The following is a 72,089-nucleotide window of genomic DNA, read 5'->3' as shown; positions in this document are numbered from 1 at the left end:
ATTTCTCCTTAGTTCTAAGTTGCTTCTCTCCTTGATTAGTTTCCACCCATTGCTTCTTGTCCTACCCTAGTGGAAGAGCTTGCCTTCAGTGGAAGAGATCTAGTGGAAGAACTTGCCTTCAGAAGTTGTGGATGCTTCATCACTTAAGTTTTCTTCTTAAGTTTTTAAGAAGAGTCTGGACAGCCACTTGTCTGAAATGCTGGAGGGTCTCCTGTCTGAGGAGGGGATTGGACTAGAAGACCTCCTAGCAGGGGATTGGATTAGAAGACTTCTCTTCCAGCACTATTCTGAATTAAATTGAATATGTTGATGTCTGGTTTCTGCACTTATCTTTTGGGATGAGGCTAAGAGACATGGTGGATGGGACAGGATGAAAGCAGGTGGGGGTTTAACAAAGTAGATAAGACAAAGAGTGTGTTTTGTTGGGGAGGAAGAGTATTGTTAAAAACAACATTAAGCATGCTTTGCAGCGTATCTTGTTTGATTCCTATCTCAAAAGAAAGTAATATCTTGGCATGATTTTCAGCACTCAAAGTGGCTAAAATCTGCACAAAAGGGGAATTTGAAGGCTGAATGTAAGTCTGGGCCTCTCATTGTCCACCCCTAATAGAAATGAGTGCACAATAGCTTATTCTTTTATTTTCTTATCTGTGTCCAACTTTAAAGTGTTTGAATACATCTACAAATATATATATATATATATGAATAAAGCAGATCAGCACATTGGCACTTAATATTATAGTGTAAGCGATAGCCTTCGGGAAGCAAAGCAGAATACAAGAAGACAACTTCACACCTCAACCATTTCATACAATTCATTTAAAAAGCCGTATGATTTTACTTTCCTTTATTTCTTTAGCCTTTGGATTGAGGTAGGGTGGGGCTTGGGAGGGAGGGGGGGTGTGAGAAAAAAGAAGAGGGAGGGAGAAGCAGGAAGGGTGAGGGCCAGGAAAATTTGAGCCAGTTTCTTCCTTGTTACACAACAAAACTAAAAAAGAGCAAAATATCACTCAACTCTTTGGTGCTGAGCCACATCAAATCACCCACAATTGTCCACTTTTCCTAGTCTTAAGAGCACGTGTATTTTTTTTTCATTAAAATATTAATAGCTCTTGGTTTCCTTTTAACCATTTGTTCGGCAGTATTAATAATATAGTGCCAAATAAAACATGGACAGACTATAAATTATATTTTATTTTATTGTATTTATTTGTCAAGCATGTCTAAGATAACAGATATAAGTATAAATATGATTATGAATACAGGAAATGGATACAAATAAATGGAGACAGTAGGACAGGGATGGTAGGTATGTATGTGCGCTTATGCACGGCCCTTACAGACCCCTTAGGAATGGGGTGAGGTCAACAGTAGAGTCTTTGGTTAAGGTTTTGGGGGTTTGGGGATGAAACCACAGAGTCAGGTAGTGCATTTCAGGCATTGACCACTCTGTTGCTGAAGTCGTATTTTCTGCAATTGAGTTTGGAGTGGTTCACCTAAAGTTTGTATCTATTGTATGCTCGTGTATTGTTGCACTTGAAGCTAAAGTAGTCATTGACAGTTAGGACGTTGTAGCAGATAATTTTGTGTACTACATTTAGGTCAGACCGAAGGCGGCGTAGTTCTAAGTTGTCTAAGCCCAAAATTTCAAGCCTGGTGGCATAAGGTATTCTGTTGCGAGCAGAGGACTCTTCTTGTGAAATATTTCTGGACGCGCTCAATTGTATTAATGTCCGATATGCAGTGCGGGTTCCAGAGAAGATGAGCTGTATTCGAGAATTGGTCTAGCAAATGCTTTGTATGCTCTAGTTAGTAGTACAATATTACCAGAGAAGAAGCTTCGCAAGATTAGGTTAACAACTCTTAACGTCTTTTTGGCAATGCTGTTACAGTGAGCTCTGGCACTCAGATCGTTTGAGAGGAGTACTCCAAAGTCCTTAAGTAGATAAATTAAATCCTTAAGTAGATAATATATTAATATATTATTTTATATTATTTATAAAATACATTTTATATTATTGAATATAAAATTATTATACAAATATTTTATATTACTTAATAAATATATGTTATTTAATATTAATATATTAAGTAGATAAATTTATCCTGAAGTAGAGAAAGAAGCACTGGTTCATTTTACCCAATTTCGTTTACTCCAATTTCCCAGCAGTCTGGTGCCGTCCAGATGCAAAACCTCAGAATTTCTAGTAGACCGGCCACCTTTAAGAGGGTCCCTGTAGAAAAGCTCTTTCATCATGTCTGATCAAGGTTGTCCAAAGTTTCAAGTTTTCTAGTGCTTTGTGAAGATGGGAAAGATTGAATTTGGAAACTGTAAATTGCCTTGCTTTTGAGCTATGGACCATCCTGTACACCCATTAATGGGGACGCAGTGGCTCAGGGGCTAGGATGTTGCGCTTGTCGATCGAAAGGTCGGCAGCTCCACGGTTCGAATCCCAAGTGCTGCCGTGTAACGGGGTGAGCTCCCATTACTTGTCCCAGCTTCTGCCAACCTAGCAGTTTCGAAAGCACATAAAAAATGCAAGTAGAAAAAGTAGGGACCACCTTTGGTGGGAAGGTAACAGCCTTCCATGCGCCTTTGGCATTGAGTCATGCCGGCCACATGACCACTGAGATGTCTTCGGACAGTGCTGTCTCTTCGGCTTTGAAACGGAGATGAGCACCGGCCCCTAGAGTCGGGAATGACTAGCACTATGGATGAGGGGAACCTTTACCTTTACCTTTATGCTGGCTGATTCAATCCCCTGAGTTTTAAATCTGTAGAGATTCTCAGTCATCCAGGTCATGGTTGTCCCAAAGGTGCTTTTTCAGGAGGCAACTGGACATTCTGGTTTTTTTTTTCTTTTGAAGAAGTTTTGCTTCTCATCCAGGAAGCTTCTTGGGAAGCGAAACGTTTTCAAAAGAAATAACAAAGTCCAGTTGCCTCCTGAAAAAGCACCTTTGGGACAACCATGACCTAGATGACTGAGAATCTCTACAGACCTTTAGCCATACAATTTGGAAAGAATGCCCTTGGAATTGTGTGGGAGTAGAAATGGGTTCCTGAGTTTGACACCAAGACAAATTCCTTGTGTGTCCAATCACACTTGGCCAATAAAAAATTCTATTCTATTCTATTCTTAAAAACTTCTAGTGTTGGAACATTCACAACTTCTGGAGGCAAGTTGTTCCACTGATTAATTGTTCTAACTGTCAGGAAATTTCTCCTTAGTTCTAAGTTGCTTCTCTCCTTGATTAGTTTCCACCCATTGCTTCTTGTTCTACCCTCAGGTGCTTTGGAGAATAGCTTGACTCCCTCTTCTTTGTGGCAGCCCCTGAGATATTGGAACACTGCTATCATGTCTCCCCTAGTCCTTCTTTTCATTAAACTAGACATACCCAGTTCCTGCAATTGTTCTTCGTATGTTTTAGCCTCCAATCCCATAATCCTCTTTGTTGCTCTTCTCTGCACTCTTTCTAGTCTCAACATCTTTTTTACATCATGGCGACCAAAATTAGTATTGGTTTGTCCTGAGATAGGGGTGGGGTGGGGGGGTGGGGAAGACGGAGGGAAACAGGATAGGACAAAACCAGATTTGCATCGCTGGTTTTTCTCCTCTCTAATAAATACTACTGAATCATCTGCCTTCTTTATTTTAAAGAATCAGCCCTACCTCCTTTTATTAACTTCCCAAATGAGTCCCCTCTCTATAGCCTTGACTGGTTGAATCATTTATTCTTCCTTAAAAGCACAGACCCTTGTTTCTCTTTGTGCACATTGTTCAAAGGAATTTGCTAATGACATTTTTGCTGAGTGTTTTAACTGAGGATAGTTTAACGGAGGCATCTTGGATTGACCTCAGGAATTTAGCTGGTTGGCAGGTGCTCTTCAATGAACAAGGGTTGCCCATTCATTCCATTTGTGTTTCTGCAAGGCACACCCGCCAGTCATTCTCAGATGAGTCAATGGGGCTCGGAGAGGCAGGCTGGGTTCGAAATCTGTTTGTAAAGCCACTTGATGCAAACCTACCCATTGTAATATCCTTTCTATTCAGAAAACCACATTAAAGCCAACTTGATTGTAGCTGACTTCATCTTTGGCGAAGGCCAATCACCCTCAACTTGTAGAAATGCATTTTGTGTGCACGTTCCCAAGGAAGCTCTATAGAAAAGGGCATTTGTTTCCACGCTCACATTAAAAATGCAAGGAACAATATATTCAATAAAAGTTTTGTGAGCACTTTTCCCATGCTTGGTATTATTGATGATTGATTTGTGGTTCCAGGAAGAGCGAGGACAGGACTTGCTCTGCAGAAATTATCTGCACCTCCATAATTGTCTGGTTTGGTCCTGCAGCCCAACAAGACAGACACAGACTTCAGAGGATCATTAGAACTGCAGAAAAAACAATGGCTACCAACCTGCCTTCTATTGAGGACCTGTATACTGCACGAGTCAAAAAGAGGGCTGTGAAAATATTTACAGACCCCTCACATCCTGGACATAAACTGTTTCAACTCCTACCCTCCAAACGACGCTATAGAGCACTGCACATCAGAACAACTAGACACAAGAACAGTTTTTCCCCAAACGCCATCACTCTGCTAAACAAATAATTCCCTCAACACTGTCAAACTATTTACTAAATCTGCACTACTATTAATCTTCTCATAGTTCCCATCACCAATCTCTTTCCACTTATGACTGTATGACTGTAATTTTGTTGCTGGCAATCCTTATGATTTATATTGATATATTGACCATCAATTGTGTTGTAAATGTTGTACCTTGATGAAGGTATCTTTTCTTTTACGTACACTGAGAGCATATGCACCAAGACAAATTCCTTGTGTGTCCAATCACACTTGGCCAATAAAATTCTATTCTATTCTATTCTATTCTATTCTATTCTATTCTATTCTATTCTATTCTATTCTATTCTATTCTATTCTACTAAGTCTGCACTACTATTAATCTTCTCATCATTCCCATCACCCATCTCCTTCCACTTATGACTGCATGACTGTAACTTTGTTGTTTGTATCCTTACGGTTTATATTGATATAGATTGTTTCCTGATCGCTTATTTGTACCCTATGGCTATCAATAAGTGTTGTACTTTATGATTCTTGATGAACATATCTTTTCTTTTATGTACACTGAGACCATATGCACCAAGACAAATTCCTTGTGTATCCAATCACACTTGGCCAATAAAAAAAATTTCTATTCTATTCTATATTACTAATGATTCTTGCATTACAATTAGCACTATCATTCATTTATCTGAGTACCATATAATTCTCTTTCAGTAGCCCGAGTTAAAAATATGCAAAGAAATCCATCTTATTATATAACATAATAGGAGTCCCTGTGGATTTTACCCCGCTAGTTGCAGCCAACTTTAGGGGGCGGTGTTCATCTCCATTTCAAGGCCATCGAACCAGCGCTGTCTGAAGATATTTCCATTGTCACGTGTTCAGCTGTTACCTTCCCATCAAAGTGGTACCTATTTATCTACTCGCATTTGCATGCTTTTGTACTGCTAAGTTGGCAGGAGCTGGGAAGAGGACAGGAGCTCATCCCATTATGTATCACTTGGGTCTTGAACCTGGGCTGTTGACTTTCCTGTTGACAAAGCCCAGCATGCCCCTTATATAACATAATACATTATCCCAAATCATTGGAAATTGCCTAATCCAAGTTGAAGGCAAATTCCTTTCATTGTGGGAAGAAACAGCTCAATAACTTGGGGGGATTTTTTATTATTTCCCCTCTTGCTTGCTGTTGGACTCAGTGTGAAATAGAATAGAATAGAATATAAACTTTATTAAGGTCATCGACCAGCAATAGACATACAATAAATTAAAAATAATACTGACATTAATCATGAATAATAACATCCCTATTATGGAAATACAGGATCTCAAACCATTAGGGTCACTCCCTAATTTACATGAGTGGAGAGCTGATAAGTATGTGAGTGAATGTATTTTTCCAAAAATTGTTAGAGATAACTCCAAAAAATTTGCACAGGTTGATATCTATAATTCTGTAAGCCATTTTTTTCTTGTGGCCATTGCAGTGACACAGAGTTTGCCACTGCATGCGTGGTAGCCAGGTTTGAGTCCTGGAGGAGAAAGCCTACATAAAAGTCATCTGTCTTCCTTAGCAATCTCTCTAGTAAGGGGGGAATATATATTGACCTACATACCCTGTATAACTCACAGTACAATAAAACATGTGAGATATCTTCGACTTCTCCTTTACCACATATACAGACCCGTTCTGCTATTGGCGTTCTCTTATACCTACCTGTTGTGACCCAGGCCCAAGTAGGTAGTAGTAAACGCAATCAGTTCAAAAAAACCCCAGACTTTATTAGAACAGCTGAGAATTAACTCATTCCCAGTGTTGTCCAAATGAAATCAAAGCAAATTCTTCATAACACAATTCTTCAGTCTTATCACCAACTTTGGTCTAATTAGGCAAACTGCCAAAGGCTTTTCTTGGCAAAAGTTCAAAAGTAGAAGAGGCCGACAAGAAATAAATGCAGCAAGACAAGGAGCAAAGCTATAAATGTTGTTTTCCGACAGAGCCCAAATGCTGTTGCTGGTCTTTTAAGCCTTATGGGAGGGGCCAATCATCTCTTGGCCCTACTCCCGAGTCATCCTCTTTGCTTTAGCTGCTCTTGCCTTCTGGCAGTTCTTCTTATACATGCATTAGGAACAAGCTCCTCCTGTTCCTCTGCCTCTCTGCTGTCCGCCTCTGGAGGCTTCGGAGTCCGCGCATCACTCCCAGATGGCCCTGGCCCCATCTCTGCCTCCAACGCAGAGCCCTCATTCAGGCCTTCCCCTGACTCCAGGACTGGCCCATTGTCCTCCCCAGCCTCATCGCTGTCCGACTCCGTTGCCAGCTCTGCAGGCTGCTGGTGGACCACAACACTACCCTGGAGAAGTGCTGAGGGGAGAATATTAAATCTGGCTCTGAAGAAAGCTATTCTTTGTTTTGGGAGGATCAGATCATTTAGATATCTTGCTGATTCCCACACACCCTGCTTGATTCTGTCCCTAATGTGGAGAGGCAACCTACTTAGTCCTTCTTGGAACTCCATGTCCTTCATTCTATCAATTACTACTTGCTTTGCTTTCTCAAAGCCTAGGGATTTAGTAATACGGGTGATTGCCCGTAAGAGCCCAGCTTGTGATCTATCGCCTATGGACTCAGCTGTGAATCCTAACAGCGCACTGATAGTTGCTCTATTAAGACAAAGTTGATGTTTTTATTGATATCTATATACCACTTTCTCTACCCTCTTGTTATAGCTATTCCAACCTCAATGGTCTATTCCCAAGGTCATGGTTTTTTTGTTTTTGTTTACATTTATATCCCGCCCTTCTCCGAAGACTCAGGGCGGCTTACAGTGTGTAAGGCAATAGTCTCATTCTATTTGTATATTTACAAAGTCAACTTATTGCCCCCCCCCCAACAATCTGGGTCCTCATTTTACCTACCTTATAAAGGATGGAAGGCTGAGTCAACCTTGGACCTGGTGGGACTAGAACCTGCAGTAATTGTAGGCAGCTGTGTTTTAATAACAGGCTTCTTACAGCCTGAGCCACACCGCGGCCACACCGGTTGACCCAATTGTAACATGCCTGTGAAAGTTAACCAACAGAAAGGCTGAACAAAGGTGGGGAAAAGTATCATGTTCAAATTGTAGTTCCAGAGAAGGATGTTGGACACCCTGAAAGAACAAATCATTCAAAATTAGAGGAAGTAAAACCAGACTTCTCATTGAATATGCTAAATATGAAGGCAAAGCTTGAATATTTGGGACATGTGAGACAAAGGAAAGAGTCAATGGTGAAAGAACCTGATGCTTGGAAAAAAATAGAGACCATCAAAAGAACTGGTGAGTGGAAGACAAGATGGGCAGGTGTTATCACTGAAGACAGGTAGGAGCTTACAAGAACACAAAGTAATAATCCTGGTGAAATGATGGTTTAGAAATTATTAGATGATTGAACAACAAGCAATGTCTCTTGTATAGCATTTTGTCTCTCTCAGCATCCTTATTAGACAGACATCTACAAAGTTCATGTGTACCCTAAGCCCATTGATCTCTCCAGTTTTCCTTAGTTGCATGTTCTTAAATGACAACCTGGATGATATAGGATCTAGAGCAGTGGTCTTCAACCTTTTCTTTACCCTTTAAATATCTTTTGTGGTCACAGACCCCCAAGACTTAACTCAAGATTTAAATAACATTTCTTCAAGTCTTCGTGTACCCCCTGTGGTGACATCAGGTACCCCCAGAAGTCCTCAAACCACAGGTTGAGAACTACTGACCTAGAGGAGAGAGGTCACTGTGGCAATCTCAAGTGAACTTTTAGCTGCCGTCCAATGATTCAAACTCTGCATGTCAGCTTCAACTGATCAAATGGAAAGGATGCATCGGTGCTATTCAGCAGGTTCTGGAGCACCGGTAGTGGAAATTTTAAGTAGTTCAGAGAACCATCAAATACCACCTCTGGCTGGCCCCAGAGTAGGGTGGGAATGGAGGTTTTGCAGTATCCTTCCCCTGGAATGGGGAGGGAATGGGGATTTTGCAGTATCCTTCCTCCAGGAGTGGGGAGGGAATGGAGATTTTGTAGTATCTTTCCCCTGCCACGCCCACCAAGCCACACCACGCCCACCAAGCCATGCCCACAGAACTGGTAGTAAAAAAATTTGAATTCCACCACTGAAAAGATGTAGCAGAAAATAATCCCACTTCCCGACAATTCAAAAGAGGCATTTTGTTCTTTTGCAATTTTTCAAAGGACAATCAGTGCTGCAGTTTAGGAAAAGGATTAATTTTTTTTTAGTAAAAAAGAAGAAGGCAGACACTTAACATGGGGCCAATTTTTTTTTTTAATTCGCTCTCATAAGGAATCCACCACAGCTTTTATAATGTTATGCATTTTTTTTCTTACTTATAAAAATAAGCAGAGAAAATAACTTGCAACTTTTTCTCATTGCTGCAATAACTTTTTTTTTAAATAATCTTTATAAGAACACTGGTGGCTATTTTCTTTTTTCTTTCTAAAAAAAAAATATTGCAATTTAATAAATAAATAATGACATATACCAGATATGCTCAGTGTTTATTCCAGCATTTGGCCAAAAGGAAAAAAAAATTAAATTATAAATACATACTTTATATATATGTGTATCTGTATAGAAATGGCACAAAATATCTAAAGTGCGGGAAAAAAAATCACAATTAAATCATGCATTTTTCTTTATTATTTTTTAAAATAAGCTACAGCCCTCAATTTCAAGTGGGATCCATAAGTATTATAAGGCCAGATGTTTTTAGGAAGGGGTGCACTTTGATCTAGAATCACACTGAGTTGCAATCACACTATTGCATGGACTGATAGCACACAGGGTTCTGTTATTCATCTACTTTAAGCTTATAAAAATTGCTTAGATTTATACCAGTTACTTACTTTAGGCATTTGACAGATATTAAACGCAAAGCATACAAGCTCCTCTTCCATTCAAAGTGGAAATTAAGCTTCCTCATCATATTTGACTGAGGAGGAGGAGGAGGAGGAGGAGGGAGGGAGGGAGGATTCTGCTGTTTCTTTTAATAGTATGTCAAATACTTGGACCTTCTAGAATCTGAAACGCTCCCTTCAACCTGGAAATAGCTGCCCAAAAGCAAAATGGGCTATTTCAAACCTATCTGAAGTACAACACTTCTGAAATGTTTGAAAAGACCTGTTTTGAACCGGAAAAGTCACTTTCATGGCATGAAGAAGGGTTATAATCAAGAAAAAGAGGAAGAGGAGAAAGAGAAGGCAGGAGTCCCTGGAGCTAGGATAGACAATCTGTTACTCTCCGTGTTGTTGTTTTTTTAAAGATGTTAAGCACAAGATACAGGTCTTCCATTCCAGACCAGCATGGTTGGAGATGTAATTCGGTAGAATCTGGAGAGCTGTGGTTTACTATACTTTAGATCATAAGCTATAAACTCCCACAATCCCTGGCCACATTTTGATGAGATGAAGATCTGCAACATCTTGAGAGTTGTCCTTTTCCTCAGGAAGTTGAGGTGGGGATGAATTTCGTGTTCCTCAAGACAATTTTGTGGTCTAGCCCCTCAAGGCCCATTCTGTATGGCCATCTTAGGGATGAGCACTTGTTTCATGAACAAGCTTGGGTCTGGTCTACAGTGCAACGGCACCCATGGGAAGAAATCAAGAGAAGCAAGATGGTGGGTAGATGGCCTTTCATTGAGATGCCACATCTACTATCTGGCTTCTTTTGACCCCTCTGTTGTTACAGTGACCATTATTAGGGGCATACATTTTTTATGAGGGAACCCCATTCAACTACAAAAATTAAATATCAGTTTCAGTGCAGTTAAAATTACTTTGTGAATCAACCTACGGGATTTAAGGAATTACGATACCTGTTGATGTAAAGCGATATCTTCTAATGCAGGGGTCTCCAAAGTTGGCAACTTTTAAAGAGTTGTGGACTTCAACTCCCAGAATTCCCCAACCAGCGTGGCAGTTGAAGTCCGTAAGTCTAAAAGTTGCAAAGTTTGAAGACCCCTGCTCTAATAGCAATATAATCTATTTGCCAAATAGATTTTCCTTCTCCCATATGCATTCTCTCCCCACCCCCGTCTAAAATTCCAACATGTCATTAATATTCAAGCAATTTAGTGTGGAATACCAGTGCGCCACACTCACAAATCAAGAAACACGCTTCGCTCCCCAATCAACCTTCATTTTAAAGCAGTGTTGAAAAGACACAATCCTGAAAACAAGCAAAGGAGAATCGAATTACCTGAAAAGCGTGAAGTTTCTATTCCACAGCATCGCGCCTAGGCTACAGACTCGACTGCATAATATGGAATATAAAAAAATCTTGCTTCTGGCAATTCTTTCCCTTCTTCCTTTGCTGCTTATAATTCCATAACCACATTTTTTTCTCGGGCTACATGCATTTCAATGAAGACAGCAAAGGCTGAAGTACTGCCTCGGGGGTGAGAAATGTATTTTTAGCAGCAAGTTAATGCTTAAAGGCGTCGTGGTAAACATTCTATTGCTTTTTAAATAGTTTTCCATGAGAAGCATATTTTTCCCCCCCAGTATATTCATTGTGATTATTTGCTTCTCTACAGTAAGGTAATTGGTCACCTGTGGTTGCCACTTTCCCTACTGGAGAGGTTTGCAGGGGGGGGGGGGCGGTTTCCACCAAAAGGGCAGCAAAAGAAAGAGATAGAGGTGGAGGCATCTCTTTTTGAGGCCACCATCTTTTGACTCCTTTGTCTCTGGTGCAGGGGTCTCCAACCTTGGCAACTTTAAGCCCGGAGGACTTCAACTCCCAGAATCCCCCAGCCAGCAAAGCTGGCTGGGGAATTCTGGGAGTTGAAGTCCTCCGGGCTTAAAGTTGCCAAGGTTGGAGACCCTTGCTCTGGTGGATGACCCTGCAAATTTGGAATGTAACATGGATCCAACCTGACGGCAGTCCAAAAGATTTCTCATTAGAAAATGAACTTCATACATGATGAACAAGATTTATTCCAGTCTGGAAAGTGCAATAGGTAAAGTGCCCGTTTCAATCCTTCCAGCAAAGTTTCGAAGCCAGTGCATTAGGAAAATGTAATTTTTTTAGGGGAGCAGCAGCAAAGCCTGGGACTGAACAACCCTGTATTAAATTCAAGCGGCTCCTAAAAATACCTCTTTTCAAACTGGAGAATCAGAGAGAAGTGCCTGATGGAATATATATATATATGTAGGTCTTTAGTTATTCGGGTTTTCTCCCGCGTAAAATTGGAAGTGTCTTGGCGACGTTTCGACGAAGTATATATATATATATATAAATGACTGGCAAATAGAAAACGAAGGATCAGAAAGCGTGAGAGCCCACCGTCCTGACGTGCTAGTTTTCTAGATGCGCTCCCGGCTTCCCAGCAGAAGGGATATATATATATATATATTTTCCAGGAACAATTTCTCCAAGATTAATTTTCGGCACCCAGCATAGTTGGGCATATTGCCAGAGTCCTACAAAATCTTCCAATAAAAATTCTCAACGTTCCCTGCCGAAGCATTGCCAAAAAAAAAAAAAAAATACAAGCTAGCAAAACCCAGGCAGCTTCAGAAAATGTGGTGCTTTTGCTCATCATAACTTGCAAGAAAAGAGAAGAGATATCTCAGGAGAATCCCTCAAGCCTACTTTGCCAACCTCTCCTCTTTTAAACGATAAGCTGACCCTGAGTTTGACAAGTCCTCTGAAAGGCTGTTTCAGTGGGACATTAACTTTGACATTTCAAAGGTCACAAATCAATGGGTTCACAACAGACTGAGTTAGCTGAATTTGGTCCCTCCTTTAGGAGATTTAACAACCAACCTGACCATGAATCTGGAGGAGACCTGAGTTGAACTACCTAGCTTTGCTCCAACCCAAAGCATTGAGAGTTAAGGCAAGCCCGCACTAGATCATTAAGCTATGTGTAGGCACATCACGTATAGTTCAGTTTTGTGAAGCAATTTTTTTTTAAAGCAGCGCCCAAGAATCTCGCTTTAAGGTAGGCAGGCATTAGGATATGGCATCTGACAATAACCAAAGTAATTTTCTTTGTCTAACCCTTTCTCTTGATTCAAGGGGCATTCCAAAATAATTTAACAGTACAGTGCAAGGGTCTCCAACCTTGACAACTTTAAGACTTGTGGACGTCAACTCCCAGAGTTCCTCAGCCAGCTTTGCTGGGAGTTGAAGTCCACAAGTCTTAAAGTTCCCAAGGTTGGAGACCCCTGGTATAGTGCCTTTAGAATTGAGTCATACTTTTTGTTCTGAAGCTTTCCAACAGAGGTGGAAAGTTCTTCTAGAAATAAAGTTGTCCAGAAATAATTGCAAAGTTATCAAATGGAACTATGAGTTGCAAAGCTATCTGATATCATTTCAAAAAAAAAAAAATCCCTGGAACTTTTGCCTAATACACAATTTGTTCAGTTTCTATCAAGAGAGTAAGGCTCAAGGCTCTATTCTTAAGACAGTGGTCACCAGATTCCTTAAAGTGACCCAGGAAAAGTAATGGTATGTTAGATGGTTTTGTCTGCTCTTTTAGAGACCATGCAAGAGGTATTAGCATCCCAAAAAAACATAGACATGCCTTAAGCCCTTCTGTCCACTACCATGCAAGGGTCCTCTAGTGCAGGGGTCTCCAACCTTGGCAACTTTACAACCTGTGGACTTCAACTCCCAGAATTCCCCATCCAGCATGTGCTTCTAGAAGTTGAAGTCCACAAGTCGTAAAGTTGCCAAGGTTGGAGACCCCTTCTCTAGTGAAGATCTTCCACTTCAAACTGTAAGAGGCTACTCTTAAAATAAAGGAACTGCCATTCTATCCAAATAACACAAGACTTTCTTCTAGCAAGATAGTATGTCCACTGAGATGTCACGAAACCTATCCCTACACATGCCAATTTCTACATGCAAACACTTTGTTTTGAGCACGCCACATTCCCATCACAAGGTTCTCAACTTACAGCCTCAAGAAGTGCAGTCCAAGACAATTTCACCATCTCGGTGAGAACTAGGCCAAAGTTCTGGACCATCTTCTCCCACCTGGTATTCTTATGATGTGTTGAAATATGTCTACAATCAGTCTATAGCAGCCATGCTGCTGGAGAATGATGGGACCCATAGATTAACACAGGGGTGTCAAACTCTTAGCCCGTGGGCTGCATGTGTCACCTACTGGCCCCGCCCCTGCCTGGTTTAGCGAAGGGGAAAAAAAAGTCCCGATACATCACATGATGACGCCGTGATGCCGTGAGTTTGACACCCCTGGATTAACACATCAGGAGAACTGTGGGATGAGGAAGACTGATCTTCAGCATCATTTGTCACATCACCAATGACAATTCTAGGGCTAAGCTCTTGCCATAGGTTAAAATGGAAAGTGGGGAGGAATCGTCCACAGGAAGCAAAACTCTCACAATGCAAAGACAGCAGCACATTTCATACAAGTTGTTGGTGTATCAAGGTCCCAGAACAACAACTTGGACATCACTTTGTGGTGTCATCTTACCCCACCTGCTTACAACCTCTAGACATTGCAGGATAGCGTAAGGAGAAAAAAAGAAAAGAAAAGATAAATATCTAATCTTTGGCAAATTGCCTTTTTTTAAGGAAGTCCCGAAGGGGAGGATCTAGTTGTTAGAAAAGTTTAAGACTTAGCCGTTTGTTGGGTCAGTTCTCAGGCTAGCAAAAATGTTTTGTTTCTTCACTTAATTGGAAAGTGATCCAAGTGATCCAAGATGAACTGCTCATTTGCCGTTAGACCCTCTTTTATGGTCAGAATTGGTCAGGGGTGGGCTGCTGGGGGGTTCACAGGGGTTCGGGAGAACCTCTAGCTAAGATTCTGTGCAGTTTGGAGAACCCCCAAATCCCACTCCTGGCTGGCTCCGCCCATCCCGCCGCACCCCTCCCAGGAGTCCCCACGTGGCCCATTTTGAATGCAGGTAAGTGCAGGGCGTGCACGGAGGCTCAGAGAGGACGAAAAATGGGCCTACCGGAAGTTCGGGAAGGCTCGTTTCTGGCCTCCAGAAGGCCTCTGGAGCTCGGGGAGGATGTTTTCACCCTCCTGGAGGCTCAAGGAAAGCCTCCAGAGCTTGGGTAGGGCAAAATTTCCCTCTCGCCATGGTGCAGGAGGCTGACTAGGCATGCCCACCATGGCCACGCCCACCCAGCAACCGGGCAGAGAACCCCTTGATAAAATTTTTGAAGCCCACCCGTGGAAGAGGTCAATGTTGATTAAACACAGTCATCTCAGGAACTCTCAAAAGTGAGAAACTTAAACCTTGCAGCACTGAGATTCAGAGTCTAGCTAGGACATTGATATTTGTCTAAGGAACAGTACCATTTGTATCCCTGGTCCAATGAGACCTTCAGAATACATCTTGTTATTTCTTCTTTTGTTTTGTTTTAAGACTCCCCATTCTTGTCTTCCACTTAGGATAAGCAGAACTATATCTACACTATCTCGACTGTCAAGTCACTTGAGCTACAGTACAAAGGAAAGTTTGGTGTTTGCTGAAGTGCTCTTACAATCATTTTCAAGAGAAGCTTATATTCATTTGACCTGTTGGGGCAGATCAAGGGATCCACCATTCCATGATGGAATGGAGCTTTTTATACAGTCCTAACCAGAATTCTATTTTCATACAGTTTGTTTGAAGGGTGAAGCAGGACCGGGGGATGAGAAGTAAAAACTCTATAGCCAATGACCAGGAACCAATCTATACTTCCATAAAAAACATGGAGAACCAATTAATCCTGACAGTACCACTTCAGAATATATTATGATTAATGGCAGGGGAGAAGAAGTAGATTCTTTCTATTCTTTCCCAATTAAAGGAGGTCCTCATGAAATATTTTAGACTGTTGAAAGAACTATTTAAGCATGAGTACATTTGCAACATTAAGCTTTAAATAGGCCGTTTTCCCCAACCCAACCTTTAAGGGGTACAGTCGCAGGAAAACAGTGCCATGCCCTTTCATTTGTTTGTTTGAATGAATGTATAGATTGGCTCAATGTCCTTAGAAAGTCAGTTACAGTACATTTCTGCTGTATTGTGGTACGCAAAAGGAAAAAAAAAAGGAGCAATTTCTTAGTTTGGTACAACTGGGATTCTCTACTCATTCAGTGGCACATTTACACACTTTCTGAAGACTCGCGCTTCACGTGGGCTGGTGAAGGTCCCTCCCCCCGGAGATTCCTCAAATAGATTTTTAACTTTTGAGGCTCCGCGATGCGTCTCCGATTGAAGTCTGCTCTCGGATGAATCTGGCCGCAGCGATCTGTCTGCAGGAGATGGAACAGGCTGGCCATGTTTGGTCCAATTTTGGCCATCAAACTGTCTTTAATGGTCCCGACGGTTTCTTCTCCGCATTCCAGCAAACTTCTCACAAGTTTGCTGTAATACCTGTAATAAAGACAGTATTAGTTAGTACTCCATAAGATTGTCCCAGGCTCAGCAGAGTTCATAGCATTCAGGACCATTTAGAAGCCACTGTTCAGAACGTCTATGGCAGGGGTGTCCAAACTTGGCAACTTTAAGAATTCTGGGAGTTGAAGTCCACAAGTCTTAAAGTTGCCAAGTATGGACACACCTGGTCTAGGGAGATTCTTAATCATGCTGTCCCAGAGGTGCTTTCCCAAAAAGGCAGCTGGACTTTTGTTTTCTTTTCCTTTGAAGAAAAAGAACTGAAGTAGCTTCTCGGATGAGAAGTGAATCATTTCAAAGGAAAAAAAAAACCCAAGAAAGTCCACTTGTCTTTTAGAAGAAAAAACCCCCACACCTTTGGGACAATATTCAGGGCTGGCCACTCATTATGACAGGTCAGTAGCTTGATATTTAGAGATGGAGTTGAAGGCAGTGGTGGGATTCAGCCAGTTCGAGAGACCCGGTTGTTAACTTTCAAAGCAGTTCGGAGAACCGGTTGTTGGAAGAAATCTCATTTTGTTTTCCCCCCCACTTTATAGGGCTAATCCTGTAAGGAAGGCAGGAAGGAAACATTCTGGTGTTGTTTCTAGCCTGATCTTTTCTTGCCCTGCTTACAGAAACTGCCTCTCTGGTTAACCCTTTTTACATTGTAACAGCTAAAGCGAAGCACCCATCGATGTGAGTGACGTTCAGTTGGCCACACCCACACGGTCACATGACTACCAAACCATGCCTACCCAGTTGATTATTTAGAGCAGAGAACTGGTTGTTAAATCATTTGCATCCCACCACTGGATGAAGGTGGCTTTGTGGCTTAAGAATACTCAACCTATTTTGCACAGCCCAAATGCAATCTTTGGTGACGGTACACCTTAACCATGGCCCATGATAGAGTCAGCTCTATCAATAGGCAGCAGAAGGAAACAGAGCCCTCCAAAAACGATCAGTTTGGTAGCACCTTTTATTAAATGGCAAAAGGTTTCATTAACATGATTTTTCAAATTTTGGGTTACCGTAAACTTACACAGCTCCATGGGCTGCTGTTCATGAACACCTTCTCATGATTTGCCACATTACACCTATGGTAAGGTTGACTCCTTCCAGGAGTAGATGATGGAGAGAAGGTAGTAGATGGAAGTATGTGGAGGGCAGAGCAATGTTTCCCAGCCAGGCTGCCCTGTATGGTTTATGCTAGATTGCTGGAGACAATCTATCTGGAAATAAAACCCATCCTTCAACCAAGCCAGATTCTCAACACCACCATATATTTTTCCTTTGGCAGGTCAACCTCCTGGTGCTATGCTAACTTCCCAATCAAACTAAGATGTTGCCTGCTCACTCAAGAGTCTTTTCTTCCATCTACCCATCTGCTCAGCATTGCTTCACAAAAGTGCACCATGAAATTATTTCTTTCATTTAAATCTTTATTCAAAGCCTGCATTTTCTGCCTAGCTTTTAAAAATAACCCTTAGTTCCCAACTCTTATGTCAGGATCTTGCAAATCCTCTTGCTAGTCCTCCTGCTTCGTTCTGTCTGCGCTGAGTTCTCTTTAAAAATAATCCTCGGCACAGAAATGGTTGCGGCTTCTCGTTCTGTATAAACAGAAGCACCCTGGGTACGGAGCTTCGTCAGGCTAGAGGGGGGCTCTCACCTTGCGTGCCCCTGGTTTAATTGCAGGGGATCCCGGGGAGCTCTACCCAAACCTGACCACTCTTCTCTCCCTCTGCTCCCGGGGGAAGAATTTTCAAACCGTCTGACAACCGATTTACGCTGTCAGAAACGGTTTGACGAAACCCAGGGCAGACGATCCCAAAGGGATGTCCACGAAGCCTGCGTTGCCACCGGAAGTCGACACCACAGTTCTCTTATGTCAGAATCTAAGTGTATGCTAGGAACTAAAATGATCCCATGTTCTGGTTTCCTTTATGATCACTGCTGCTACTTCTCTTCCATTTTTCCCCCTTCTGTTTGTCCTTTGTCAGCTTATGAAGGTGTGAACCTCTGGAGCTGAATTTCTACTACTATCCTGGCGAATACTCTCCAACCATCAGTTGTCATTGCTCTTATGAGAGCAGAGTACCAGAGAAAGCCAAAGTGGGCCCATTTCATTTATTCTCGAAATGTATTTGCTGTGCTTCAAGTCAGCATTTGCAAATCGAATCAGTATTTGGATATTGCAGTAAAGTAGTATTATTATTTCAATCCATTTAATTCAATTCTCTTTGGGTAGGTCAAATTACAAGGAAATGATTTGATGCCAGGAAAGATTTCCTAATGATAAGAACCATGTTGGACAACGAAACAATCTGTTTTTGGAGATGTTTCAGCAGGGACTGCATAGCCAACTTTGGAGATGCTATTGTAATGGATATGTGCCCTGGGCAGGAGGCTGAACTAGATGATCTTCAAAGTATCTTCTAGCCTTTCTATTTGATGACCCTAAAACCACAATTTAAACACAGCAAAAGCCTAGGTAGACATCAGAGAACAATGTTAAGATGCCTGAAGTGAAAATAGGTTCCCCTATTAGGTAAAGGTTCCCCTCGCACATACGTGCTAGTCGTTCCCGACTATAGGGGGTGGGGTGCTCATCTCCGTTTCAAAGCTGAAGAGCCAGCGCTGTCCAAAGACGTCTCTGTGGTCATGTGGCCGGCATGACTCAACGCCAAAGGCGCATGGAATGCTGTTACCTTCCCACCAAAGGTGGTCCCTATTTTTTCTACTTGCATTTCTTTACATGCTTTCGAAACTGCTAGGTTGGCAGAAGCTGGGACAAGTAACGGGAGCTCACCCCGTTACACAGCAGCACTAGGGATTCGAACCGCTGAGCTGCCGACCTTTCGATCGACAAGCTCAACGTCCTAGCCCCTGAGCCACCGCGTCATTGCATTTTAAATGCATCGGTGTAATTGTAATAGGACACCACATTAGTGCAGTCCTTGGTGGCCTTTGAGCTTGGTTGTTTGCACTGATGATGTTATCTAGTTGGATAATGGACCATCTGCAAACAAACAACGAGGCTCAGAGAGCACTAAGGGCTCCGCAGTTCAACCCTGAGCTACGGATATTCTCTACTATTGGGGAATGTCTATGGAGATTCTCCATCATCCAGGTGACGGTTGTCCCAAAGGTGTTTTTTTTTCCCAAAGGCAACTGAGCTTTCCTGTTTTGCTTGAAGACATTTCACTTTTCACCCAAGAAGTTTTAAGTTCCGACTGAATGGTGGAGAATGGAAGGATTTCTGGAAGAGGACTGCAAGGAACATAAACCCTTCCATTCTCCACTATTCAGACAGGACTGAAGAAGCTTCTTGGATGAGAAGCGAAATGTCTTCAAGCCAAACAAGGAAGCCCAGTTGCCTTTGGCAAGAAAGCACCTTTGGGTCTTCTAGTGGGACCTCCACATTGGTCCATTAAAAAGCACAAATAAATCACATCAATGTGCCCCCCCGCCCTGTCAGGTCAAGACCATTAGCCAGGTGTCTGACCAGAACATCAGCATCTCCTGAGCTAACCAATGGCATCATTTTTTTAAAAAGAATCCATCTCAACCTGAAAGCAGCTGTGCAGCCCCTTCTGCCACAAAGAAAGAGCTGCAGTGAAGCGGAGGCCCTTTTCCCACCCAGCAACTGCCTGAAGTCACATCAGAGTGACATAGCAACACGAAGAAGGCTAATCTCGTGCATTGTTCCCATAGATTTGCCTCAAGAGGCTGACTCGGGGAGTCGGCTCCTCCAGTGATCCAGACGCTGGCGTCTTAAAAATCTGAACTATTTTTTCCAGCCCTATAATAACCGTTCCAGATATGCAAGTCATATTTTCATTTACAGAAAGGAAATTTGCGCAAGCATGGGCTAAGAACCTGTTTTAGCGCCGCACATGTCGATTTTTCGAAGGCAGATGAGCAAAGCGAAGGGAGGCAGGTTTTAAATCCCATTTGATTCTCATCCACTTTGCTGCTTCACTCGGGGACTAGCCAAAGGAGCCTTTATTAAATTGGTCAAGTCAAGAATGCTCTCTGTGTCATTTTAACCTAAGGGCAGCAAAAGACTTCCAGATTTGACTCATCCGGAGTCAATTAACTTGAAATGGCAAAGCGTTTAAGAGATGGAGCTAAAGTTTAGGAAATTGCTTGGCCTCAACCACAAAATCTCCCTCTTTCAATTCCTCTGAAGTATGGAGGAAACGCAGTGAGACCCAGTGTGTTGTAATCATTATGGTGGACCTACACTTCAAATCCATTCTTGGCCAGGAAAGCACAGCGAGTGCCGTGGGGATAAAATGGAATTGAAATCTTGGGAGAAAAAGGAGATCTAAATTTAGATCATAACCGTAGGCAAATTCTCTGAGCACTCAAGAGGGCTAAACAAATACCAAAGATATACAGGACTGATAATAATAATTCATATTGTTTTCTTCTTCGTCCTGGAAAATTTGCAAGGAAAGAGGAGGGCAAAATGGGACGTGGGGGGGGGGGACTCAGTTACAGTGGCTACGGGGGGGCACTACTGAAAGACCAAATTTGGACAGATCATTACAGATAGTCCTTGACTTAGGACCACAATTGAGCCCAATGTTTCTGCTGCTAAGCGAGGACGTTGTTAAGTGAATTTTGCCCTGTTTTATGACCTTTCTTGCCACAGTTGTTAAGTGAATCACTGCAGTTGTTAAGTGAAACTGGATTTCCTATTGACTTTATTTGTCAGAAGGTCGCAAAAGGGGATGACATGACGCCAGGACATTGCAACGGTCATCAATATGAAAGAACCGTCAAGCATCCAAAATTTGATCATGTGTCCATGAAGATGCTACAACAATTGTAGGTATGGCAACTGACCATAAGTTACTTTCTCAGTGCTGTTGTAACTTTGCATGGTCACTAAATGAATGATTGTCGAGGGCTGGGGCTGTGAAGAGTCCAGCCTGACTTAACAGCAGATAATCAGTGAGTGTTGTGACCCAGGTTCCTGGACCCGGACTCCTGGACTCGGATGATTCAGAAAGTGAGGGAGAAGACCTGGCCAGCCCTGCTTCTCTTGAGCCCTTTCCCTCCCTGGCACCCACTCAAAGGGATGGGGAGGGGCCGGCACAGCCTGATTCCATGGAGCCTCCTTCTGATTTGGCAACGCCCCAAGAACAGTTTTGGAGCGATGCAAGGTCACGTAGACGTAATCGCCGTGCGCAGCAGCGGAAGAGTTGGGACAAAGCCAAGTCATAATTGTCATGCAGTGACATCTGCAGAGACTATAAATAGGAGGCGGGACTTCCTGGTTTTTTGTCTTGGACAAAGTAATGAGTTGGCGAGCTAATGAATTGGCGAGCTAACTATTTCAATGGAGGAAGAATATATTCGTGAGTAATTCTGGCCTTATCTATAATTTCCTCGTTATCTCCAGAAACTTGGCAGGCCCGTGGGTAGACGTGGCCAGGACATGTATCTATGTAAATAAAAGGAAAAAAGGAAGGCCTCTGACGGACTCTTTGCTGGGAGTATTGGGGAAGGAAACAGAACATTTTGTCCAAGACCTGACTAAAACATCTTCCACCAAAGATGGATCAGCAGCAGGTACAGCAGCAGTTAGAGCAGCTACAAGCAGCTAATCAACAGCTCCAGCAGCAAGTGGCTCACTTGGCAGGCCAACTTGCTGCCAGGAATGTGCCTGCAGCCCCCATCCTCCCACTCCTCCTCCTCGCCGCAGTGCCCGATAACCGTGCGGATAAGTTTTCTGGGCAGCCTGAGATGTTCCCGACCTTCTTGGGACAGTGCCAGCTCTACATGGCTATGAGGCCAGAGGATTTCCCAGGCGACCGGGCTAAGGTGGCCTTCGTGATTAACCTTCTTTCCGGCTCGGCTGCTCGATGGGCCACGCCCTCTTGCTCCAGGACAGCCCCTGCTGGCGGACCAACAGCGTTTTGGCAGCACCTGCGCACCATGTATGAGGACCCGTTCGAATGCTGGCGGCAACCAGGCGCCTTAAGGAACTCCGTCAAGGAAACGCCCCTGCAGGAGTACATCGCGAATTTCGTCTTTTGTGCCAGGACTCTGACTGGAATGATGCAGCGCTGGTGGGGCGTTCAGGAGGGACTCTCAGAGGAATTGCAAGACGAGCTGGCCCGGCGTGGGCGCCCGCGGACCCTCGACAACTTGGTGCCCTTTGTCTCCGCCTCGATGCCCGTCTGCAACGGCGACCGTCCCGTCGCACCCCGGGACCCTCCGTCGACATCTGCACCCCACTTCCTGCACCACCAGCACCCAGGGTCGCCCACGTTTTGTAACCGCTGCGGAAGAGCCCATGGAGTTGGGAGCGGCCAGACCTCGCCTGACAGCCCAGGAGGCGGAACCGGGCGCCAAGGGGATTGTGCCTGTACTGTGGGGAGCCCGCCACTTCCGCGCTTCTTGCCCCAGAAAGCGGGGCGCACGATCCCCGAATCACAGCGTGACCAATCGGAAGCGGAGCAGGCCCGACCTCGGGAAACCCTAGGTCGGGCACGCATTAAGCCCCACTGGACGTTGGAAGTAGACTCTGGGCCCCTCGGCATCTGATTCTGGACACACGGATATGGTTGGGGAACCAGTCGGACGGGCTCCAGGCGCATGCGCTGGTGGACTCAGGGCCACAACAAACTTTATGGACCAGGCCTTTGTGACCCAGTTTGCGGTCCCGTGGTTCCGTGGACCCTCCGATGCGGTAGAGACAATTGATGGGCGAGAACTGGTGTCCGGCCCCATTAAATTCGCCACCCAGCCTTTGCGCCTGGCTATTGGGGACCATGAGGAGGCGATCCAGTTTTATGTCACGGCGGACCTTCATTTTCCTTGGTCCTTGGGTTGGCCTGGCTTCGGACCCACGATCCTCAGGTGGCCTGGTCGCGAACGCCATCTCTTTCCCGAGTCTGCAGTGCGTCGATCACATCCGCCACACCTGTGCCGGCCAGAACGTCCCCACCGCTGCCATCACCTTGCCTCCTGAGCTGACGGACTTCGCCCGGCGTGTTCAGCGAGAAGGAGGCGGACCGACTACCCCGCATCGGCCCCTACGATTGCCCGTGGACCTTCTGCCCAACGCACCACTGCCTGTGGGACGCCTGTATTCCATGTCGGAGCCCGAGTTGGCCGCCTCAGGGACTTCCTGGACAAAAACCTGGCCCGAGGTTCATCCGGCCTTCAAAGTCCCTCTCTCGGCCCCGGTCCTCTTTGTGAAGAAGGAGGCAGGGGGCTTGCGCCTATGCTGTGATTACCTCCGGCTAAACGCCATTACGGTGCGGAATCGCTACCCCTGCCGCTCATCCGGAGCTACTGGAAAGGTTGCGGAGGCCACGATCTTCACCAAGCTCGATCTCCGGGGCCTACAACCTGGTGCGGATACGAGAAGGAGACGAATGGAAGACGGCATTCGCACCGATACGGACACTACGAATACACTGTCATGCCATTTGGGTTGACCAATGCTCCCGCCGTTTTCAGCACTTCATGAGCAGCGTGTTCCGAGACATGTTGGATCGGTTCGTGGTTATCTACCTCGACGACATCCTGATTTACTCCCGGTCCAGGAAAGCCACCTTCGACACGCCAGTCTGGTTCTGCAACGCTATGGAGCAACAACTCAATGCGAAGCTGGAGAAATGCGCTTCTTCCGGACTTCCATAGAATTCCTCGGGCATATCATCTCGCCCGAGGCATAGCCATGGACCCATGTAAAGTAGAAGCTTTGTGTAGCTGGGAAGCCCTCGTCGGGTGAAGGATGTTCAGCGCCTACTGGGCTTCGCCAACTACTACCGGACCTTCATCCGGGCTTCGCCACACTGACAGCTCCACTTACCCAGCTCCTCAGGAAGAAGGTTGCATTCGGTGGGGTCCCCGCAGCAAGAAGCATTCACAGCCCTCAAGAAAGCCTTCGTCACGGAACCCGTCCTGAGGCATCCCGACCCGCTCCGGCCTTTTGTGGTGGAAACGACGCGCGTCAATGTGGCTCTGGGGCGGTGCTGCTACAGGCTCCGACGAATGGTGGCACACTTTTCCCGCGCTTACTACTCCCGGAAACTCAATCCTTCCGGCGCAACTACACTATCTGGGAAAAAGAGTTGCTGGCTATCAAGGCTGCATTCGAGGCTTGGCGACACCATCTGGAGGGCCCGACATCAGGTGGAGGTCGAGCGGACCATCGGAATCTCGAGCACCTCACCACAGCTCGGAAGTTGAACCAGCGGCAGATCCGGTGGTCGTTGTTTTGCCGGTTCAACTTCCGTGACCTACATTCCCAGCGGTCACAACCGGAGGGCGGATGCCCTGTCCCAAGCCAGAGTACCTCTGCGCCAAGGACCCCTTCCTCCACGGACAGTGCTGCGGCAGAAGCCTTGGCCGCAGCACGGAGCCAGTGGACTTGCGGGCCCAGGTGCGAGGCGCAGCGCCAGGACGCCTGGTCGCAGCAAAGGAGGCGGAGGTGGGCCCCGTCTCCTTGGACCTTGGAGGAGGACTTACTCAAGTTTGGGGCGATTATATGTGCCCACAGGACCACTCCGAGCCCTCGTCATGACCCAGTGCCACGACAACCCTGCAGCAGGACATTTTGGGTTCTTCAAGACCCTCCACCTGGTGACACGGACCTTTTGGTGGCCCAGTGCGGCATGATATACATGCCTCGTGACATCCTGCGTGCCGTGCCGGCAAGCCAAGACCGCCACGGGGCCCCTCCCGGGCTCCTCCAGCCCTTGCCGACACCCGACAGACCCTGGGGCGATCTCTATGGATTTCCTGACAGACCTGCCGCCGTCCTCTGGGTTCACCACGGTGCTGGTGGTGGTGGACATGCTCACCAAGATGGCACACTTCATCCCATGCCGCGGACTGCCCACAGCCGCAAAACGCCCGCCTCTCTTTCTGCAGCACATCTTCCGCCTCCATGGTCTACCGGACAGGGTGGTTTCGGACCGCTGAGTTCAGTTCACAGCCCGCTTCTGGAAGAGCCTGATGGCGCGTTGGAGGTGCAGGTATGTCTGTCGTCATCGCACCATCCGGAGACCGGCGGGGTACAGAGAAGGTCATCGGTATACTGGAACAGTATCTCCGTTGCTTCATCAACCAGCAACAGGACAACTGGGCGACTACCTGTCCCTGGCGGAGTTTGCTTTAACAACTCTCAGCACACCTCTACTCAGATGACCCGTTCTTTGCCAATGGGGTACCATCCGCGGCTCTTCCTCTGGCACCACGGACTCTCCTGTTCCCGAACGCAGACCTTCCTGACGGAATTGCATGCGGTCCAACAGTTGTACGTCAGCAGCTGAATCGGGCAAAGGAGGACTACAAACGGTCCGCCGACCGCTCCCGACGGGCAACGCCCGCTGGCAGTTGGAGACCGGTGTGGCTCTCCACCAAACACCTCCCGTCCGACCGCCCGGTAAAGAAGTTGGACCACCGATTCATCGGCCCGTTCCCTGTCGAGGCAGTCATCAACCCGGTAGCCTACCGACTGACCCTGCCACGATCCATGCGGATCCACCCGTTTTCACGGTCCCTTCTGGTTCCTGAGGCCACACGAGTCCCCTTCGGTGCCCAACAGCACCGTCACTGTCGCCGAGGGCGGATCGGAGGAATCTGAAGTCCACAGCGTCTGAGACTCCCGCTGGCTGAAGGTTGTTTCCAATATTTGATCGCGTGGAAGGGATACGGGACTGATTTCTCCTGGGTAGATGCCTCCGACGTTCATGCCCCTGACCTGGTGCAGGCCTTCCATGAGCAGAACCCAGCTCGACCGCATCCCGATCGTCAGCCCCGGGGGAAGGGCCCTGCGGTGAGGGATAGTGTTGTGACCCAGGTTCCTGGACCCGGACTCCTGGACTCGGATGATTCAGAAAGTGAGGGAGAAGACCTGGCCAGCCCTGCTTCTCTTGAGCCCTTTCCCTCCCTGGCACCCACTCAAAGGGAGGGGGAGGGGCCGGCACAGCCTGATTCCATGGAGCCTCCTTCTGATTTGGCAACGCCCCAAGAACAGTTTTGGAGCGATGCAAGGTCACGACGAATCGCCGTGCGCAGCAGCGGAAGAGTTGGGACAAAGCCAAGTCATAATTGTCATGCAGTGACATCTGCAGAGACTATAAATAGGAGGCGGGACTTCCTGGTTTTTTGTCTTGGACAAAGTAATGAATTGGCGCGAGCTAACTATTTCAATGGAGGGAAGAATATATTCGTGAGTAATTCTGGCCTTATCTATAATTTCCTCGTTATCTCCAGAAACTTGGCAGGCCCGTGGGTAGACGTGGCCAGGACATGTATCTATGTAAATAAAAGGGAAAAAAAAAGGAAGGCCTCTGACGGACTCTTTGCTGGGAGTATTGGGGGAAGGGAAACAGAACAGTGAGTGTCTGCGGAGATCCTCAGTCATCCACGTTGTGATTGTGGGTGCTTTTTCGAAAGGCAGCTGGTCTTTGTCTTTCTTTGAAGATATTTTGCTTCCTGGATGAGAGTCCTGTTGTCTTTTGAAAAAGCATCTTTGGGATACTCAGTGTGCACATTTACATCCCATATAATGTAATTCTCTGGATCTTTTGAATGGGCATCTAGATCAGGGGTCTCCAACCTTGGTAACTTTAAGACTTGTGGACTTCAAGTCCCAGAGTTTGCTGGGAGTTGAAGTCCACAAATCTTAAAGTTGCCAAGGTTGAAGACCCCTGATCTAGAGAACACAAGGGCTAGATGAAGTCTCTGAGACCCTTTCTTCAGTTCTCTTATGATCCCAAACTTCTAGTCTGGTAAATACCTCAGAATGTGAGGATCAGAGGAACTTTGGAGAACATGTGGCCCAAGGTCTCCTCTGTAGTCCAAGTGTAAGCGTAGTCCAAGACTAGGCCTGAAGGAACAGCCATGATTGTTCTTGTAGAGTTGGTACAATATACAGTTTTACAAAATGAAAATTATAGATCCCCATCGGTTTTTAAAAAAATACAGATAGAGATTCCATAAAATGGCAGTAAGTAAGTTATTTGTCAATAGCGGGGCAATATAAAAACACAGAAACTAACACATTTATCCCCCAAAGAGCGAACGTAATTTGGTAGAATATTTTATCAACAAAATACCTTAATTAAAAGAATAATCAAGCACAAAAACACGATTTTAACACACCACTATTTTAACGTACTGTCATTGTCAAAGTTGAAACCCCAATAGTTAAGATTATAACCTACTGATTGATAATAGACTATCAAATTCTTTTTGAGATTGTAAGTCAGTGCCACCGATTGGTTTCCAGGAGTCCAGTGAAATAATATAGCAAAAATCCTATATTGATATAGATTGTTTCCTGATTGCTTATTTGTACCCTACGACTATCATTAAGTGTTGTACCTTAGAATTCTTGATGATCTTTTCTTTTATGTTCACTGAGAGCATATGCACCAAGACAAATTCCTTGCGTGTCCAATCACACTTGGCCAATAAAGAATCCTATTCTATTCTATTCTTCTAAAGTATTCATAAATCCAATGATCCTAAGGGATCTCTCTATTCAATTGTATCGGTAGAAGATCCTGATACCTTCTGCCGATGCTTCTAAGCAGGAAGGCTATGACTGAATGCAATTAAGTGGAAATTATTATCCTTCATGATTTCTCAAATGACTTACGGTATTTTTTAAATTTATAAGTGCCATAGATGTATTCTCTGAACAGCTTTAAGCTAGGCATGGATTACACTGGGATATAAATGGAAAGAATAAATGAATGGACAAACCAATAGCCCTCCCTTCACCATGGAAAATTACTCAATGCTTTGGCAATTCACTCTCTCTTGGCTCAATTTACCTCACAAGGTTGCTGTTTGTGGAGGGTAAAACAAAAGAGAATCCCCTCAGCTCTTTGGAGGAGAGGCAGGATATTCTATTAAGCAAACCTAATCAAGGAATAGCAAATATTCTTGCTATTTTGGAAATAGTGCTATAGCCTAAAATAGGCTTCATGCTGCATTTTTAAAAATAGAAGAAAAAAAAAGCTCTTTAGCTCTCTACCCAAACTGAAGGAGAGAACATAGAACGTATAGAATATGGGAATCCTGGCGGTCTTCTAGTCGAGTGGTCAGCAACCTGCAGTTCTGGAGCCACATGTGGCTCTTTCACCCCTCTGCTGCAGCTCCCTGTCACTCAAAATATGCATCACAACGTGCCAATGTGTGACACCCGCCGGCACATGATTTCTTGAGCTTTTCAATGCCTGGTAGGCCAACCACGGATAAATCCAAGAAAAGAAAAGTTTCAGAAGCAAACACAATGTTTAATTCAACTACATATGCTAGTTTTGTGGCCGCTCAAGAAATAGTCAGCACAGGAAGGGTTTTGTGGCTCCCGGTGTTTTCTTTTTCTGTGGGAAAACGGGTCCAAATGGCTCTTTGAGGGTTTAAGGTTGCAGACCCCTGTTCTAGTCCAACCCCTTGCTCAAGGTAGGAGTCTTGATAACATCCTGGTCAAATGGTTGTCCACTCTGTTTTTGAAAACCTTCAATGAAACAAACCTTCAGGAGGCAAGCTATTCCATTGATTAATTGTTCTCACTATCTGAATTTTTTTTTTCTTCTAGGTTGGATCTCTCTTTAATAAGCTTGCCCCCATTACTTCTTGCCAGTTCCTCTGGTGCTTTTTAGAATAAGAAAATCCAACCCCCTTTCTCTGTGATAGCCCCTCATGTACTGGAAGACAGTTATCATAAAGGTAAAGGTAAAGGTTCCCCTCGCACATACGTGCTAGTCGTTGCCGACTCTAGGGGGCGGTGCTCATCTCCGTTTCAAAGCCGAAGAGCCAGCGCTGTCCGAAGACGTCTCCATGGTCATGTAGCCAGCATGACTCAACACCGAAGGTGCATGGAACACTGTTACCTTCCCACCTTTTTTACGTGCTTTCGAAACTGCTAGGTTGGCAGAAGCTGGAACAAGTAACAGGAGCTCACCTCATTACACGGCGGCACTAGGGATTCGAACTGCTGAGCTGCCGACCTTTCGATCAACAAACTCAACGTCCTAGCCCCTGAGCCACCGCGTCCCCTTTTATCATGCCTCCCCCCAATCCTTCTTGACGACAGGTTAAATATACCTAAGTCAGATGTGAAATGCTACCGGTTCTCTTCGGTGTGGGCGAACCGGTAGTGATAAAAGCTACCGGTTCGGGTGAACCAGTATTTCCGATGATCAGCACTGCGCATGCACTGACAGCGAACTGGTAGGGATTCATGGAGGATTTCACAACTGACCTAGCTCCCTCAACCGTTCATCATACGATAAATGGACAATAAAGCTGAAAATCCCGGTCCACAAGTGGGACTCAGTTATATTCCATCTATAGTTCTGAATCATTCACTTCTAATTTCACTCTCTCTGAATACTGTCAGTTCCGATAATCTTCCCAATGGAGACATGAATGGACATGAAGAATCCAGAATCTGATTTTCTCTTTCCTCGGGGATGAGTGGAAAATCCTTGTCAGGCCGGGAAGCCATATTACTTTGGTGCCTTCAGGATCCAGGCCTGCCACAATCCTACCGTGGGAACTTGGGAGGGGGGGATTGCATGAGTGAAGTAGAATTAGCCATAACAAAATTTCGCAGAGAAGTTCAAGGCCATGGTGTACGACAGCTTTGCAGAGAAGAATGTGGAGGTTATCTTCTGTGCCTGAAGGAATTGATTAGAGCAGTGGTGGACATGTGGGAGAAGTGGGCAAGGTCTTGAACATTCTTTTGGGTGAGGAAAACCCAGAAGATCTCAGATATGGGTTTTTCACAGATGTGCCAATAGGACATTTCCAACAAAAGTTAATTTTGGGGAACTGCAAGCCTCGGAGTTTGATTTCATTGGGGGGAGGGTGTTACTTGGAACCCTGACAATCCTTTCGCTTCACTGCGGGTTTACCCAATTCAAATTTCCTGAATTGTCTGACCTCATACAGTCTGTGACCATTTCCTATATCTAGTCTACACTTCTGAGTCAATAGGACAGCTTCGTCTTGGTGTAGGATTTCAATTCAGAAAAGCCACCATCCAAGTATGAAGATTTATCTTTTGGTGTTTTTGTTTTTTTTAAAAAAAACTGTCCTGAGAATGGCAGCCTTTCAGGATAAATATCAATATACGAAGCTTAAACTTTGCTTCCTGCATCACAAATGTCACTTCAGGCTAAACCACAGGAAGATGTGCTGAATTTTTAATGACATCCTGCTTGACTCTATCACCAACTTAGCCATTCTTAGTTTCTTTGGAAGGGGTGTGGGAAGTATCACCTAGGACAGGGATCTCCAACCTTAGCAACTTTAAGACTTGTGGACTTCAACTCCCAGAGTTCCTCAGCCAGGAGTTGAAGTCCACAAGTCTTAAATTTGCCAAGGTTGGAGGTCCCTCAAAGCTGGCTGAGGAATTCTGGGAGTTGAAGTCCACAAGTCTTAAATTTGCCAAGGTTGGAGGTCCCTCAAAGCTGGCTGAGGAATTCTGGGAGTCGAAGTCCACAAGTCTTAAATTTGCCAAGGTTGGAGGTCCCTCAAAGCTGGCTGAGGAATTCTGGGAGTTGAAGTCCACAAGTCTTAAATTTGCCAAGGTTGGAGGTCCCTCAAAGCTGGCTGAGGAATTCTGGGAGTTGAAGTCCACAAGTCTTAAATTTGCCAAGGTTGGAGGTCCCTCAAAGCTGGCTGAGGAATTCTGGGAGTTGAAGTCCACAAGTCTTAAATTTGCCAAGGTTGGAGGTCCCTCAAAGCTGGCTGAGGAATTCTGGGAGTTGAAGTCCACAAGTCTTAAATTTGCCAAGGTTGGAGGTCCCTCAAAGCTGGCTGAGGAATTCTGGAAGTTGAAGTCTACAAGTCTACAAGTTGCCAAGGTTGGAGACCCCTCAAAGCTGGCTGAGGAACTCTGGGAGTTGAAGTCCACAAGTCTTAAAGTTGCCAAGGTTGGAGACCCCTGAACTAGGAAATATTGTTGGGTTTATTTCTAGCTGTAGTATTAGCCTTTTATTTCAGTCACTCAACCCCACCCCCCCAACAACCCAAAACAAAACACCAAACCCCACACGTTTTAAGAACACCCTGTGACTATGTGGTGGCCATTCTTTCAATAATGTTTTCAGGAAAAATAGAACAAGTCAAATGTTTGTGTTTTGTTTTGTGGTACACAGCAGTCACAATATTTTCAGAAGCCACTCATAAGCGGGTCATAAAGATCAATATAATGTCAGCCATCATGTGACTGAAGTCTCGTTGCTTTTTCATATGTGGTAAACAGAAAAAAGGGCAAAGCTTTGATGACGCAATTCCTGTCACTCTCTTAACCTTTTTCATACCTCAAGAAACACCTCTGACTTCCCTTCCATTCCCTTCTAAGTCTAAACCTCCTATCCCACTTATAAACCAGGTCTGCCAAACCAAGATTTCCCAAACAACAGAACTGCCTGGAGGTGCTTTCTCGGGGTGGGTGGGGATGGGGGGTTCACACTGCAGCCCTTTTCAATTTGACTGAGATTAAACCCAGGCCTGAATTTCATCCCTCAGCAGTTGGCTCTCTTAGTTTTCTTTCTACAATTTAAAGAGATCCAACTCTCTCATTCTATGACGCTCTGAGAATCCCCAAGTAATTCATGGAGGACACAAGTTGCTGTGAAGAGCTGTAATCTTGAGGTACAATGAGCCCCCAACTTGCCACACTCTCTACACTCTGCTTAATCCAACTAATAGTAGCTTTGGCTATCGTCATAGCTCCCCATGAGTTTTTTCATTAACTGAAAGAGGAATAAAGGTAAAAGTGAAGGTTCCTCTCTCACATATGTGCTAATTGTTCCTGACTCTAGGGGGCAGTGCTCATCTCTGATTCAAAGCCGAAGAGCCAGCGCTGTCCGAAAACGTCTCCGTGGTCTTGTGGCCAGCATGCCTCAACATCAAAGATGCAAGGTACACTGTTCCCTTCCCCCCAAAGGTGGTCCCTATTTTTCTACTTGCATTTTTTACCTGCTTTTGAACTGCTAGGTTGGCAGAAGCTGGGACAAGTAACGGGAGCTCACCCATTACGCGGCACTAGGGATTCAAACTGCTGAGCTGCTTATTTTTCGATCAACAAGCTAAGCGTCACTTGGCAAATACACAGGACTGCCTTCTCTTTGACCACCAAGGGACAAGAGAAGCCAGTCAGGAAAAGCAGTATATATACTTAAAGACAGTAGAATAAACAAACACATTATATATTAACTTGTAGAGATGGTCTGCCTCTCACACAAGGAACACCAGTTTCTTCTAATGGTTAAGGCCCCAAGCTAGAAAGCAGGAGACCATGGGTTCAAGTTTCAACTTAGTCATGAAAGCCAGCTGGGTGACTTTGAGCCACCACTCCCTCTCAGCCCAACCCGCCTCACAGGGTTGTTGTTGATTTTGTGAGGAAAGTATGAAGTGTGTTAGCTACGTTTGCCACTTTTGAGTCATTTGTAAAAATAATAAAGGCAGGATGCAAACCAACCAACAAATAAAATCTTGTTGACCAGGGACATGGAACATCCCTCAGTCAATTCAACTGTTCATTTAAAGGTGTATCAAACCTACCTGTTGGAGAATTGGTTCGGGAGTTGGACCACCTCGGTGATGGCTTCTGGATTCCTTTTTGCAACGCTACAGATGTCCAGCTTGCTATAACATTCTTCCTGCACTTCAGAAATCATACGCTGGAATGTGGAACATCGGCGAATGGCCAGGAACACCTTGGACGTGACGCCGTTGGCAATGCATTTCAGACTCTCCTTTACAAAGGCCTTCCCCTGCAGCAAGAAAGGACAGGAACATGTAAGGAACTAGGTTAAAACCGCTGGGACAGCAACTCAGCCCTGATGATGTTACCAAGTTGGGTAATTAAACGTCTGCAGGAAAACAATCAAGCTCAGAAAGCACCAAGGATCCCCTCCTCCTCCTCCTCCTCCTCCATGCCACACTCCATTCTAGTACTGATGATGTTACCTAGTTGGGTAATGAAACATCTGCAAGAAATCACCAAACTCAGTACTAAGGAGCCCCATAATCCTTCTCTTCTACTCTCCACATACCCTACTCCCCTTTAGCACTGATGATGTTACCTAGTTTGGATAATAAAATGTCTGCAAGAAAACCACCAAGCTCAGAGAGGGCCCAAGGGCCCCTTGCATCAATTTTTGGCATGAGTTTCAAACTCCCACCATTCTTCCTCAGAGTTGTTCCTGAATTGTTCCAAGGGGAAACCCTTGAAAATAGTTGGACTTCAAGAAAATTTACTGCATCTAACAGTTTTTTTTAAAATTTGCATTTATATCCCGCCCTCCTCCGAAGACTCAGGGCGGCTTACACTATGTCAAGCAATAGTCTTCATCCTTTTATACAAAGTCAACCTATTGCCCCCAACAATCTGGGTCCTCATTTTACCTACCTTATAAAGGATGGAAGGCTGAGTCAACCTTGGGCCTGGTGGGGCTTGAACCTGCAGTAATTGCAAGCAGTTGCTGTTAATAAGAGACTGTCTTACCAGTCTGAACCACCAGAGGCTCCAGTTGTTCAACAATGGAGCAGACAGAATCGGGAGCTGCCCCCTTCTGCTGAAAAATGATGATCTGATGGGAATGCTTACAGGCAGGAATCTTAACCATGATTCCCAAAGACCCTTTCTGGGCTTATGTTCTATAAACTCTTCTATAAACTTCTATTAGAGTATATATACTATATACCAGTGATGGCGAACCTTTTACGAGGGTGAGTGCCCAAACTGAAACCCCAAAACCCACTTATTTATCGCAAAGTGCCAACATGGCAATTTAACCTGAATAATGAGGTTTTATTACCTAAAATAATGATAAACAAGGCAAAGTTCAGCTCATTGTTCTAGGAAAAACATGAAAAATGCACTTTTACGCTCCTTCATTTTTTTTTCCTGCTTTTGAAATATTACGTTTAGCAACAATAAAAAAGAAAAACTTTGCTAATATCATTTCTTTCCCTCCGTCTCTTTCTCTCTCTCTTTCCCTCCCTCTCTCTTTCCCTCCCTCTCTCTGTCTCTTTCTCTCTCTCTGTCCTATCTCTCTATCCATCCATCCATCCATCCATTCATCCATCCATGCTCTCCTGCCCAGCTTCACATGTCGTGTGAATCCAAACACTTGGGCTGTGGAGAGGTGTGTGGAGGCTGGCAGGCAAAGCCAAGCGTTAGAGATCCACGCAAAATAAGGCAACTCCAACCTGGATCCTGTCGGAGAGACACCCCTCCTTCCCTCTCCCACTCTCGCACTGTGGTGGGGGCCTAGGCAGCCTGAGTGCAGCTCCCTCCTCAGCTCCCTCCGTGCCAGAGATGGTGGCATGGAGCCCCATCTCTGGCCGGTGAGAGCCAAGCAGGCAGGGTGTGCATCTTCCCTGCTGTGGCGCTGGCTGGGAGGGATAAAACATAAAACATTTGCTAGACCAATTCTTGAATACAGCTCGCCTGTCTGGAACCCATACCTCATTTCGGACATTAATACAATTGAGCGAGTCCAGAAATATTTTACAAGAAGAGTTCTTCACTCCTCCAAATACAACAAAATACCTTATGCCACCAGACTTGAAATCCTGGGTTTAGAAAATTTAGAACTCCGCCGCCTTCGACGTGACCTGAATTTAACTCATAGAATCATCTGTTACAACGTCCTTCCTGTCGAAGACTACTTCAGCTTCAGTCACAACAATACACGAGCACACAATAGATTTAAGCTTAATGTGAACCGCTCCAATCTTGATTGTAGAAAATATGACTTCAGTAACAGAATTGTTAATACTTGGAATACACTACCTGACTCTGTGGTCTCTTCCCAAAATCCCCAAAGCTTTAATCAAAAACTGTCTACTATTGATCTCACCCCATTCCTAAGAGGTCTGTAAGGGGCGTGCATAAGAGCACCAACGTGCCTACCGTTCCTGTCCTAATGTTCCCTTTGATTGTATACAATCTCATATAGTTATTACATACTTATGGTTATATATATGCTTATCTATCATATAGTTATTTCATGCTTATGCTTATATATAATGTTGTGACAAATAAATAAATAAATAAATAAATAAATAAATAAATAAAAGATGTGTGAGCCAAACGTGCTTGGCGGAGTTTGCAAGCGGGCTCGGCAGGGCTGCTTAGCGGGGAAGGAGACCCCGACCTGTTTGGTTCGCTCCAGCACAGGATGGGAATGCAGAAGGCAGAGGAAATCTGCGCCTCTCAGCATTCGGCCCTCAAAGTCGCCTTTGGGGTGACTGGGAGGGGAGGGCGAGGGGCGGGGCCAGCCAGTGTTGGAATCACCTGACAGGGAGCCTTAGTAGGGCTGGAGTGATGGCACGCAACCCCTCAGAGAAGGCTCTGCATGCCATAGGTTCGCCACCAGGGCTATATACTATACTATATACTCTATTTAGAGTAAGTAACGGTGCATAAAACTGATTTTATAAGTGCACACAAGGCTTACTTAACAACACGAGGCCAGGCTCACATTCTATTTATAAAATATATTATACTTTTTTAAAATTATACTAATAATGATTCCAAAGGGTAAGTCAGTGATGGATTTATGCATACTGTTGTCACAAGAATCTTTCTGTGGAAGGAGTTTCCTGTGGATAGGAAACATCAAGCAACAAAACGAACTCATCCAGTCTTCTCTTATTATTCGATTCTTCCCAAATATACGTGTCCCAGGATGATGTTGCTGGATCCAATCAGAGTCGGTCGCCAGGGGCAGAGATTTAGTCTTCTAAGCTTTGGGACTAGTGCTGGAGCCCATCTTCAGGAACTTCTCTATGTGTGCACATATAGAGACATTCCCTGAGTGATGATGGGCTCCAGTATGAGTCTGAAAGCCCAAAACACCAGGGGTCTCCAACCTCTGGGAGTTGAAGTCCACAAGTCTTAAAGTCGCCAAGGTTGGAGACCCTTGCAGAAGACGACAAGTTGGATTTACAACAAGTCAGTAGGACACTGAAGTATGAGAATTCAATGGATTTGGAATTTGGAAGACACCATGTTTGGGAAAGCTAGTTTAGGAGCTGTCAATTGCCAAGGACCAATTTTCCATTTCCCAGTAGCTTCCCCATTTGTAAGTCTAGTCCTCTCCATCAGGGGGTTGGCACACAAGGAGACGTCATCTAATAACGAACTTCCAGATAATTTGCTGAAGTTCAGCAAGTTTTGATAACAGCTTCACAACAGAAACTTGCACCTCTCTGTCAATGATTTACGAAAGGTCAACCCATTATTTCATTTCCTACTCTCATCATTTCTCATTTCCAAACTAGGCATATTTGGGTAGGATGGATTCACTTCAGCTAAGACGCCAGAGTTTATTAATCAGGATGGCTAACCAAAATCAGATAAGCTCTCCTTACCAAAATACACGAAGCCGACGGTTAGCAAATAAGTTTTGCCCCAGCAGTTACTCAAATAAGGAAAGGAGAAACAATGGTTTCGTGTCGATAATCATGATGTACCAAGTATCTCATGTTTATTTTAGTATCAGAAAGTCTTAGGTTGAGGAATGACAGTTATTCTGAAGGCTGGTGTGTTAATGTTCTATTTTTCATTAACATCAATTGTTTGCAGCCTCCCACACCTCAAGTCACTGGGAAGAAATCCCCGATAGTTCCAGAATCAGGAATAGCCGGGGGCACTGCAGAGGAAGTGAAAAGCATCCGTCCTATCTATCTATCTATCTATCTATCTATCTATCTATCTATCTATCTATCTATCTATCTATCTATCTATCTATCTATCTATCTATCAACAAGTATAAGGAAACAAGTAACAGTATAGACGTAGACATGGACACATGAAAAAAACATTGGCACACACAAAAAAAGGATATAAATAGGCAAAACACAGCCATAAACACATAGAATGATTACATATCAATGGGGGACAGTAGGAGAGGGACGGTAGGCACACTGATGCGCTTAAGCACGCCCCCTTAGGGACCTCTTAAGAAACATGAAAGGTCCACGGTAGACAGTTTGCGGTAAAAGCTATGGGGATTAGAGAGACTAACAGCAGGATCAGGTAGAGTGTTCCAGACATTTACTACTCTGTTGCAGAAGTCATCTTTCCTACAATCAAGATTAGAGCGAATTACATTGAGTTTAAATCTATTGGGTTATTACGGTTGAAATGAAAGTACTCATTTTACAGGTGGAACATTTTGGTAAATAATTTTATGAACTAAGCATAGGTCGGAACGCAGATGGCGTCGTTCGAGGCTATCCAGACCTAAAATTTCAAGCCTGGTGGGATAGGGAATTTTATTTTGAGCAGAGGATTTGAGAACTCTCCTAGTAAAATATCTCTTTTGCCAACTCACAACCCTAAAGCAAGCTGAAAACACCCTTCCCCCCAACCCAACAAATTCTGAAGCGCTCTGGGAATGAAGTAGAAAAATGAAAGCCTCATTTGAGATGTTTCGGCAGAATGGAATGGACATTGCTGGAATTCTCCAGATGAAGAACCGATGCTTCCTAATGACATTCAAGAGCTTCTTCCAAGCTTCAGTTGCTGGAAGAATCTAAGGAGTGCTTAGATTAGCCAAAAGAAATGCAATAAACAGTTATAGTTTAGAAATCTTTATTGCAGTGTCAAGCCTGCTTTTCAACAAAAGGCTTGTCAGGTCTGGAAAGCCATCTTTTTCATTGGGCCTTCAGGCCTGCCACATTTACTACTGTGGGAAAATGGGAGGGGGGATTGTATGGAGTATGAGAGATATATAGTCAAAATAACATTCCTTTCTTTGAGAGGCAAGGCCACTCTGCCCCGTACCTGGAGGAGTGTGACTAGGAGGCATCTCCAGTTGGGATGATGCATTGATTGGACAATGTGATGGACATGTGGGTGCTGGGGCAGGGACTTGGACTTTCCTTTGGTGAGGAAAACCTGGAAGCTTTCAGATTCGGGTTTTCCCAGATGTGCCAATATGACATCTCTAATAAAGTGGAACTTTGAGGTAACTCAAGCCTCAGAGTTTTCGTTTGTTGGGGGTGTTACATGTACATGTACATGTACATGTGGCAATGAGAAAGTTGCAAATACCTCCCATGTCTTTTATTGCGCTACTATTTCTACAGGGACATCAGATCAGTTGTGGGTTTCAAAAATTTTTAACAACCGGTTCTGCGGGTGTGTCTTGGTGGGCATGGCATGGCTTGGTGGGTGTGGCAGGGGAAGGATACTGCAAAATCTCCATTTCCTCCTGATCAGCTGGGACTTGGGAGGCAGAGAATAGATGGGGGCAGGGACAATCAGAATTTTTATTACCGGTTCTCTGAACTACTCAAAATTTCTGCTACCAGTTGTCCAGAACTGGTCAGAACCTGCTGAAACCCACTTCTGCATTAGATCAACGTACATTCTACCTCTATTAGAGAGATTTCTAGGGAGTTCAGATCATTTTTATCTGAACCATCTTCTCCAGGATTCAAATCAGTAGCAAACTTTTGTATTGCTGCAGTGATAATACGGAAAAACTGATTAAAGAAATAGAGATCTTTATTTTTTTAATCAACATTTTCCTCGGTTATTTTCCAATAACTTTTAGAGGTCGCATATTTTAATGGATACTTTTATTATATTTGATGAATTCGTCTTAGATAAATAAAAATAGTATTATCTGCAATGTACCATATTTAATTTATTTTACAGTTGCCAATATAAAATTGCACCCACTTCTCTCTGTTGATCCTGATTGCAATTGCTATCTTTTATCTTTCTTTTTATTTCTTTATATTGCTGGTCATCGACTGAATAAAATAAGTTTCAATTTCAGTGGATTAGGTTGTCTCCTGGAGAAGGCAAAGGTCTAGGTTATTCTAAAACTCCTAGCCACCTGCATGAAGGAAACTCGCATCAGACACAGCTGGAACAGATATAGCTTTCCAGCTTGGGGAAAAATTCAGTCTCCTTGCCAACTCCAAGAATGGGAAAAGCACATTTGTTTCCTCTTGAAAAAGAAAACTTCCTTTTCCACTCTACGAGGCATCTGCTGCCAAGGTTTCTCCCACAGTAGCTTGTGGGAAAAAGTGTAAAATGCCTTGCCCCGACTATCTGTAGAGCATCATGCTTTGAACCGAAAGGCCACAATGGGCTTTCCTAGGTAGATAGAAGTACAAGCTTTTAGCTAGGGCAACGGTTCTCAAAACTGTGGGTCGCAACCCCGTTGGGGGTCGAATGACGATTTGCCAGGGGTTGCCTAAGACCATCAGAAATATGGGAAGTATACTTGCGAGTCGAAGAATTACGCTCCAATGGTTGACTCCACAAGCCAGCTGCAGGCTCTTCAAATCGCTAGCCGAATTCGGCTTCAGACGCGATGAATTAAAAAAGAGAGAAATCTTTGCTCTGATGTCTCCCTCTCAAGCCAGCTGCAATCGCTCCCAATCGTTAGCCTAATCTGGCTTCAGGCGCGATAAACTTAATAGGGGAGGAGTTTCCGCTTTAATGCCTCCGTCTTCAAGGCAATTGCAAGCAGTTCAGATTGCTAGCCAATACCGCTTCAGGCGCGATAAATTCAAAACGAAAATAATTTTACGGTTGGGGTCGCCACATCGTGGGGAATTGTATTAAAGGGGTCGCCACATCGTGGGGAATTGTATTAAAGGGGTCGCAGCACTATAGGGGTTGAGAACCACTGAGCTAGGGCTACTTGCAGTTGCCTAAAGTTGTATACAGAACTCTTTTTAACAGAATGGAATTGTAGAACTGGAACGAACCCAAAAGATAATCTGCAGAACTCTAACCTCTCTGCAATAGACAGGGAAAACCATTTAAAGCATTTATGGGAGGTCAAACCCAGGGGTGGGTTCTACTTACCTTTACTACCGGTTCACATTGTGCCCGCGCGCAGGCGCTCGCTCCACTCGCGTTTTGATGAAGCTTGGGTCAGTGGGCGGAGCCTCCCGCCCAGGGGTGAAATCTAAAAATTTTCCCTACCGGTTCTGAGGGTGTGGTTTAATTGGTAGGCGTGTCTTGGTGGTCAGGTGACTGAATGGGCATGGCCAATAATAACAAATAATAAAAATAATACAGTATACAAAACTTGGGAGTCCACCGGTCTACCTTTAAAAATAGAGGCACAGGTCTACCAACTGCCTTTTTTTGGGAGGCACCAGTCTACCTTCTTTAAAAATAGAGGCACTGGTCTACTAGCCGTCTACAGCGCTGATCAGCTGTAGTGCGGCCCTTTGAAGCGCTGCGGCAGTCATTTAAGGCCACCAAGAGCTTCAGGGACAGAGAAGAGGAACAGCAAGGCGTGGGCAGTGGGGGGGGCAGGGATTTTTGCTACCGATTCTCTGAACTGCCCGTCCCCATCGCTACCGGATCGCGCGATCTGGTCTGAACCAGGAGCATTTCACCCTTGCTCCCGCCGGTTTTACTACTGGTTCCATCGAACCAGTCGGAACTGGGAGCAACCCACCACTGGGTCAAACATCTTTAAAAAGTTTAGAGGTAAACCCACAACCCCCCTAGATAAGACTATTCTATAATTGTAAAGCTCTTATTGTCAGAAATGGTTTACTGTCACTTCCTTCCATGGATAAGGGATGATTCAGAGTCATTCTGAATACCACTAGCCCAGAGGTCTGCAACCTTAAACACTCAAAGAGCCATTTGGACCCGTTTCCCACAGAAAAGAAAACACCGGGAGCCACAAAACCCTTCATGTGCCTATTTCTTGAGCTGCCACAAAACTAGCATATGTAGTTGAGTTAAACGTTCTGTTTGCTTCTGAAACTTTTCTTTTCTTGGATTTATCCATGGTTGGCCTACCGGGGGTTGAAAAGCTCAATAAATCATGTGCCGGCAGGTGTCACACACTGGCACATTGTGACGCATATTTTGAGTGACAGGGAGCCGCAGCAGTGGGGTGAAAGAGCAACCCCACCGCAGGTTGCTGACCCCTGCACAAGCCTAACTTTCTGGCTTGGAGACCTATAGGTTTGCGTGACCCATAACCAAAGAGACTTTCTCATCACCATTATTTGCCTTCACAAACCATTCAGTCAGCACCATTTGCTGCAGCTATCAAAACCAACTAAAAGGGAAAGGCAGCTAAAAAGCTAATTATTCTCGAGTATGAAATGATCCCATAGTAATAGCAATAGCACTTATATATCACTTCATAGGGCCTCACAGCCCTCTCTAAGCGGTTTACAGAGTCAGAATATTGCCCCCAACAATCCAGCTCCTCATTAATAACTTCGCTTCACTTTTTTTTTTTCTAGGTCTTACCATGGAAAGATAAATATTGTCAGGCAACTTAATATAGGCCTTAAAACCACATCTTCTTCTCTTCCCCTCTCGAATTTTGATCACACAACCATCAGAGAGGCCTCTGTGGCTCAGACTGCTAATGCAGTCTGTTATTAAGAGCAGCTGCCTGCAATTACTGCAGGCTCGAGTCCCACCAGGCCCAAGGTTGACTCAGCCTTCCATCCTTTATAAGGTAGGTAAAATGAGGACCCAGATTGTTGGGGGCAATAAGTTGACTTTATATATAAATATACAAATAGGATGAAGACTATTGCTAACATAGTGTAAGCCGCCCTGAGTCTTCGGAGAAGGGCGGGATATAAATGCAAATTAAAAAAAAAAGATGTATTAACTAGAGGTATGCAAAATCTAACACCAGGATGAGTTGTTCTTAGCATGGAAGTATCTGTCCCAAAGGTGCTTTTTCAAAAGGCAACTGGACCTTGTTTTTCCTTGAAGACATTTTGCTTTTCATCCAAGAAGCTTCTTCAGTTCAGAACTGAAGAAGCTTCTTGGATGAGAAACGAAACGTTTTCTACAAAAAAAGCTTCTTTGAAAAAGCACCTTTGATGAGATTCCGTCAGAGGGGAATGTACCGTATTTTTCGGAGTATAAGACGCGCCTTAGTTTTTTGGGGATGAAAATAAGAAAAAGACTGATTGGCGGATGGATTGGCCTCCCAGAATACCCCCAATCAGCTGTTCCCAGAGGTGAATTTTAGTTCCTTGGTTGTGAGCTCTGTGCCTTGCTTTTTTTCTGCCTCTGAAAACCTCTGAAAGTGAGCTTCAGAAAAAAAAGCCTCTGAAGCTGTTTCTGAGGCTTTTTTTTTTTTTGAAGCTCTGTTTGGGGGCTTTTTTCTGAAGCTCTGTTTGGGGGCTTTTTTTCTGAAGCTTCATTTCTGATGCTTTTTTCAGCCTCTGAAACCTCCATTTGAGAAGCTGGTGGGGCTACATTCGGAGTATACGATGCACTCAGATTTTCACCCTCTTTTTTGGGGGGAAAAGGTGCGTCATACTCTGAAAAATATGGTAATTAAGAAATACTAGAATGCACAGAAATGGATAGATTAACGCTCACTATTAAGGATAAAGAAGAATGAATATTTTTAGATATGGGATGTATTTTATCAATGGCTAGACAATAGAAACAGAAGTTAGAAAGGAGGAGATATAAGAAGAGGAAAGGTTAATGGGGAGACCTGTTAAAGAAGTATTGTTATTATATTATTGATATTACTGTGATGAATACTACAACAAATACGTGGATTATGATTGTTTAAAAATTTTACCCAGATCACACACTGTTTGATGGAAATTTAATGTTGTATAAAGAAAACAAATAAAACATGGGAAAAAGAAAAAGCCGCTTTGGGACAACCATGACCTGGGTGACTGAGAATCTCCATAGACATGGAAGCATCTGGTTTGACTGGTTCAGACATGGTTCAGCAAAGCTCTTGTGATTGTTTTATCACTCACAAGTTTAAACCAAGTCAAAAAAACTATTTTTTTCTCTATTATTGTGACAGCGATGCCTTTTTCTGGGGCCAACATTTCAATTAAAGCAAAGTTATAGCATATAAGGGATGCGGTGGCTTAGTGGGTAAGACGCTGAGCTTGTTGATCGAAAGGTCGGCAGTTCAGTGGTTCGAATCTCTAGTGCCACGTAACAGGGTGAGCTTGTCCCAGCGTCTGCCAACCTAGCAGTTCGAAAGCACGTAAAAAATGCAAGTAGAAAAACAGGGACCACCTTTGGTGGGAAGGTAACAGCGTTCCGTGCGCCTTTGGCGTTGAGTCATGCCGGCCACTTTTTTTTTTTTTTGTTTACATTTATATCCCGCCCTTCTCCAAAGACTCAGGGCGGCTTACAGTGTATAAGGCAATAGTCTCATTCTATTTGTATATTTTTACAAAGTCAACTTATTGCCCCCCCAACAATCTGGGTCCTCATTTTACCTACCTTATAAAGGATGGAAGGCTGAGTCAACCTTGGGCCGGGCTTGAACCTGCAGTAATTGCAGGCTGCTGTGTTCTAATAACAGGCTTCTTACAGCCTGAGCTATTACGGCCCATGACCACGGAGATGCTGTCTTCGGACAGCGTTGGCTCTTCGGCTTTGAAACGGAGATGAGCACCGCCCCCTAGAGTCGGGAACGACGAGCACGTATGTGCGAGGAGAACCTTTACCTTTACTATAGCATATCTAGTATCATATGGAAATGGCAATATTCATTTCTTTTCCTGTTTTTCAAGATTTTGATACTACTGGCTGTCTGTGACAAATAAGAAGGTATCAAGTTTTGACGTTTCAACAGGTTGCTTGGATTATCAACAAAACAAAACCTTAGTAAAGCCAACACAGGAGGCAATAATGTCATATAAAACCTATTTTAACTTTTAAAAAAAAATCAGTCCAAAAAGACTGGACAACTATAGAAAATATAACACCCGATATATAATATGTACCTAACTCTTTACATTTTCTCCAACACAGAGGGTGTACCTTACGCTTTGGAAGGCCAAGCTTCATTGGAGTTGAATAACCATCTACAAAATACTTTTGAGTTTTCTCTAATTTGGTATGTGTGTGGGGGGATTGATTTCAATGGTTTTCTATGTCAGGTGGGTAACCATCAAATGAAAAAGAAAGGGAATTTTAGGACAGCTACTTTGCCATTGTGTGTGTAAAGGCACTGGGCTAGAAACGGGAAGGCAAAGTTTTAATTCTACTTTGGGCCTAAAGCCAACAGGGTGACTTCAGGTCAGTCATTTTACCTCAATTTTGGGAAAGAGGTTGTTTATATTTGATTTCATATATTGTTTTTCAGCCTATTTCTTTTATGTTCTCTGATAGAATGTTGCACATTTTTTGAAAGTACCCACTTATCCCTGTGGATGAATTTTGCCTAATTTCCAATTTAATCCTGGCTGTAGTTGCTCTTGTTCTAATGACTAGAACTGCAATTAAAAAAAAGAGAGAGAGAAACTGATATATTTGAAACCATGAATAAGCAACATTTCTTAAATTTGTTTTCTAATCGGTTTTTCCCATTTTTGGAGTCTTGCAAAACGTCTAGCTCTTTTAAGTACAAAAGTCCTTTCATTTCCCAGCCCTCCTGCTGTTACATTTCATTTGCAGAATAAAAGACAAGATGAAAAATAAAGAGTCAAATAGGTGATGGGTTTGGAAATTAATTTAAGGGCTCATCCTATTCAAAATGCTGAGCAGGTTTGAAAGAAATGGATCCTGACCAACTTCCAGTTGAGGAGGTCCTTGGTGTTCCCTTGAGCTTGGTGGTTTTCTTGCAGATGTTTCATTACACAAACTAGGTAACCATCCTCAGAACACTGATAATGTTACCTAGTTTGGGTAATGAAGGGCCTGCAAGAAAACCACCAAGCTCAGAGAACACCAAAGAGCTGAAGAAGCTCCTTGGATGAGAAGCGAAACGTCTTCAAAGAAAAACAAGAAATCTAGTTTTCTCTTGAAAACTAGTTTTCTCTTTTTATTCCATCGTACTGGGCTAGCCTGAATAAGTAATTTTAAATGGGGTTTTAGTTTTTTATACTGTTAGTTTTTAATATTTTGGCCACTATTTATATAAATTTTAGTCTGTTTTTAATTTTGTATTTACTGTACTTTTTGACTGGCTGTGAACCGCCCTGAGTCCTTCGGGAGAAGGGCGGTATACAAATGCAATTATAAATAAAGAAATAAATAAAAAGCACCTTTGGGGAATCATGACTTGGATGACTGAGAATCTCCATAAATATCTAGTTATTTATGTATTTAGCAGATTTATATCTCACGAAACAAGAATTCAGAGAGCACCAAGTATCCCTTATTTCAATCCTCAGCTACAAGGCATTCTCCTTTATCGATAAGCTTCTAGTTCTTGACTATTTTAAGAAAGTGCCCTAATTTTCACTAATAGTATATTTAAACTCCTTTAACCAAAGTGTTAATTCTTCAAACCTTTGCAAAACTGTTATTGGTGATGATCATGCCGAGGCCTCCGATGTTATCTTTGAAAAGAATCTTTGAATATATTCCTGCTTTTTTTGGCCAGTATGGATAAATGTTGTCTAAATTCAGCTACTTTGAGGAGTTTAGCCGCTCCTATGGTCTGGAAAAAAAGGCGTGTCTTCCTGCAATACTGCCATTGCATCCATAACAAAGTTCCCCTGTGCTTGCTAATGGTATTTTGAACATTCTTCTTATTTTGGTGGCAAGACCATGATATGGATTGAAAATAGCTATAACTATCAGATCTTTGTGATTCTGGACAAATTCACTCAGCTCTCAGAAATTTTAGATTTATTTATTTTTTATGAAAGTTGTAGGTAAAAAAAATATTAAGCAATAAGATCTGAAAGCGCATGGATCTTGGGAAATCATGCATGCTTCTGCAACTTAGTATTACTTCTAGCATGTAAAAATGAAGTAGGGCAAAGCTATTTCATAAATACCCTGTTTTCCCTGAAAATAAGACCTATCCCAAAAATAAGCTCTAGCATGTTTTTAATGTGTGCATCCAATATAGACCCGGTAGTCTTCCGAGTTCACTTGAAGGTACTTGTTATCACCTTTAAAACGCTCCATGGCCTAGGGCCGGGATATTTACGGGACCGCCTACTGCCACCATTAGCCTTTCACCGACCAGTGCGCTCTCACAGAGAGGGCCTCCTCCGGATACCGTCAGCTAAACAATGTTGGCTGGCGACCTCTAGGGGGAGGGCCTTCTCTGTGGGGGCCCCTACCCTCTGGAACGAGCTCCCTCTGGGGCTTCGTCAACTCCCCGATCTCAGGTCCTTCCTCCGCGAGCTGAAGACGTTGCTGTTTCGAAGAGCAGGACTAGCTTGAACGTAGTTTTAAATTGGGGTTTTTAAATCAGGGTTTTAAATGGGTTTTAAATTTGTATTTAAAAGTTTTAAGGCATCAACTGAATTTAATTGTCTATTCTTTTTGCTGTTTTATATGTATTATATGTTTTCTGTTGTTTTATTGGCTGTGAACCGCCCTGAGTCCTTCGGGAGATCGGCGGTATACAAATATAATAAATAATAATAATAATAATAATAATAATAATAATAATAATAATAATAATAATAATAATAATAATAATAATAATAATAATAATAATAAGCCCTACTTAAGAGCCTGAGCAGCTGGCCAGCCGCCATTCCGTCTGGTTGCTCATGGTGTCATGAGGCGAAACAGTGTAGTGGTGGTACTGCCTTATGCACCCAACACCAGCTTACCTCAGGGCCACTGCAGCCAGGCCATCCATGCCCCGACGCCTGCCTTGCGACAGCATCACCAGCAGCCATATGCAGCAGGAGCCCATGTGGTTGCCAGCCCACATTTTCTGCTTGCTCCTCGGCTGTGAGGTGTGGTAGGGGTCGGGGCATGATTGGCCTGGCTGTGGGGGCCCTGAGGTAAGCCGGTGCAGAGTGTGTGAGGCAGCTCCACCTCCCCGCCTCACCTAAGGGCCACGGCACCCGCGCTTCACTCGGCCCCCCGCTCCATTGTGGCCGTGAGCAAGCAGAAGTGGTCCAGCGGCCACACAGGGGCCTGCTGGAGCTACAATCCCCCTGCCTTGTGGCAGTGGCACTGAGACACTGTGCGGCCTCCTGCCCTGCCACAAGCAAGCAGAAGTGGGACTCCTGTAGATGGGAAAAAAAATAAAACATCCCACAAAAATAAGCCCTAGTGCTTATTTTGGGCCCCAAAAGACCTCTGCATTAAATGAACCATCCCAACATCAATGAACTGGGGCAGTAAGATCCATGGGAAAAGGAACCCATCAATGGTTTCTTCTCCCAACCGCTTGATGGGTTCACAGCCCATCAATGGACCTGGCTGAGATGATGAAATGATCTGAAACAGAGCCTCGACAAAAAGCAATGTTCTAATGCAGCTGGTCTCAATTACTGAAGGCATGCTGGTTCCAGGGGTGGGATTCTAATTTTTTTACTACCGGTTTTGTGGGTGTGGCTTAGTGGGCGTGGCCAGGGGAGTGAGACAGCAGCTCTTCCCCCCGCACCCAATTTTGGTCCTAGTAGGCCTCCCTGAAGCCTCTTGGGAGCAAAAATGGGCTATGGGTGGGGGAATGCCCCCCCACCCCTCTGTGCTCTGTTTTGGGTCTAGGAGGCCTTCCTGCACTTACCTGGGAGCCAAAATGGGATGTGTGGGGACTCCTGGAAGGGATGGGGAAGGAAGGGGAGGGGCCAGCCAGCAATTTAACTACCGGTTTTCCCAAACCGGCTGAATCCCACCACTGGCTGGTTCACACAAAATTTTGTAGATAGGACTAAACTTTCCTTTGGGTTATTGCTTTGAAATGAATGTTGCAGGATTCCCGTTCTCTTATATAATGATCAACAGTTGTATTGATTATGCTGTTGATTCTTTCTCACCTCACTTCCTTCAGATGCAAAAGAAAGATAAGGTTACAAGTGCTATTATTAGCTTACTGCTCAATCAAATCCCTTTTTAAAAATATAAAATGCAATCAATGAAAGATTGTAGACTTACAGTAAATATAAGCATCAAAGTTACCAGCTACCTCTATGTTAACCATATCATGTGGATTTCCAACATTTGAATTCTAGATATAGCAATGGCTATAATCATAGACCATGCAACCAAACCCATGCAACCAAACTCAAAATCTTTAAAGGTAGTCTTAAAGGCACTTATGACTGTGACAAAAGATCACATGATCAAAATTCATGCATTTACAATGGTTGGCGCATCCCAGGGTCATGTGATTGTCACCCTTTGCAACCTTCCTGGCCAGATCCCGACAAGCAAAATCAGTGAGGGGAAATGGATTCACTTAACAATAAAAGTTTCACTTAACCACTGTGATTTATTTTAACAACCACAGCAAGAAAGACTGCAAAATTGGGCGTGGCCCACTTGGCAACCATTTCACTTAGCAAAGGATATCCGGGTTCCGATTGGGGTTCTAAGTCGAGGACTACATATCCATTAGGTAGGATTTTGCTACCGTTCCTCAGATTTTTTTTTTTAAACATCTAACTCTTTCTCGGTCCCGAGAGGAGATGCTAGGGATGAAGTTTAAGGTCTTTTGCATACAAAAAGAGGTGCCCTATTTTATATGCCATTTGTTGTGTCTCGTCCGATCTCACCATCACAGCTGAGGTCTGCTTATCTGCTTCCGAACGCTGAAGAATGTCCTAGCATGCCTCCCGGCCCCAGCCCTGGCTCCATGCCCAGACAGGCTGAAGAAGAGCAAGTATCTCCAGCCCCCAGCTCTGGCTCCATGTCCAGGCAAACGGAGCAACTAGACCCCTCCCCCTCCTCCACAGCATGTGAGCCTGAGGAAGGTCAATTACCAACAGCTGCCGATTGGAGTGACCCTCGCTTCAGAAGAATTGATAGGCGGCGGCGTCAGAAGGAAGGGAGGGGCAGGCCTGGATAAGTGCTGAGTCATGGAGCCACACCCCATGGCCTATATAAAGGATCTGCTTTCTGGCAGTCTCTGAGTCAGGCAAAATCTAAACATATCTTGCTGAAGTCACTTTCTGGTCTCCTGCCTGCCCTGAGGACTTTGCTAGGACTTTGGCAGAGCTGCAGAGGCACGCCTGATTCGGATTTCCCTGACCCTGCCGTCAGCGGAGGAGTGGGACATGACACCATTGAATTTCATATATTCACGAGCCAAAGCTCCTCCTTGGCCTATCAGACAGACCTACTGCACATAAAAAGGATATTATTCAAATCGGTACCGTACCTGAGTGTCAAATTTAGCAGCGCTGTAGAGGAAAGATTTGCAGATGTCATACATGCCACCTGTGTCACACGTAGAGTTTTCCAGACAGGCAAAAGCCCCACATCCTACTTGGAGGGCACTATTTAGACATCGAACCACATCCGCTGCAAAGAAAAGGGTGAAGCAAGAAACAGAAAACATCTTAGCACAAGTTTCCATCACACTTGGTTCAAAACCAGAGCAGCTTTTGACTCAGCTGCGGGTGGGTATCTTCCATGTTTGCTGAGTCATGTTTTACTTCCGGATAGCTCTCCTCAACACATCACCCTTCATAAGGGAGTCGTTGCATTTTTAGCCTCAACACTCAACTTTCAGGGTCGCAGCGAGCCCAGTGGCTGCCCTGGAAGATTTTGTTTCAAGAAGAAATTGTCTCCTATTACCATAGAAAATTGGGAGTCGTTTTGAGGATCAAACATGCTTTAAGACTTCAAGGGACGGGCAATTTCTAATGCCGGTGCTGCATGGCTGTCCATGAACCATGTCCTGAAGATGCTTTAAAAAAAAAAAAAAAGTCTGGTGGCTCAGATTGCTAAAACAGTCTGTTATTAACAGCAGCTGCTTGCAATTACTGCAGGTTCAAGTCCCACCAGGCCCAAGGTTGACTCAGCCTTCCATCCTTTATAAGGTAGGTAAAATGAGGACCCAGATTGTTGGGGGCAATAAAAGTTGACTTTGTATATAATATACAAATGGATGAAGACTATTGCTTGACATAGTGTAAGCCGCCCTGAGTCTTCGGAGAAGGGCGGGATATAAATGCAAATTTAAAAAAAAAAAAAGGCAACTGGACTTTCTGATTTTTCTTTGAATACGTTTTGCTTCTCATCCAAGAAGCTTCTTCAGCTCTGACTGGATGGTGGGGAATAGAAGGATTTATACTCCTTGCAGACAGCTGGTTGTTTGCATTCTTTTAGCGGCTCGTTAAGGTCACCTGGAGATTTATTTGTGTCCTCAAAGTCACCTGAGTGATGCAAATGGGTGTGGAACCTTCTTGGACCTGTTGAAAGGACCGGGTTGTAGACTGAAGATAGATGTCTGTTGTATCCTTCCCTTGTTTGAGAGAGGGATGTTCAATTTTGACATAAATGGCCTCTTTTAGCCTCCAGTTTTGACATAAATGGTCTCTTCGACCCCTTTGAAAAGATGCAAACAACCAGCTGTCTGCAAGGAGTATAAATCTTTCCATTCCCCACCCTCCAGTAAGAGCTGAGGAAGCTTCTTGGATGAGAAGCGAAACGACTGGGCCGCGGTGTGGCTCAGGCTGTAAGAAGCCTGTTATTAAACACAGCTGCTTGCAATTACTGCAGGCTCGAGTCCCACCAGGCCCAAGGTTGACTCAGCCTTCCATCCTTTATAAGGTAGGTAAAATGGGGACCCAGATTGTTGGGGGCAATAAAAGTTGACTTTGTATATAAATATACAAATAGGATGAGACTATTGCCTTATACAATGTAAGCTGCCCCGAGTCTTCGGAGAAGAGCGGGATATAAATGTAAATAAATAAAAAAAAAAGAAACGACTTCAAAAGAAAAACCAGAAAGTCCAGTTGCCTCTTGAAAAAAAACCCACCTTTAGGACAACCATGACCTGGATGACTGAGAATCTCCATAGACTTCCATGAATCATGTCCATCCCCTCTTATTACAATACTAGTTTCTCATAGATCTGTGGGAGTGGGGCAAATTCATTTCCAAAGGTTTGATGAAGGAAATGCCTTCATTCTTCCACTCATCGGGGCCCAACTCTGATATGTCAGCAGGTCGAAATTCTGGGCAGAAATCAGGCCCAGGTGAGCGTCAGAACTGCAGATTATTTTTCCAAATCCAACAAGATGCTAAAGCTATTTGGAGTTTAGCAAACCGGTGCAATTCTATCAGACCATAACCAACCTGCTGTTCCACCTCTCAATACACCTACCCACTCAAGAGAATTGTTACTTGAGATATTTTTATATTATTTCTCCCAAGGAAATAATTCTTTCAAGGTCCTCTGCAAATTCAGTACAATTTGATTCAGGGCAATTTGACCATAACGTGACAGCACAAGTCATTTCAAACCTAATTCAGAATCCCAGCAGCTAGAAAAGCAGCATCCGATATATGAAACGTTGAAATATCTGCCTAACCCAAATACTCCAAAGGATGAAAAGTGCTCAGAATGATGCAAAGTCTAGTCCAGTACATCTAGTCCAGTACATATGGTTGATTGAGGCAGCCTGGAAAGATGTTTCGTTAAGGAATTCCATGGTCACCAACCAAAATGGCTTTACTGTCCATCTTGGCTAACCATAAGATAATAAACATAAGGTAAAGGTTCCCCTCGCACAGATGTGATAGTCATTCTCGACTCTAGGGGACGGTGCTCATCTCTGTTCAAAGCCAAAGAGCCAGCGTTGTCCGAAGACGTCTCTGTGGTCATGTGGTCAGCATGACTCAATGCCAAAGGCGCACGGAACGCTGTTACCTTCCCACCAAAGGTGGTCCCTATTTTTCTACTTGCATTTTTTACGTGCTTTCGAACTGCTAGGTTGGCAGAAGCTGGGACAAGTCACGGGAGCTCACCCCATTACACAGCACTAGGGATTCGAACTGCTGACCTTTTGATCGACAAACTCAGCGTCTTAGCCTTACCACCTCTTTAATAATATGAACCAATTTTATAAAGGGGCATTTTGGAAAATGACCACATTGGATTGTGAATATGGGATGGGAACATAGCAGAGGCAAAATATCTTTACTTTTGTTGCTTGACTGATAACAATCATTCAACATACGACCTCTGGTCTCTCCCCCTTCCCCCCCCCGCCCCTCCCTGTGTGCATAGATTTTTATGAATTGAAGCTACTATCTCCTATAGATTATGGAATGAACATTTTTTATAGTTCAGCTCCATTGTTCCAGAAGACACTCTATGAAGGCCATCTATGAGCAAACATGTCCTTATCTTTTGGACCCAATTAGAAGAAATACATTAGAAAGCCAGCACTAAAGATGAGTTTAGGAAGTCCATAAAAGTGAAGCACAGATGGAAGATTTTTGTGTAAAAGCAATGAGAAGCCGTGGTTGGAGACCCAGATTTAAATCGTTTCTTGATTTCGTGAAGTTCAGTGAATGATCTTCAGGCAACCAAGATCTTTCAGTCCAATTTGAAGGGAGGCTGTAAAATTGAGGAAGGGGAAAAGATCAGGACCCTCATCTTGAGCCAGAGCTAGAGATATACAGTGTTTTGTAAGAGATCTCATTAAAAAAACAAACCACATTATTTACCGCAAATGAACACTGAATTAAGTCAATTTACAATTTGAAGTTAAAATGGCACTGAACAAGTGACTGATGACCATTGCAGCATCCCCAAGGTCACGTGATCAAAATCCAGATGGTTGGCAACCCCGTCCTTTTATGATGGTTGCAGCATTCTGGAGTCATGTGATCACCACTTGCAACTTTCCTAGCCATCTTCTGACAAGCAAAGTCAATGGGGGAAACTGGACTCTCTTAATGACTTTGTGATGCACGGAACTCTGCAGTGATTTGCTTAACAATCTTGGCAAAAAAAACAACAACAACCAGGTCATAAAATCAGATGTGTCTCACTTAACAACCTTGCTCGGCAGTGGAAATTCTGGTCCCCGTTGTAGCTGTAAGCCGAGGACTATCTGAATGTAAAAATTATTTTGTTCCAGCAGGTTTGGGTAAAAAATAAAAAAATAAAATCTGATGCTAATATTTCTTTTTAAATTATCTTTTCCCCTCCAAGCTGAATTCCTACTTAGCTACATGCCACCTTGAAACCATATGCCTCCTTCTCTACCTGATCACCTTGTAGGCATCCGGAATATACCGAAGTTTCTTTTTTCTTTTTCTTTTTTTAACGAAACACTTTACTAAGGTAGGTTGCAGGAGATCAAGGAATTTTGGAGGGCAATAGCAGCAATTTTCAATAAATAAATAAATAAATTAATTAACCTTTGCTTGTTATTCTAGTACCTTGCAAGTGGAGTCTTTAAAACAAGAGGCGTTCTCTTCCAATGCTATTAGATGTGCCAAGTAAAAAAGAGAGAGAAAAAATCAAACCAGTAGGTACCCTGGACATCTGCTTTCTCTTATGATGTTTCCATGGATTCAACTTAGAACTTTGCAATCTGCAGGTTTAATAAGCATTGGGGCTTTCATTGTTTTAGACACCCTGGAAGAATTGAGACCCTAGGTTTCTATAGTAACCAAGTACAAAAGGAAATTGAGCAAATATTCCAGCATCAGTGCTGCAGAGCCCTGCAGATCTGAAATAAAAACCATTCCCCTGGCAAGTGTCAAGATTAGGGGAGTGGAGTTTCCTGGATTGAAAATTAAGATGCAAGCGATATCTTGCCATACTGGAAGCCGGAGAACCTCCCCAGGGCTTAAAGTCTTTCGTTTGAAGGGAAGCTCTTAGAGGGCAGTAGGATATGTACCTATTGGAAAAACCTAAGCTCTGCGTGTGAGGTATGGAAGGCAAAATTTTTGCTGATAATGGCTCCAAAAAGAAAAGTGAAAACTTAAGACACCTCCTGGAACCGGCATCTATGCTTCTACTTAAGCACGGATGGCTGTTCCTTTCTTCTTTTCCTCTCTCTCTCTCTCTCTTTTTAAGGGCACCTTTTCCAGTCCTGGTATTTTCTATCTTTAGAGAAGCCAACTAATAGAATACGAGGGGGGGAACGGGGGAGATTTAAAATTACTTTGCAAATAAGGACTGGTGGAAACCTGCTTGGGTTAACTTCTGCAAAGGGCAGGGCTTAAGAGGGAATGCCCAGAGGAATAGGTGCAGGGCACCCAACTCCAAACCATCCAGGATTTCGAGTCGGGCTGTCATTCGCCAAGGATGGCATTCTTTAGTAGGGTGGCACGACAGGGCTGGGCTTTTGCGACCCTCTGAAGACTCCCCCCCCCACCGCGCACGATCACAAGGAGTCGCTTGCCTGCTCCCTCTCGTGCCCCAAGCAGCCAAGCCAAGCCACAAAGCAAGCGGGCAGAGGGACCCATTTCATCCCCCGGGGCAGGAAAGTTTTCCTGCGCAAAAGCCACCCGGCTTCTTTCGGGTTTCAGAGAAAGGGGACTTGCGCAGGAGAACTTCCCCCAGCGCTGGTACCGGAGCGAGCGAGCGAGCTTTAGCTTGGCCACACAGCTGGTTGCCCACTCGGGCTCCCTCTGCTTCTCCAGCCCGCCCACCCCACCTCCACCCCCCACCCCCTTCCTCAAGGGAAAGGATCTGGAGAAGTTACCTGAGTTTTGGGCTGCAAGCCTGACCTTCCTGGGGCTGACGGAGGAGTCATTCTGCTCGAATTCATAGGATGCAGAAGCAGCAGCAACAACCGCCAGCAGCAGCAGAAGCGTGGGCTTTTGGCGCATTCTCTTAAGTTTCCGCCAAGTTCGCGCGGCGTGCTCGCTCGACTCTCTCTCTCTCTCTCTGTGCCTCTTTCTTTCTTTCTCTCTTTCTCTCTTTCTCTCTCTCTCTCTCTCTGTGCCCACTTCTTCGGCTTGAGCAAAGACACGGATCTGGCTGTTGGAGAAAAAGAGAGGAGGAGGAAGAGGAGAAGACTCGCTGAATCAGCTCAACCAAGATAGCGCCCCTCTCCCTTCTTCGATACTGGCTCCTACTCGCTGCAGGTGACCAACCTGGAGCTTTTATAGCTTCTCTTATCTCCCCCCACCCCTAAAAGTCCTTCCCCGACCAGGAACCAATCGGGGGACGCGGTGGGCGGCCAATGAGAAGCGATGCTCATTCAAGCACAGGACGCCTGGAAAGTTCATAGGAAGAATATTTTCCAACCTATTAAAAGGACCTCCAGACGGAATCTGAAAAAAAAAAAAAACCAAAAAAAAACCAAAAACCAAAAAACCCACACGGGCTCCGAGAGACACACGCGTGTTCGTTTCCCTTCGTGTTAAAAGGGAGGTCTGGAATGGGGTCCAAACGAGCATCTCTGCCCATTGAGACCGGGTGCCTGAGCTTCTGAATCAGTGTGGGTTTGCTCAGGCGCAGCAAGGAAGGAAAAGGTGGAATCTTTTGTAAAGAGCATCTGGGTTCCCAAGAAAAATGAAAAGGGTGGAGGTTTCATAAGCCCTTCCTCCATATGAATGAAATTGGACAATAAAAGCAGTCGCATCGACAGGCACAGATGAAGACAGCACATCATCATCATCATCATCATCATCATCATCATCATCATCATCATCATCATCATCATCATTATTATTATTATTATTATTATTATTATTATTATTATTATTATTATACATTAGGAATAATTGGACAAAAAGATAAGTATAATTAAAGAAAACGAGAGGGGAAAATGTAAATAATAAAGGATAACCAATACGAAGCTGATATAAAGAAGGAGTATATATTTTATGCTAATGTTTGTTATGTCTTCTTGTATTTTTAAAAATAAAAAGTATTTTTATTTATATATTTATTTATTTATTTATTTATATATATATATATATATATGTATGTATGTGTGTGTGTGTGTGTGTGTGTGTGTGTGTTTTCTGAGGTTTTCGCGGATGTTTGTATGTAGGTCTTTGGTTATTCGGGTTTTCTCCCGCGTAAAATTGGAAGTGTCTTGGCGACGTTTCGACGAAGTCTCATTCGTCATCTTCAGGCTTCAGCTTCGTGCTTCTGGGAGCAATGTATATGTATATGTATATGTATATGTATATGTATATGTATATATATATGTATATGTATATGTATATATATATATAGGTCTTTGGTTGTTCGGGTTTTCTCCCGTGTAAAATTGGAAGTGTCTTGGCGACGTTTCGACGAAGTCTCATTCGTCATCTTCAGGCTTCAGCTTCGTGCTTCTGGGAGCAATGTGTGATCGCAGCTATTTCAAATATATATATTTGTTTTCTGAGGTTTTCGCGGGTGTTTGTATGTAGGTCTTTGGTTATTCGGGTTTTCTCCCACGTAAAATTGGAAGTGTCTTGGCGACGTTTCGACAAAGTCTCATTCGTCATCTTCAGGCTTCAGCTTCGTGCTTCTGGGAGCAATGTGTGATCGCAATGTGTGATCTCAGACTGGCCACCTCATCCTTAAATAAGTTCAGGAATCCTCAACTTTCTTTATTTGAAGTTTAATGGGAGATTTAATAATCTTGCTTCTTAGGGCCATGAGAAAAAAAAAAGGGTACAAAGATCTATGGAGATTGTCAGTCATGGAGGTCATGGTTGAACCACAGGTTTTTTTTCCCTTGAAGACATTTCACTTCTCATCCAAGAAATGTCTTCAGTTCAGAAGAAAAAGTTTCTTGGCTGAGAAGTGAAATGTCTTCAAGGAAAAACAAAGTCCACTTGCCTTTTGAAGAGTAGTGGGTAACCATAGTTGTTCATTTGTCACCACAATGACACCAAAATGACACAAGGGTATTTATTGCAGAGTCATCTAATGCAGGGGTTTCCAACCTTGGTCCCTTTAAGACTTGTGGACTTCAACTCCCAGAATCCCTCAGCCAGCAAATCTGGCTGAGGAACTCTGGGAGTTGAAGTCCACAAGTCTTAAAGGGACCAAGGTTGGAGACCCCTGATCTAATGTCTCCTCATGTGTGGCTTAAAGTTGCCAAGGTTGGAGACCTCTGGTCTAGTTTCCAACTAGACAAAAGGTAGAGTTTCTTTCTATAATAAGTCATAAAGACATATTTTATCATTTACCTTCTCCTTGTCCCGCTCCAGCAGATGTTTATGGCACGACATTAATTAAGAGACGTCTTGTAAAATTGCAAAACCGAGTCTGCTGTCTCTCCAATTCCATCTCTGAGCTGTAGTCTAGCCATATTTTCTTACGGGGCCATTTTAATAAATAAAAAGAAATGAGACGAACAGATTAAAGCATAAAATTAGATACTTCAAAACAAAGAAACCAGCAAATTAACACGGAGATTTCTCCCTCAACCTATTTATTGGAGCCCTGGAGTTCTTGATGGATAATTTCCATATGCCATTAACAGCTGTGAAATTGGTGTCATTCTTAAAGGTTAAAATAAAAACCCAACTTCTCTGCTGAGTTACCAAACATTTCTTTGTCAGATCCCCATCCTGAATCCTGAATCAATCATATTCTTTCATCCTTTTATGTAAGTGTATTGTTTTGAGATGATGGTAGCACAAAAACCACCTTCTGCCTACTTTCTCCAAAACATTTATTTTTCTCAATTTGGGGGGTGAGGACTAATAGATGTTGTAGGGACACGGTGGCTTAGTGGGTAAGAGACACTGAGCTTGTCAATCGAAAGGTTGGCAGTTCGGCAGTTTGAATCCCTAGTGCTGCGTAACGGGGTGAGCTCCCGTTCCTTGTCCCAGCTTCTGCCAACCTAGCAGTTCGAAACCATGTAAAAAATGCAAGTAGAAAAATAGGGACCAGCTTTGGTGGGAAGGGAACAGCGTTCCATGCGCCTTTGGCTTTGAGTCATGCCGGCCACATGACCATGGAGACGTCTTCGGACAGTGCTGGCTCTTCGGCTTCGAAACAGAGATGAGTACCGCCCCCTAGAGTCGGGAACAACTAGCACATACGTGGAGGGGAACCTTTACCTTTACCTTAATAGATGTTGTAATTTCTCCCTTTATTTTCTTTTACTCTATAGAAAATTAGGGAGGATCTCTCATGAAACTTTTCCTGGAGGTCCCATCATTCTGTAGAATGAAATATTCTTTACATGTTGGTTTTCCAGTATTCAGCTCCCTCTCCTATCCCCTATACCATTACACTTTGGATATAATGGTCTTATTTGGGGGCCTTTGTTTGTCTAGTTCAGTGGTCTCCAACCTCGGCAACTTTAAGCCTGGAGGACTTCAACTCCCAGAATTCCCCAGCCAGCTTTGCTGACTGGGGGGTTCTGGGAGTTGAAGTCCGCCAGGCTTAAAGTTGCCAAGGTTGGAGACCCCTGGTCTAGTTTAATGAAAAAAAGGACTAGGGGAGACATGATAGCAGTCTTCCAATATCTCAGGTGGTTGCCACAAAGAAGAGGGAGTCAACTTACTCTCCAAAGCACCTGAGGGTAGAACAAGAAGCAATGGGTGGAAACTAATCAAGGAGAGAAGCAACCTAGAACTCAAGGAGAAATTTCCTGACAGTTAAATCAGTGGAATGACTTGTCTCCAGAAGTTATAAGTGCTCCAACATTGGAAGTTTTGAAGAAGAGATTGGACAACCATTTGTCTGAAATGGTATAGGGCAGTGATGGCTAACCCTTTTGCCGTTGTGTGCCAAAAGTGTGTGGAGCATGGGGAGGGTCGCACACGTGCCTGTACCCATAATGCAATACCCCCCACATGCCCTGCCCCCCGCGTATGTGCACATGACCCCCCATGCCCCCTGTGAATGTGTGCGTGACCCCCTGCGCTCCCCCATCCCCCACACATGTGAGCATGACCCCCCGCACCCATGCACAAGTATTGTGACCGCCCCATGCTCCCCCAGCCCCCCCGCGCATGCCCCCCCGAGCTTTCGTTGCCCATTTTGGGCTTGGTAAGCCTCCCTGAAGCCTCCTGGGACCAAAAACGGGCCATGGGGTGGCGCACCGCACCCCTCCATGGCCTGTTTTGGTACAGGGGGTGCACTGGTCCCCCCGTGCTCCCCTGGCATGCACGTGAGACCCCCTCCTGCCCCCGTACATGCGTGTGAGACTCCCGCACATGCATGTGTGCCTCCCTCATGTGCCCCACGCCAGAGACCTGAAAATCAGCTGGCTGGTGGGAGAGGCACGTGTGCATGCGTGGTGGAGCTGAGCTGGGCGATTGCTTGCATACACGCAGAGAGGGGTCCATAAGTTTTGCCATTGTGGTTATAGGGTTTCCTGCCTGAACAGGGGTTGGACTAGAACACATCCAGGGTCCCTTTCAACTCTGCTGTTCTGTTCTGTTCTGTTCTGATGCTAACTCCACTCCAAAGTGTGGTAAATTAGAACTGATGTGTTTAGGGGCCCTTCAGTCCTTCCGAAAAATGCCCCCCTGTCGTGTCCCCCTCCCCCTCCGATGACCGGGTCTAGGAAGTCCGTATCAAACGTGGCAACGAAGCCTCTGCAGCTTGTCAAATTCCTTCAAGGTTTATCAGGGCAGGCAGGAGTCCAAGTTGTGACTTGGATAGAGTCTGATAGCAGCAAACTATATGAGACTTTGCTTGACTCAAGGTTGGAATGCCACAAGCAGGTCCTTTATATAGGCTGTGGGCTGTGGCTCCATGACTCAGCATTTATCCAGGCCTGCCCCTCCCTTCCTTCTGCTGGCGTCGCCTCTCAGATCTCCGGAAGCGAGGATCCTCCCACTTTGAATTCTCTTCAGCTGGAACTGCTGTCAGTAATTCCAGCACGTGGCTGGCTTCCTGCTCACACGCTGTAGGAGTGAGGTTTATCAGGTTTGTTTGTTCATTCCTGGAATCCTCTCTGGGCATGGGGCCAGGGCCGGGGGCTGGAGGCATGACAGGCCGTTCATCTTCATTATCAGACTCGGAGTCTGATAACAGGCCCGGTTGGAGACGGGAGGGGCCCGGCTGAGGATAGAAGGGAGGATGAGGCACAACACCCCCAAATAGCGGTTTCAAGTCACCACTGAGTATTGATTCCTCATGCTATGTCAGTTTCATCTCATGAATTTGCTGAAATCTGCCTCCCGATTTCTCAAAGTTTCTTCTCTAAACAACAGAAACAACAAAAATCTGTATTCTTAGAATGCATGGTTCTGAATACATCTTGATTCATTTGGGTTTCATTATCACTGGAAGTAGTAGCAAAGAAAGCCACTTTTGAAACTGGGCCTGTTGTTTCCAATGACTTATCGTTCTATCCTTCTGAGGATTTCCTAGCTGTTCCACATTTCCTAATTTAAAATTTCTTAGGAAATTTTAGGAAGGGGATTTCTTGCTGTCTCCTCTTAGGGTTCAGACTGCTAGGAAGAGGGGTACTTGGTGAAAGGCAAACTATCCAAATTCAATCCAGGGCCAGTGTCAGGGTTCCAAGGAACTGCCCTTATGCAGTTCAGCCCATTTTCAAGGATTTTTTGGTCCGTTTTGGGGGCTTTTTGGCACATTTGTCCAAGCCCAAAATTTCAAGCCTGGTGGCATAAGGGGCAAATAAGATAAAGGTAAAGGTTCCCCTCGTACATACTTGCTAGTCGTTCCCGACTCTAGGGGGCGGTGCTCATCTCCGTTTCAAAGCCGAAGAGCCAGCGCTGTCCGAAGATGTCTCCGTAGTCATGTGGCCGGCATGACAAATATGTGGCAGTTAAGAAGCAAAAAGAAAATTGCTTTCCAAAACTGACAGCCAGATTGTCACTAAATCAGAAACATCACATTCAGTCCATGAGAATTTTATTGAACTTCTGCTTAGAAAGAAATGCAGAAAGCAAAATATTTTTTCATTCAGCTAAATTAGAATTAATTAAAAAAAAAGAAAAGCATTTTTCTGCATGGCATTCATTTCATTCATTACATATTTTAGAATTTTTCTGCATGGGGAGGCGGGCTAAACCGCATGGATCTATCCCTGTTTCTGCTGTCAATCTATAGTACTTGAATCAGTGGTGGGTTCCTACTGGTTCACCCCAGATCGGGCTAACCAGTAGTGGGGGGTGGCAGGAAGCTCCGCCCATCCACCCAGACGTCTCTGCACATGCGCCGCGAGCAAACCAGTAGCGACTGAAATTGAAACCCACTACTGACCCGAAAGTTAGGTCTTTGAGATAGTCCAGACAAGAAGTACAAGATCTAACTTTATCTTTATTGTAAGAGTACATTAACACAGCAGTCACCAACTGGTGGTCCATGAGAAAATTTTGGTGGTCCTCAGAAAAATTATTCACATTTTTTAATATTGCACTAAATCAATGGTCCTCAAACCATGCCTCCTGGGACAGATACGTGCAATGAATGTTTGTGTTTCTACAGAAAGTCCCCCTTCAGGGTCCTTTTGTGCAGGTCAGAGTGTAGCAGAAATTCTGACTTGGGGTCTGCTTCAGCCTCCTGGTGTGGAGCTTTGAGCGAAGGCTGGAGGGAAGCACCACTGGTGGCGAAGAGCCGGAGGGCCTCGTTCCAGTGGGACTGTATCATGGCCTGGAACTGGCTGACCATCTCTGCCCGCTGAGCCTCCAGGCGCCGGTACCTGGCCTTGCGCTCCCTCAGGTCTTCCCTCTGCTTGGAAAGCCTATGCTCCTAGTCCTCAGTGAGGTGCTTCTGCTGAACCTCCTTCTCGGCCAGATCCAATTTGAACTGATCCAACTGTTTTGCCAACTCTTTCTCGTGGTGGCTGCTTAGTTCCAACAACTGCTTCCTGTTGGGGCCCTAAGGAGCCCGGGAGGGCAGGTGAGGAGAAGCTGGGAAAGGAGGAGCATGTAGAGGCCGGCGAGACACCCCTCAACATGAACGAAATCGAGTTGACCACGCCCACCCAGTCACGTGACCACCTAGCCACGCCCATCCAGCTGGTCATTAGACAGATCATATTAGTGGTCCGTGAATGAAAATCTGTTTAGATATGAGGATAATGTAACTTATTGTAAGAAACAGTTAAAAGAATTTTTTGATTTTAATATGTACAAAGGGACACCTATAGGAACTGTGTGGGAAGCGAGCAAAGCGTTTATTAGAGGGATATTGATTTATTTGGACAACAGGCAAAGGAATAATAAACAAAAGCAGCGTAGATATTTGGAAGAAGAAATTCAAAGGAAGCAACAGTTATTAATTCAAAACCCACAAGATCATAAACTTAAAGAGGCTATAAAAATATTACAGAGTCAATTTAATATGTTAATGGCAGACCAGGTGGCAACGAATATACAATATGCTAAACATAATACTTTTTGTAATGCAAATAAACCTGGGAGATGGTTGGCATATAATTTAAGGAAGAAACAGAAAGCACGTGTCATACAAAAAATAGAATATAAAGGTAAAGAGACATATCAACAGGATAAAATTAAAAAGGCATTCTCAGAATTTTATACTGCACTATATGCAAAAGACAAAATATTGATAGGGACATTTATGATTATTTGAAAGATTATAAGGTGAATATTCTAACATTAGAACAGAGGAGGAGCTGAACCGCCGATAGCTACTGGAGAAATAGTGGAGGCAATTAAACAATTAAAATGGGAAAACCCTGGTACAGATGGTCTTACAGCAACTTATTATAAAAAACACAGGATGAAATATTAGGCCCACTTAAAGAATTATTTAATCAGATACAATTAGGAGTGGAATACCCCGTCATGGAAAACATCTTTTATTTCACTGATACCAAAGAGGAGCAAGACTGCTCTAAACCTGGTAACTATAGGCCGATTTCACTTTTAAATAATGATTATAAGATTTTTGTAAAAATAATAGCAAATAGATTAATGTTAGTTTTACAACAAAGAATTCATACTGATCAATCTGGTTTTATAAAAGGGAGGCAGATGAGGAATAATGTTAGACAGATTATTAATATATTGGAATATTTGGAAAAGAAGAATACTTCAGCGGCACTTATTTTTTTGGATGCAGAGAAAGCCTTTGATCGATTGCATTGGGATTTTTTATTTAAATTAATAGAGAAAATGCAATTTGGAGACTGTTTTATTAGAATAATTAAAGCGATTTATGGAGAGCAAACAGCACAGATTATAGTAAATGGTAGTTTGACAGAAGTTATTAAGATTGCGAAGGAACAAGACAGGGATGTCCCTTATCACCATTATTGTTTGTTTTGACTCTGGAACCATTATTAGATAAAATACGAGAATTAATGAAAATAGAGGGAATTAAGATTAGACAATATGAGTACAAAGTTAGAGCTTTTGCAGATGATGTAGTGGTTACGTTAATGAATCCTATAAATTCAAGTAGATTTTTGTTGGAAGTAATTGATAAATATGGAAAGGTATCAGGATTTAAAATAAATCAGAAAAAAACAAAAGTGATAATTAAAAATATGTCTATACAACAGAAACAAAAACTAGAGGAAATGACAGGATTTGAGGTAGTAAAAAAGGTTAAATATTTAGGGGTCAATATTAGCTCATCGAACAAGAAACTTTATAAGAATAATTATGACTTGCTATGGCAAAAAGTTCAGAATGATATGAATGGCTGGAAGAAATTGCAGTTATCCCTATTGGGAAGGATTGCGGCTATTAAAATGAATGTGTTACCTAGATTTTTGTTTCTGTTCCAGATGATACCTATAATTAAAAAGGATAAAAATTTGGAAGATTGGCAGAGTGGGATTAATAAATTTATATGGCAGGGTAAAAAGGCGAGGTTAAAATGAAAATAATACAGGATTCACGGGAAAGAGGTGGTTTAAGAATGCCTAACTTTAAACTATATTATGAAGCAGTAACCCTTTCAGTAATAAGTGACTGGTTTAACTTAACAGAGGAAAGAATTTTGAATATAGAAGGTTATGACTTGTTATATGGATGGCATGCGTACTTATTTTATGGAAAAAGTGGATAGGGCTTTTAAGAATCATGTGTTGAGAAGTGCTCTTTATGGTCTGGAATAAATATTCCTATAAATTAGATTATAAGATTCCTATATGGCGAGCCCTAGACATGCAATAGAGAATATAAATATAGAACAGAAACAGGAAATGATTACATATAAAGAACTTTTGTATGCTGAAGGAGGTAGATTGCAATTAAAATCATTACAGGTATTAAATGAAGAAGGAGGAATTATACTTGGTTTCAATATGGGCAAATAAGTGCTAGATGGAAAGAAGATCAAAAATTGGTATAATGCAAAGGAGGAAAATTTAATAAAGCAAATTAGAAATCAGACCCAGGTGCATATAAAGAGATTGTATAATGTGTTGCTTGAAATAGATTCGGAAAAGGATTTGGTAAAGGATTGTATGATAAAATGGGCACAGAATATTCAGGAACCAATAATGTTGGAAACATGGGAGAAAATTTGGGTTAGAAATGTTAAGTTTACACAAGCACAGAATTTAAGGAAAATTTTTATAAGATGTTTTATAGATGGCATTTAGATCCCAAAAAATTATCATGTATGTATCCTAATATCCAAGCGAAATGTTGGAGGTGTGATTGTGATGATGCTACATATTTTCATATTTGGTGGACTTGCAAGAAAATTAAGGTCTTTTGGATAAGAATTTGGTGGATTATTCAAAATGTACTGAAGAAGAAGATAAAGTTCCTGCCACAATTTTTCCTTTTGGGAATTATAATGGATTGTACAGGGATTGAGACTAAACTGATTTTGAACTTAATAACAGCAGCAAGACTGTTGATTGGACAATACTGGAAGAAAGAAGAGATACCTACAATAGAAGAATGGATATTGAAAGTTATTAATTTGGCTGAGATGGCTAAAATCTCAGCGTTTTAAAAGACAATACGCAGGAAAGATATTTAATTGAATGGAAAAAATGGATTGATTATCTACAAAACAGATATCAGATTAAGAAATATCAGATTGCCTTTGAATAATTAGAAAGTTATTTTATGTAATGGGGAGGGGGTTGGGAGACGAAAAGCTTTGGATGTGGTTATTTGGATTGGACTTTACCTTGTGATTGACCCGGGAAGCCGGGGGTGGGGGAGGGAGGGGGGTGTTTTGTTTTGTTTTTTTTTTTGGGAGGGAGGGGGAAAAAAGGGGGAAAATGTTTTTGTTTTTTTTAAAACTCTTTCAATAAAAAAAAAAAAAAAAAAAAAAAAAAAAAAAAACATGAACGAAATCGAGTTGACCACGCCCACCCAGTCACGTGACCACCTAGCCACGCCCATCCAGCTGGTCATTAGACAGATCATATTAGTGGTCCGTGGGATTTAAAATTATGAATTTAGTGGCCCCTGAGGTCCAAAAGGTTGGGGACCCCTGCCATTAACAGAATCTTGTAAGATTGAAAACATTTCTCCCCGCCTTTATTTTTTACTCAATGGAAAATTAGTCTCTTTTCAAATGCTTCCCACACCTCTTCTCCTTCTGGTATCCTTTATATGCTGGTTTTTCCAGTCTTCAGGTCTTCCATTTTTCCCCCAAGGTCATTCTCACATACCGTATTTTTTGGACTATAAGACAACAATAAGTTTTTGGCCTCCTTTTTTGGGGGCCTTTTTTGGGGGACCTTTGCCAGCCTTTTTCTAGCCCATTTTCAAAGATTTTTTGGCCCGTTTTGGGGGCTTTTTTGGCCCAGTTGTCCAAGCCCAAAATTTCAAGCCTGGTGGCATAAGGGATTCTATTGTGAGCAGAGAAGTGATGTACTCTTCTCGTGAAATACCTCTGGACTTGCTCAATTGTATTAACGTCTGATATATAGTATGGATTCCAGGCAGATGAGCTGTATTTGAGAATTGGTCTGGCAAAGGTTTTGTATAGTTTGCAATTCGATGTTACCGGAGAAGAAGCTTCACAAAATTAGGTTAACAACTCTTAATGCCTTTTTGGCGATGCTGTTACAGTGATTGCTGGTTTTTGGTCCAGTTTCCTGTCTAGAAGTGTGATTTAGCTCTACCTCTTCTTCATAGGGTCAGGAAGGGATCGTTAAATATTCTCCATCAAACAAAAGTAGCTTTTGAACAGGATACTAAGGTTTTAAATGACTAGAACTGGCACAAAATTCATTCACTTCAAAGGAAATTTGCACAATCTGACATTAGTTGCTATTAATTCAATCACTGTTTGCCACTACTTGCTACTTACCGATAATTATTCTCCATTTAAGTAACCACAACAATTACGGTAAGTAAAGGTTAAAAAATGGACAGCTTTGTCTAATGTCTTATTCAGAATCAGGCTGCACACTATTTAGGAAAGGTAAAAATCATGGAAATTTCTGCTCTTGTTAGAAGAAATGTCCATCTGGGTTCAGTTCCAAGTGAGGAAAAAGACATTGGAAACATGGAGACTGTCTGGAAATACGGTTTTAATGCAGTGGTGGAATTCAATTTTTTTTCTACGGGTTCTGTGGGCATGGCTTGGTGGGCGTGGCTTGGTGGGAGTGGCAGGGAAAGGATACTGTAAAATCTCCGTTCCCTCCGCACTCCAGCGGAAGGATACTGCAAAATCCCCATTTCCTTCCGATCAGCTGGGACTCGGGAGGCAGAGAATAGATGGGAGGCAGGGCTAGTCAGAGGTGGTATTTACCAGTTCTCCAAACTACTCAAAATTTCCACTACCGGTTCTCCAGAACTGGTCAGAACCTGTTGAAACCCACCTCTGGTTTTAATGGTGGACAGGATCACATGGCTTGAGTTCCTGAGCAGAAAAGGACCGAGATTGGGGTGAAATGCTCCCGGTTCGGATTGGATCACCTGATCCAGTAGCGATGGTGGCGGATGGCTTAGAGAATCAGTAGCAAAAATCCCTGCCCCCCACCTGCCCCAGCTGAGCAACACGATCATCAGAGTTTTTTTAATTTTACTTTTAAAAGCATTTTTTCTTCTGCCAAAAAAAATACTTTAAAAAGTAAAAGAAAAAAAAAGCCTCTGATGATTGCACGACTCAGCTGGGATCGTCAGAACCTTTTAAAAGCATTTTTTTATAACCTCTTCGGCCGAAGAGGTTGTAGAAAAAATGTCTTTAAAAGGTTCTGGCGATTAGGCAACTCGGCTGGGATCGTCAGAACCCTTTAAGAGCTTTTTTTCCTCCAGCTGAGTTGCCTGATCATCAGAACCCTTTAAAGACATTTTTTTACAATCTCTTCGGCCGAAGAGGTTGTAGAAAAAATGCTTTTAAAAGTTAAAAAAAAAAGTTGGCCACGCCTACCTAGTCACATTACTCCCCCCTCACCAAGCCACGCCCACAGAACCAGTAGTAACTAATTTTACATTTTACCCCTGGCCGAGATGCTGAGAGTGCCTTGGTTTTATACTCTCTGTTGGGCTTTGACTTTGAGCTTGTATTCTGATTGGTTGTCAGACTCCCATGGGGCCACGCAGAGGCAACTCTGTAGGCTGTCCTGAGTCCCAAGCTTGGCTGACCCTTGTTGGTTGATGATGTAAGGAAGGGGCTTTGGGGAATTCCTATTATGGCTCTGCTAGAAGGAGGTAGATCTTTGTTATGTAGAATAGACTAGTTCAGGCCTTAATGGCCCATTGACCAAAGATGGTGGGGGGCTGGAGTTTCTGCCTCCTTTTTAGGGGAAATATTTCCCCTTTTAATATTTTCTAAAATATCTCATTTTCCTAGGAGAGGAGTGGGTGCTAGCGTCCTACACTCCTTTGGAAGACAGTTGGGAGACATAAAAGATGGAATTGGTTCCTTTGGTTTTATTTTATTTATTTTTTATTTATTTATTTTGTCACACAGTATATATAAGCATAAGCATGGAATAACTATACAATATATAAGCATATATATAAGTATGAGTATGTAATAAGTATATTAATTGGATATAATGAAAGGAAACAATAGGACAGGGACGGTAGGCACGCTTGTGCTCTTATGCACACCCCTTACAGACCTCTTAGGAATGGGGTGAGGTCAATAGTAGACAGTTTTTGGTTGAAGCTTTGAGGATTTTGGGAAGAGACCACAGAGTCAGGTAGTGTATTCCAAGCATTAACAACTCTGTTACTGAAGTCGTATTTTCTGCAATCTTGAAGACTCTGCAAGTCTCTGCAAGTTCCTTGAGTCCACCTGCCATCACACCTTTTTTAAAAAAATGATTTGACTTGTCCACATTAGACTACTCTGAAGGCTGAAAAACAGGTACAGGGTCCTCCTGTAACCTGTAAACCCCCTAGTACCATGATGGCGAACCTGTGGCACGTGTGCCACAGGTGGCACATGAAGCCATATCTGTGGGCATGTGAGCGTTACCCTATCTCAGCTCCAGGAAGCATGCACTCACTGGCTGCTGATTTTTGGGCCTTCTGGGCCCACCGGAAATTCAGAAGCGGGCTGTTTCCAGCCTCTGGAGGGCCTCTGGGAGGGGGAAGGCTGTTTTCGCCCTCCCCAGGCTCCTAGAAAGGCTCTGGAGCCTTGGGAGAGTGAAAAACGGGCCTACTGGGCCCGCCATGCCATTTGTGTGCCAAAAGCGGGAGGAGTGAAGGGGGTTGCGCGTCCATGCACGGGGAGTGGGACATATTGAATTATGGGTGTGGGCACATGCATGCACGACTCCCCTGTGGTCCCCCCGCTTTTGGCACGTGACGGCAAATAGGTTAGCCATCACCGCCCTAGTAGTTCTAAGTGAATCCTGAAATGTTATCTGCTTCACAATCTAATGTATATAATAGAAAAGGAAAAGAGGAAGAAGAGGAAAGAGCAAAATCAAGCATTGAGGCAGTAATTCCATTTTTGGCCGATAGATAGGGCCAAGTCTATTTTAAGGAAGTTTTATTTTGCAAGGAAGAGGTGTAGGAAATAGTTTATCTGTAGCAGCTGCTTCTCCAATAAATGTCTGCAGTTGGTCTTTCCTTTGCTATGTCACTATATTGTTTTTGGAAGCAGGAGGGTTTATACTTCCAGAAGCTCAGGCTCTCCAGCTCCAAAGCAGCATCACAAATGTCCCAAAGCCGCTTTTTCCAAAGGCGACTGGATTTTCCTGGTTTTTTTTCCTTGAAGACATTTTTGCTTCTCCTCCCAGAAGCTTCTTCAGTTTTGACTTCAAGGGAAAAAAAAAACAAAGGAAGCCCAGTTGCCTTTTGAAAAAACACCTTTGGAACAAGTATGACCTGGATGGCTGAGAATCTCTATAGACACGTGTGGTGACTGATTAAATCTTGTTTTTGTTTGATTGCTTTCCTGTGTTTTCCAACCCAGATTGTTATCTAGCTGAAAACAGCAGCTTTCTCACACAAGAGTCTTGCGAAAATTCCACTTTTTGCAGAAGGAAACTACCTTAGACAGAAACATGTCCTTGCACTATAAGAATAGTTTTTTTTAAAAAAAAAATACCTAAATACTAGCTCCTCAAATACTTAGGACATCATTCTTTAATTATTTTGAACTAAATTAGCAATTTGCCCAGCCAACCAATTGAAAGTTTATCCAGTTAACCTTTAAAAGTAGAAAGGGAAATAAAAAATGGATTTTTTTGCCCCCAAAGATTCCAACTACCATCAATGGAATCCTTCTCTTTCTATTCAATATGAAGAAGGAAGCACTCTTGAGAAAGTTAAGTGGAAGAGATAATGACAGAAAAGGTAAAACAGGAAAAACAAATGGCGGAAAGGTCACCATCAGAGGGCATGGAACTACGAAGAATATTTCTTACAAAACAGTCTAGCTGTTAGCGTTCCAGAACCCCCTCCCAACTCCAAGTAAAAACTCCGAAGCAAGCATCTTTCAAAGTTCTATTTACTAGGATAGGTAAACTGGCACATCTGGGAAAACCCAAATCTGAGAGGTCTGGATTTTACCTCAGTAAATCAAAAAACCCCAAACCATCCCCTGATGCCTCAGTCGATCACATGCTCCAATCGCCAACCATCCCATCTCGAGACAGCACTCCGACCATTCCTTCTCCAGATGCAGGATCGCCTTGACCTTGACCGACAGGAAGAATGTTATTATGTCTAAAGACAAACCTTCTTCTAAATTCCACCCCCCCCTCCTATTTTCCCACATGTGAGAAAGTGGCAGCACGGAAGCTTCTGGAGCCTAACATGGTTTCCAAAGCTGACACTGGGGTCCGTGGACCTCTGGGGGCCCCCAATGTCATCACAGGGAGTCTGCAAAGGCTTGAAGAAATGTTGTGATTTCAATCTTGAGTTAGGTCTTGGGGGTCTGTGGTCCCAAAAGTTATTTAAAGCGGGTTCGTGGTGAAGAAAAGATTAAGAACCATGGTTTTAGGATGGTTTGTTTTGAGTTCCCAACAGCCAAACAACTTGCCTCCAGAAGTTGTGAATGCTCCAACACTGGAAGTTTTTAAGCAGGTGTTGGATAACCATTTGTCTGAAGTGGTGTAGGGTTTCCTGCCTAAGCAGGGGGTTGGACTAGAAGACCTCCAAGGTCCCTTCCACCTCTGTCTATTCTATTCTATTCTATTCTATTCTATTCTATTCTATTCTATTCTATTCTATTCTATTCTATTCTATTCTATTCTATTCTATTCTATTCAAACATTCCCTGTGATATCCAATGCACAGATTAATCCGGCTGGACATTGCTTCGTTTCTCAGCTTAGCTTCAATCGGCCAAATGATGCTATTGAGTTCTATTAATCCTAAATCATTATATTGTTCATGATGGAATTATTTCAATAGTAATAAGAACGGCCCTGGGTTCCTGCTACATGAGATAGTGTTCTTGGTCTAGTCCTTGACCTACGACCACAATGGAGCACAGAATTTATGTTGCTAAGCAAGAAATTTGTCAAGTGAGTTTTGCCCCATTTCATTTTATGACTTTACTTGCCACAGTTATTAAGTGAGTCACTGCAGTTGTTAAAATAGTTACACGGTTGTTAATTGACTCTGGCTTCCCCATTGAAGTTCGCAAAAGGGGATCTGTTGTCGTCCGCCAGCAGCTTGCGGACCTGGCAGTGGAGTTGGACAGTGAGGAGGCTGGGGAGGACAATGGGTCAGTCCTGGAGTCAGGGGAACGCCCGGATGAGGGCTCTGCATCGGAGGCAGAGATGGGGCCAGAGCCATCTGGGAGTGATGTTCGGACTTTGGAGCCTCCAGAGGTGGACAGCAGAGAGGCAGAGGAACAGGAGGAGCCTGTTCCTAGTGCATGCATGCGAAGAGCTGCCAGAAGGCAAGAGCAGTTGAAGCAAAAAGGACAACTCAGAAGTAAGGCCAGAAGATGATTGGTCCCTCCCATAAGGTTTAAAAGAGCAGCAATGAGCCGTTGGGTTCCTTGTGGAAAAGCAACATTGATTCCATTGCTTCTTGTCAGCGTCTCTTGAACTTTGTGGGGTTTTTTGCCAAGAAAAGCCTTTGGCAGGTTGAAAACAAAGACAACAAAGGTTGGTGATAACTTCCACGGACTGGTTATTAAGAATTTTGTTTTGAACTAAGCTGAGAATGAATTAATTCTCAGCTGTTTTAATAAAATAAGTTTGCTCAGGACTGAATTGTGTTTAGTAATCACTACTTGGGCCTTGGTCACAACAGGATCAGGTGACCCCAGGACATTACAACCGTCATAAATATGAACTGGTTGTCAAGCATTCAAATGCTGCAACAGTCATAAGTGTGAAAAAAAATGACAATGTCACTTTTTTCAGGGCTGTTGTAACTTTGGAGTGGTCACTAAACAGATTGTTGTAAGTCGAGGACTACCTTTATTGCCTAGTGCAAAATGGCAAGTCAGCTGGAACTGGAACAATAAAATATCGGAACGTAGCTGTGTTTTAAAAAGTGTTGTTTGAATTCAAAGAGAGAAAAGGAAAAAAAAAAAACAGAGATGCAACCACAGTGTCCTAAACTTTCATAATCACTTTTTTTTTTTTAGCTGAAAATAAAAGACCACACACAAAAAAAATGGAAAGTTATTTTGGTGCAGTCAATCCTTTTGATTTATGCACAAAGCCTTCACACACACATCCAGGGGCTTCGGATTCCATTAGGAAAGACCCCGGCCAAGATTTGATCAGGTGTTATGATGGGATCATAACCATAAGGATTAAGTCGAATTGGGTCACCCTTTCAAGTCACGGTATTGAATGAAACGGGAAATTCCAAACCTGTTGACTATATTTGGACTTGCAACTGCTGGGAAGAATATCAGAGGCCATTTCTTTATATTTTCTTCCCTTCTTTTCTATTTTTGTTCGCAAACATCTTTCCCCCCCCCTCTGATTCAATGCAACCGTTGCGATTCAACCATTCAAAGGAAGCAGATTAAACTTTTCTTTTCTTTTTTTCATAAAAAAGTTTTATTTTTACAATCATATCAAACAGCTCATCCAATGTACAGTTATATACAATTAGTCGGGCTTGCCCAGTCACCACCCCCCTTTTTAACACTCTTCCCTCTTCTACCTTCTTCTACTTTCCAGACCTTCCTCTCCTTCTCTTATCTACATCCACTCCTCCCTCTACCCTACACCTTCCTTCTC

General features: G+C 43.6%; 1 protein-coding gene across 1 annotated transcript; it reads right to left on the bottom strand.

The window, feature by feature from the left end:
- Positions 1 to 13,217: 13,217 nt before the first annotated feature.
- On the bottom strand, positions 13,218 to 54,829 carry STC1 (stanniocalcin 1). The gene is made up of 4 exons (XM_058194157.1): positions 54,348 to 54,829; positions 49,049 to 49,191; positions 32,562 to 32,773; positions 13,218 to 15,995 (listed from the first exon to the last, which is right to left on the bottom strand). The coding sequence occupies exons 1-4, from the start codon at positions 54,472 to 54,474 to the stop codon at positions 15,725 to 15,727; spliced, it is 753 nt and encodes a 250-aa protein (XP_058050140.1). The 5' UTR covers positions 54,475 to 54,829; the 3' UTR covers positions 13,218 to 15,724.
- Positions 54,830 to 72,089: the final 17,260 nt, after the last annotated feature.

This window comes from Ahaetulla prasina, chromosome 9 (genome assembly GCF_028640845.1).
Source record: "Ahaetulla prasina isolate Xishuangbanna chromosome 9, ASM2864084v1, whole genome shotgun sequence".
In the NCBI taxonomy this organism is placed as follows: Eukaryota; Metazoa; Chordata; class Lepidosauria; order Squamata; family Colubridae; genus Ahaetulla; species Ahaetulla prasina.
The sequence above is the reverse complement of the archived record's forward strand: the minus strand, read 5'-3'. Positions and strand labels throughout refer to the sequence as shown.

Bases quoted from the DNA above. Each gene is read 5' to 3' on its own strand.
- STC1 (XM_058194157.1), bottom strand. From the start codon at position 54,474: ATGCGCCAAAAGCCCACGCTTCTGCTGCTGCTGGCGGTTGTTGCTGCT. The intron at 49,192-54,347 runs GTAACTTCTCCA...TTTTCTTTGCAG, and splicing joins GCTTGCAGCCCAAAACTCAG to CGGATGTGGTTCGATGTCTA. The intron at 15,996-32,561 runs GTAGGTTTGATA...TCTTTATTACAG, and splicing joins CCGAACCAATTCTCCAACAG to GTATTACAGCAAACTTGTGA.